At 32.5% G+C, this 60948-nt stretch overlaps 4 protein-coding genes across 8 annotated transcripts in view; 2 read left to right on the forward strand and 2 right to left on the reverse strand.

Annotated features, from left to right (window-relative positions):
• The window catches only part of LOC132720139 (uncharacterized), a 3852-nt gene extending 1645 nt beyond the window's left edge, over positions 1-2207 (reverse strand). Inside the window, exons 1-2 of one of the 2 annotated variants that reach the window (XM_060704171.1) lie at positions 1549-2207; positions 1-1144 (exon numbers count right to left, since the gene is read on the reverse strand). The exon at positions 1-1144 is cut by the window's left edge and continues 1645 nt beyond it. The gene's annotated coding sequence lies outside the window, so the exon portion shown is untranslated. Of the gene's footprint in view, positions 1145-1363 lie in introns of both variants that reach the window. The other variant, XM_060704170.1, reaches the window with a different exon arrangement.
• Positions 2208-2422: 215 nt separating this feature from the next.
• Positions 2423-8853, forward strand: LOC132720140 (uncharacterized). Its single transcript, XM_060704172.1, has 2 exons — positions 2423-2607; positions 5949-8853. Exon 2 carries the CDS (start codon positions 5988-5990, stop codon positions 8721-8723), a length of 2736 nt encoding a protein of 911 aa, XP_060560155.1. The 5' UTR covers positions 2423-2607; positions 5949-5987; the 3' UTR covers positions 8724-8853.
• A 13273-nt stretch (positions 8854-22126) lies between these two features.
• LOC132720142 (kinesin-related protein 3-like) lies at positions 22127-40381 on the forward strand. 2 transcript variants are annotated; one of them, XM_060704174.1, is made up of 13 exons: positions 22127-22228; positions 24133-24475; positions 24960-25245; positions 26254-26459; positions 27266-27363; positions 28296-28511; positions 29402-29489; positions 30127-30248; positions 31201-31306; positions 32107-32288; positions 33727-36165; positions 36750-36849; positions 37699-40381. In XM_060704174.1, the coding sequence occupies exons 2-13, from the start codon at positions 24164-24166 to the stop codon at positions 37810-37812; spliced, it is 4269 nt and encodes a 1422-aa protein (XP_060560157.1). In that variant the 5' UTR covers positions 22127-22228; positions 24133-24163; the 3' UTR covers positions 37813-40381. The 2 variants fall into 2 exon arrangements, with proteins under 2 accessions (XP_060560157.1, XP_060560156.1); XM_060704173.1 differs by lacking the exon at positions 22127-22228 and adding an exon at positions 22547-22851.
• Positions 40382-52886: 12505 nt separating this feature from the next.
• Positions 52887-58946, reverse strand: LOC132720143 (uncharacterized). 3 transcript variants are annotated; one of them, XR_009624306.1, is made up of 3 exons: positions 58821-58946; positions 54958-57437; positions 52887-53123 (listed from the first exon to the last, which is right to left on the reverse strand). XR_009624306.1 is itself a non-coding variant. In XM_060704175.1 (2 exons), the coding sequence occupies exon 2, from the start codon at positions 57401-57403 to the stop codon at positions 56240-56242; it is 1164 nt and encodes a 387-aa protein (XP_060560158.1). In that variant the 5' UTR covers positions 57404-57437; positions 58821-58946; the 3' UTR covers positions 53414-56239. The 3 variants fall into 3 exon arrangements, 1 of the variants encoding a protein (XP_060560158.1); XR_009624307.1 differs by having other exon boundaries at positions 54958-57433; positions 58821-58917; XM_060704175.1 differs by lacking the exon at positions 52887-53123 and having other exon boundaries at positions 53414-57437.
• Positions 58947-60948: the final 2002 nt, after the last annotated feature.

Below are 60948 nucleotides of genomic sequence, written 5' to 3' on the forward strand. Positions count from 1 at the left end.
AACAAGAATCAAATTCTTTTGATCCTACTGGTACACCATACTTTCAATAAATTTCAAAAGAAATTTCCACTATCTGGTAGAACTGTTTTTAAAAGTACCTGTATAACAAACAAGTGCAACAACAAATTCAGCACATTACTATTAGGCGACAAACTTTTGACACCACTAGTATACCTTACCCTTTAGATAAACACTGTAGCACAACTTCTCCTCAAGGTCAAAACTATATCAACATTTACCAAAATAAAACACAAAACCAACTTCAGTTTCTATTTGCTTTAATATAACAACATTTCACATTTCACAATACCTTTCCTTACAGTATTTCGCCAGCAGCTCCAAATAAAAATACTTCCATCAACAAAAACATGAAACAACTTCAACAAAATTTCGCGCAAACTGTCTTGCTAGCAGCACTTATCTGACTCAATATCAAACAAGATCTGCTTTCAAGTATATATCTTCTCAAGCTAAATAATTTATAACATATACTAGTTATAAACTATCACTGGTTTCAGTAACTTGTATCAATCAATTAAACCAATTTACAATTTCATTTATTTGAACAATATTTAGCTCAAACTAAAATATTCTTCACACTGATTTATATTCATAGCTGTTGGTGAAATAACTTGTGACCATCTTCTGCACTACAGCATTAACTAACTCATTCCTGTTCAACACCTAAAGTACTAACCGGTATAGAAAATATCCATTACAAAATAATAAAGTCAACCGTCAAAGTCAATTTGTCAATATTGTCACAGGGCTGTAAAAATACTATTTATGAATACTATAACCTACAGTTAAATTAAATGAATTTTGACAGACCACTTTTTTTTTTTCTTTTTTTTTTTAAACTTACCAGCTGTCGCTATGCGAAACTATTAATGCCAAAATGTAAAAGTATGCAAAAAATACCAAAAGGAAAAACAGCTGGCTGTGTAAGGACAGGATACAGTATGAATATGTAGATCTACTAGTAAATATCAGTCAAAGTTTACAAAGATATAGGGCTCAAGGGAATATATTATTTATGTTAATATTAATCTCACCAATACCAATTGCTGTGAAATGCTACATGCTTTACTGTGAGTCTGTTACTGTGAATGGCAGCTGACAAAATCAATGAATTCACTCAGTTCTGGAAAAAATAATGTAAACAATTACACAATGTACATGTATGATAAAATGTAAACAAACAGTAACTCAAGTATAAATGAAAAGTTTCACTACATCCTAATTCAGTAAAAGACTATATGAAGATGAAATATATAACTACATGATGTACTGTTACAAAATGTGTACTAGAAAAACAAAAGCTTATTGGTAAATCACAATCTGTTAAATGTCAAGAGTCTACTTTCACTTTCAATTCCAACGACGATAATTCCTGATGTAAACAAAGTGCACTATAATTATTTGAAGACGCGTTAAAAATGATGATATCTAGTTGAATTAAACCGGTAAAATTAATGTAATCCAAATAAATGAAGAGTTAGATCGATCTATATAATAAACGAATAAAAACAAATCACTCCATGCTACTTAGGGAATTCCATGTGTATATGCAGTGACGTAGCAGAAAAATGTGTAGCGCTAGCTATGGCGTTGATTGGCTGCTCTGAGGAAGTCCTGTGACGTCACGGGAAACACCTCGTTTCGTCCACAACGGCTTCGCCCCAAAAACACAAAAGTCACACTGGCCACCAATTTGTTACCTTCTATATTCGTCGAAGGGTTTTTAAAGTTCTCTCTTGTGGTTGAGACTGTAAAACACACAGAGGCAGCAAAATAAATAAATAATCAACACAAAGACAGAAGTTAGGTTTTCACTCTACAACTGTAATTCAAATCTTCAGTGCATTTCATAAATATACAAAACCGTCAAAATCATGAAACAAACGATGAATGAGAAAATGAAGAATGAATATATATCAATACACATATATAAGTAAATTACCTGTAAAAACACACAGAGGCAGCAAAATAAATAAATAATCAACACAAAGACAGGAGTTAGGTTTTCACTCTACAACTGTAATTCAAATCTGCCGTGCGCATGCGTGGCGGTAAATCATGAGCGAAAAAATGAGGCCCGTCACCAGTTACTATAGTTAGTGTACGATATATGATGAAAGATATAATGAGGCTATGGGAGTAAATATGAGATGAAGAGTGGATAGACAAGGAAAAATATATTTATAAGAAATGCACTATATATCATATTGGATATAATAATGGTAAAGTATATACATGTATATATAATGACAAATGACCCTGTGACATAAATACACACAGATTTGTTCCTTTATTGTCCCCCACGTCTGTATTGATAAAGAGGGACCGATAACATTTAGAATACAAATGAATACGTTATACATGTATATTTAGACAAATATCACCTTTCAAGTTAACGACTGAAATTCAAACCGAAAGTTGGATTTATTAAAGTGTAGGTTTTGTGTCTTTTAATTTTCATGTACTAATTACTTACGGACCTAAAGTGTATGTTTGGTTGCTTTTGGCGACGAACCGCTGGTCTTGCAATTGTTGAAGAAATGGTGGACACAAATACTTTTTGAACACATTTAATTCGTAAATCTTGTAAGTGAAATTTTGTCTGCTAATTACTAGACCAGTTAGTTAGTCTAGGTTTCGATTTATTAGGCACTCACCACTTTTTAAAATGGCACTGAACCACTTACCTGATATACAATGCTAGAAAAGGTCACATTTTTTTTTTATTTTACAATGTTCAAGTCAGAAATGTGGTTATATTTGTTTTGTTATTTCTTTTACATAAGCTGCATAATTTTTTTAACTATTTGTAGATGTTTGCTACGAAAGGCTTATTGACAAATACCTACGCTCTTGTCATTGTAATTTTACAAAAGAAGACTTATATTTTGACACAAGGGCCATGATATATACAAATTTGTAAAGGTTCACTTGGTGCTATTGTATGCCAAATACCTAAGCCCTGGGCCTTGCGGTTTCCAATAAAGATTCAAATGTATTTTCATATTTAGGCCTTTGTAAACTAAGTTACCATTTGGATCGGGCCTTATTTTACCCGAGGGACAAGATTTATATAACTTATGTAAACACCACAAGTCAGGCCTCGACATTAGCGGTGGTCCGTTGGTCCGAGACCACTTGATTTTGGCAAGGACCACCTAATTTTAAAACCCACTGGTCCGTCGGACCACTTGAATTTTCTGGTTGATGCAAGGCTCATTTGGGAGAATGGCGATTTGGTCAAAAACATGTTATATAATTCTGTTTAAAATCTATATGGTTCATTAATCTCTGATTAGTTCAAGAAGTTCTAAGTCATCAATAACTTTCATTTTAAGTCGCTAAAATTTTGTTTATGCAAGTTAAAAGAGTTAAAGATCCTGTATGTTTTGTGATTGATATTGTTACTGTATGTATCATACACTTGCAAAATGTTATATATGTATATAATTATGCAAATAAAACAATTTTCAAACATCCAAGAATATGTAAAATGTGTACTGCAAATATTTGTGCACATTATATTTAATGAATAAGTTACATGCATTCATTTCTTATTGGAAAATTTGACTTGGAATTTATAGAAAATAAATTTCTAATTACCTCCCTTTATTTACGCAAAATGTTAAATTGGGTAAAATCTTTATAAAAAATGCTTATTTGAACTTACAAGATTGACAAATCTTAATTTGAGCGTCATATTTATGAAATAAAACCATGAAAAAAATGTGTTACAGGATCTTTAAGAATCTGTGATATAAATTTAGGTACAAAATCCATTCAAATGGTGCTAGTAATTATGCATCGCGGAACCATTAACATTTATGTTATGTTACTTATCAACCGTGAGTATCCGATGATGGTAATTATATGATATAGGATAAACTTAAATTTCAGATACTTGAATAACGGCAGCAAACTAAAGGTACTGGAAAAAATACATCTAGTCATTCTATGCTATTTATCTTTATTTTAACTGTTTAAAGATAAGAGATCTGTTTCTTCTCGAGTTAAAATTATTTTAAAAGGTTAAAAATACCCAATGTCAAAAATGAATATCAACCAACAAGGAACAGGGAGGTAAAATTCTGTATTATAAATCTGTGAGAAAAATAAGATAAGTTATAGTAAATAATAACGTACGTTGTCATTATTTTAATAATTTAGATATTTCCTTGTTTTCAAAAACAAGGATAAGATAATTTATTAGTTCCATTAAAATGTTAATCTATAAAAGATGCTATGTTATTATTTTGATTATAAGACGCACCACGTATCAGCAATGAATATTTGAATAACAGTAAGAAATAACAGACACAAATGGCTTCACTATTCCCTAACTTGAGTTGAGGGAGAAATCACTTTAATATAAAAGTTAACATAAATAAGAGCTCCGGTATGTCTTTTTGACTGAAACAAAATATCTCTACGATAGAATACCTACTGACTTGCTCTCCCTTTTCTGATTAGATGAAAAATTTATATCAAAAAATATCTGTTTTCTTTAAAGGTTAATAATACATCTTTGTCATAAAGTTTAAACATTTTTTTCTACATTTGCAGTAAAATGACATAATAAAGATTACTGACCACCTGACTTCTGGAAGGACCACCTAACTTTCAAATCTAGTGGTCCGGCGTACCACCTGCTAAAAAAGTTAGTGTCGAGGCCTGACCACAAGGTGATGTTACATGCCAAATATCTAAGTTCTACACTTGTAATTTAGGCCAGAAGAATTTTACTATTTATGAGCCTTTGGAAAGTAAGTGACCCCAAGGCTAGGACCATTTTTTACCCATGGCATGACTCCTATAGCTTTGGTAGATGTTCACTTGACAATGCTACATCCAAAACACTAAGATGTGAACAAGAGAACAAGGTTTTTAAAGATTTCATTTTAAAGTCTTATTTAGGCTTCTGCGACCTACTTATGTACCAGACTGTAACCATTGATAAATCGTTTGTAGAAGACCACCTTAGGTTCATTCATGTAAAATTTGGTCAATGTAAATCAAGTGGTTTAGGAGATGTTGATTATAAAAAAAATGTGAATAACGACGAACACATTGCCATCACAAAAGCTCTTGAGCATTTTTGTGTTCAGGTGAGCTAAAAAGACATAAAAGATAAACCAAATTTTTTGGTTACGATCGAGTGTATCTAGGTAGTTCATTCTCTTTCAATTTAACGCATTTTTAAGACAAGTGCTCTTATAATGATTTTTTATGATTATTTATACTTTATGCAACTTTTGATGGTTTGATGCTCACTTAAGGTTATGTGATGATGTGTTTGCAATTCTCAAAATCAAACCCTGTGCAGTTTTTACTTTTAACCATTTTTCAAATAATTCGGCAAACAATTAGTATATGATCATTTGTATTAGCAAAAGTATCATGTTTTTGGATCTATGGTTACAAGGATTTGGTCCCAGTGCACTCATATAACAACATGATAGATTTAGACAAAACTTCTTTTTTCAGAAACAATTCTGCAGAGGGTTTGAATATTTAGCATGTAGCTAAAGTGTGTGTTCCTCTACAACAGTCATACAAATTATTTCCCAAGAATTGAAATTAGGCCCCGCCATAGGGTTCTTTTATTTTACAATCGATTTATACTGACAAGCACAATAAAATTGTTTTATGCTAAAGGTATTTGTCATGTGAATGATCTAGGGTTATCATTGATGTTTATAAAGATGATATCATACATGTATAAAAAAATTAAGTCTTTTAGAATATATGTTATGTTCTATTATCATGATCCTGTTGTTATATACGATAATTAAAAATTAAACAACGTTTTGCTTTAACTCCATATCCAGATATGACCGTAAGAATAATTATAAAGCAGCGTGATAATACTTTTTTTAAAAATCTTGTTTTGAGTATGCTCGAATCCAACATGATTTTTGTTATTGTAGGTAATAAAAAGCTTAAATCTTGGACAGTTATATGTGGCCATGGAAAGAAGCATGTGTGATGCGTGCCATTTCAGAGGCAAATTATCTAGATCAATGAGATATTGTAAAACATGCCAAGAAGCACTTTGTCGAGAATGTGCAGATGTACATAAAAGCAGCAAAGGAACAAAGTGCCATTTTATCGTTAATATAAAAGACTTGAATGTATCATCTGAAGCTGAGCTTGCATTTCAACATCTTCAAAAATGCATTTATCACCCTAAAAAAAATCTTGAATTCTTTTGTAAGGAACATTATCATTTAATATGTAGCTATTGTGTATTACAACATAAAATGGTCAACTGCCGTGACATATTTGAAGTAGCTAATGGAGGAAACGCAATTTTAAACACTGATTTTATTTACAAAGTAAGGACTGATATACAAACATTGACACAAACATTCGAACATGACAAGCAAAGAATAAGGGCCCAACAGTCAGCTTCTAGACAGGAACACATGGAAATGATACAAACCTTAAATGAAATAAGAACTGCAGTACTTGAACGTTTCAAAAGACTAGAAAACGAAATTCTGTTTGGCGTCCGTTGTGATGAAGAACGACAAAATCAGAATCTTGAAAATTTTCAAGCAAGAATCAACAAAATGCTTCTTCAGGTCAATGATGCCTCAGCGCTTCTTGAAAGTACTATTGAAAACGGCTCAGCAACGGACGTATTCAAATGCATAATGCTCATTGGAAATTTACTTGACAGCTCCATGAAAGTAAACCAAGGTTTGAAAATGGAACCAATTTGGATTTGCCAGAATTCGATTAAAGTGTCAGATGAAATGAAGTTGCTTTTAGATCAGTACAAACCTATAATAGAACGTTGTTCACGTTATGTTCCGTTTCCCGCATCCGAGTTTTCTCCATTGAAAACATCATTCGCAGAGTTTCTTAAAATAACAGACAACCATAGTTTAAACGCCGGCATGGATTATAAAGATAATGAATGTCATTCTGAAAGTGAGATGGAAAATGTAAGATGTAACCAAGATTATATGAAAGAAATTATGTCTTATGAAGAACAATGTCAGATTATGTCATGCAGACAACAGACAAACATACCGAATACTGACGTAATGAACTACACCAGAAGTCATTTTCAGAAACTTGCATGTCCAATTCTTCCTCCTTACCCACCACCTTTGATAATGCGTAGTATAGCACCATTAAATATAATGGTAATTAATCCATTCCAGCCGCCAGCGACAGCTTTTGCATTGCATTTGCCTCCATCATCTGAAATTCACCAAAGTCAAGACAATTTCAGTGCGGATAAGACTTCAGAATTGAATAATGAAACAAAGTCTAATTTTGAATTAAACGTAATTCCATCACTTAAGCGTATTAATGACGACGACACAGCATTACGCACAGATATAAAGCAAAATGAAATTGAACAATCAAGAAAACCAGAACTGAAGCAGGTCGGGAATATCGATGATATCTTTGATGATAAAGAAGCTAATAATCAGTCCCCACTCGCGGAGCATTTGTCAGAATCATTAAAACTTGAACATACCAACTGTTTGGAATCATCTACAATATGTGAAAAGTCATCGGTATTTACGACAAATGAGTATGATAAAAGGAACAAAAACACTGTTATTTCAAATGAGACAAATAAACATAATGAAAGAGATAAGGAAGTTGTGTGCTTTCTGGAAAATGAAAATAAAAAAGAAGACGATTTAAATCATGACAGAACGTGCAATTCAATTTTAAAAGAAGAAATAAATAAAATGGTTAAAAAGCATATAAATGTTGATGAGCAAAAGAAAAACAAGGACGACAAAGAAATTGTTGAAACAATCAGACCAGAAAGTGCTGAACATGCAATATTAAAGTTTGAGAGGCAAAATCATGATTCTGGTGTATCTGAAGTGTCAGAAAAGGCTGGCACAAGATTATCTGATACGAAATTTAACATAACAGGTGAAGCCAAAATTAAATTACCATTGCGAAAAACAAAAACATTTAATATATCAGTGTTGGCACCATCGAGTGACAGAATCATAGTTTGTGACTATCATAATAATGAACTTACAACATTTGATGCGAAACAACAAGAGCTGAAACACAAATTTGAGTTACCGGCAAAAATGATCAATATAGATCATTTAAAGGGACAAATTATTGCGGCCTGTCATGAAACTACTGCGAAAATATCAATTATTTCGTTTGACCCGTCTTTTAAATTAGTGCGAATCATGGACACTCAATATAAAGCCAAGTGTGTGCAGTCAGTTGACGATACAAATATGTTGGTTTCTATGCGTGATTCTGCCGGTCGTTGGCATTTACACATATTATCTAATACTGGACAAGTGGTAGATAAATTGAATTTGAACAGATCAATTTTAGACTGTAAAAGCCTAGCTGTTCTTTCTTCTGAAAAGTTCAGATTCGGTTATAGAATTTTACAGTGTTGCTTAACTGCGAATTCTTTGTTCTGTTTTGAGAAGGATGGGAAAGATATTTTCAAATTAAAATTGAAGTCTCCTGATTGTGTTGCTGTTCATGACTCTGGTTTCATTTTTGTAACAGAGAGACAAGGCCGCATCCATGTTCTTTCTTCATCTGGACAGAAACTTTACGAAACAGAGTGTTGTAGTGATGTTACGAGTATTGCAATCACTCCATCTATGGACAAGATTTTACTAACTAGATCAAAAGACAAAAGTGTTACAGTGTTGTTTATTGATATGAATAACGAGAACCTGTATTAACTTGCAAATTTAGCAAAAATATGTCTGTTTTGTTTGTACACATTAAACATCTATAATTATATTTAAATGTCAAAATACCGGGATCAAAATTTGTAATAATGTAAAAAAATAAATAAATTTTAATTGATAATCGTTCATTCAGTATAATATACTTATTTCAATATGCCAAAACTACTTAGTTTGCAGCTAGCATGTCTGTTATTTCAAAATACATTTATAATTCTATTCGCTGTCATATCCCCCTCCTCTGAACTATTTATATTTTTTACTTCAACTACTCTAATATCTTCTGCAGATGTTCCTTTTTGTGGATCAAATGTCATATTTCATGACATACTTCAAAGTATCTAAGTTAACGTTATGCTATAACCGTCTTATAAAACGACCTGCGGATGTTTTAATACCAATCATCAACTATTTTAATACTTAAATGTGTTCGAAAATGATAGGGATTCGCTATTGTATCTCACTTTGATGCTGTGTCAATCCGAATTCATTTTCATGTGTATCTCCCTATAATATGCTGCGTTGATTTAAATACAATTTATATGTCATCCCCATTATACATTGTGTATTTAAATTTACTTTAATATCTAATCTCCCTATGATGCTATGATAATCTAATACATATTTCTCCCATACACTCGACACCAAACTCTTCCGTCAACTGAATACATACTCTTCCTTCAACTCAAAACCCAATAAAAACTCAATACCATACCCAATCCCCACAACTCCCCACCAAACATTTCTCAACACCTTATCCCCTTAACACATAACCCGCCCATTAACACCAATACCAATCTCTTCCTTACTCAATTCCAAACACAACTCCAATAACATACTATCCCTTAACTCATCATCCAATTATCCCCTTAACCCTCCACACCAGTCAAACAACTCCAATACCTAAACCTTCTCTCAACTCTTCCCTTACTTAATACAAAATAGGGAAAATAAGAATCCCTAATGAAAGCCCAACACGGCAAAATTGAAAATGTTGCAGGCTCGGTTTGATCGGTACTGTGAATTGCAAACTACAATCCACGTCCCCTAGCACTGGCTTAAGCAGAATTCAACATTTAACATCAAATGGCACAATTTGGAATTTTTAAACATCCGCAGATGTGTTCTGCGGATGTTCTACAAACCGAATTCAACACAAAACTCTCCCCCAGCCGAACACAAATCTGAAATAACCAACTCATCTACCACCCTCACAATCTTCAACTCGATTCTCAACTCACCACCTTTCTCCAATACCAAATTCTTCCCACCTTACACGAAAAATTCAAATTAACTCAACACTAAAAACAAAAACGTAGCTTTTCCCTCAACTGAACACCTAACTTCAATACACATCTCTTCCCTCAACATAACATCCAACTTTCTCTCTACTCAGACCCAACCTTAACATCAAATAGTTTAGTTTATCTGGACATAAAGGAACACGTACATAATGTTCAGCCTTAGCGTCAATTTATTTAATGTATATGTAGAAAGCTGATCTATATTTTCACTATCTAGTCTATAAATAATTTTCATATCATAACACATGTCATGGCTGTCTAGATATCATTTAATCATTAGTTTTGTCAACAATGTTCTGTAATATTACGGTGATAATCAGTTACTGTCTGCATTGTAAACTGTCTGCATTGTCTGGAGAATGTAAATAGGGAATATTGCACAGGTGTGCTATGTTAAATTATTGTTTTAGTTAATTGTTAATTTTCCTATCATAGACATGTGTAATTGACAATAATATACATACAAAAACAAGAACTTGGTGTAGAAATAAACAATGGTTAACACGAGACTGCAACAAGGGTGATACAATGCCCTCAAAAAAGCTTCTTTAATTTTATAACTAACTAACAGAAAATCTGGCAATTTTGAAGGAATTCTTTTATCTGGAAAAGTAGAATTGAATATTTCCCTGTGATACACAATTATGTGACATATTGTACGAGAACTGTAATAGGTGATGAATATATGTATTCATATTCATTCTATTGAAATATCAACAATTTCATTTAAATTTTTACAAAATAGTTATGACATTCCTAATTAATGCTAGCAATTGATAATAACAGACATGTACTGTTTTTGTTCCAATATCATGTTATTGTCTTATTCAATTTATTTTTTTTACAGTCCTATAAAGTTCTCTCCTCTCTTATCTACACACAATTGTTGTGGTCTGTGCCATTTATCAAAGGCTTTATTTAGGTATAATCTGTAACTCTTTAAACCAAATATTCTTAGAAACATGACCATCACATGCCTAGTTTTGGTGATTTGATCATTTTTGACAGATTTATGGCCTCTTTTTTTACCTTAGAAAATTCTTCATTATCCAGGCTCTTGTTTCACTATCAAACACTGAGAATAGTCGAGCAGCCGTCCTACTGACAGTTTTCAGAAACTATGGTGGTCCTTTGGTATTTTATCAGTATAAGTAAAAGGGATGATGTTCTGTAAACAAGACCTTTTAAAATTTCTAAAGGGAATTTTCAACCTAATTATTTATTCTTGGAAACTGGTTTGTGACTGTTCCTGTTTTTTGTTTTAATGAGAATTTTAGTTAATTAAAAAACAAGAGGGCCATGATGGCCCTGGATCGCTCACCTGACACAACCGCATCCAAGCAATGTCTTAAACAAGCATCATGACCAAGTTTGATGACAACTGAGTCAAACATGTGACCTCTAGTGTGTTATACAGATTTTTCCATATTTGGGCAATGTGACCTAATTTTTGACCGGACACGACCCATATTCAAACTTAACATAGAAATCATCAAAACAACCTTCCTGACCAATTTCCAGGAAATTTGGATCAAAACTGCAGCCACTAGAGTGTTAAAAAGATTTTTCTATTTCTAGCTCCTGTGACCTAGTTTTTGACCGGACATGACCAATCTTAGCAATTGACCCAGAAAACATCAAAACAGCATTCTTGACAAATTTCCAGAATATTTGAATCAAAACTGCAGCCACTAGAGTGTAAACAAGCTTTTTCTATTTTTAGCTCCTGAGACCTAGTTTTTGACCTGAGATGACCCATCTTCGAACTTGACCCAGAAATCATCAAAACAACCTTCCTGACAAATTTCCAGAATATTTGAATCAATACTGCAGCCACTAGAGTGTTAACAAGCTTTTTCTATTTTTAGCTCCTGTGACCTAGTTTTTGACCGGAGATAACCCATCTTCGAACTTGACCTAGAAATCATCAAAACAACCTTCCTGACAAATTTCCAGAATATTTGGATGAAAACTGCAGCCCTTAATGTGTTAACAAGCTTTTCTATTTTTAGCTCCTGTGACCTAGTTTTTGACCGGAGATGACCCATCTTCCAACTTGACTTAGAAATCATCAAAACAACCTTCTTGACAAATTTTAAGAATATTTAGATCAAAACTGCAGCCAGTAGAGTGTTAACAAGCTTTTTCTTTTTTTAGCTCCTGTGACCTAGTTTTTGAACGTAGATGACCTATCTTCAAACTTGACCTAGAAATCATCAAAACAACCTTTCTGACAAATTTCCAGAATGTTTGGATGAAAACTGCAACCATTAGAGTGTTAACAAGCTTTTTCTATTTTTAGCTCCTGTGACCTAGTTTTTGACCAGACATTACCCATCTTCGAACTTGACCTAGAAATCATTAAAACAACCTTCCTGACAAATTTCCAGAATATTTTAATCAAAACTGCAGCCACTAGAGTGTTAACAAGCTTTTTCTATTTTTAGCTCCTGTCACCTAGTTTTTGACCGGAGATAACCCATCTTCGAACTTGACCTAGAAATCATCAAAACAACCTTCCTGACAAATTTCCATAATATTTGGATGAAAACTGCAGCCACTAGACTGTTAACAAGCTTTTTCTATTTTTAGCTCATGTGACCTAGTTTTTGACCGGAGATGACCCATCTTCGAACTTGATTTAAATATCATCAAAACAACTTTCCTGACAAATTTCCAGAATATTTGGATGAAAACTGCAGGCACTAGAGTGTTAACAAGCTTTTTCTTTTTTTAGCTCCTGTGACCTAGTTTTTGACCTGAGATGACCCATCTTCGAACTTGACCTAGATATCATTAAAACAACCTTCCTGACAAATTTCAAGAATATTTGGATGAATACTGCAGCCTCTAGAGTGTTAACAAGCTTTTTCTATTTTTAGCTCCTGTGACCTAGTTTTTGACCCGAGATAACCCATCGTCGAACTCGATCTGTATTTCATTGAGACAAACATTCTGACAAAGTTTGATGATGATCCAATCAAAACTGTGACTGCTAGACTGTTAACAACCCAATTGTTAGAGTGTTAACAAGCTTTTTCTATTTTTAGCTCCTGTGACCTAGTTTTTAACGGAGATGACCCATCTTCAAACTTGACCTAGATATCATTAAAACAACTTTTTTGACAAATTTCCAGAATATTTGGATGAAAACTGCAGCCTTTAGAGTGTTAACAAGCTTTTTCTATTTTTAGCTCCTGTGACCTAGTTTTTGACCCGAGATAGCCCATCTTCGAACTCGATCTGTATTTCATTGAGACAAACATTCTGACAAAGTTTGATGATGATCCAATCAAAACTGTGACTGCTAGACTGTTAACAACCCAATTGTTAGAGTGTTAACAAGCTTTTTCTATTTTTAGCTCCTGTGACCTAGTTTTTGACCGGAGATGACCCATCTTCGAACTTGACCTAGATATCATTAAAACAACCTTCCTAACAAATTTCCAGAATATTTGGATGAAAACTGCAGCCTCTAGAGCGTTAACAAGCTTTTTCTATTTTTAGCTCCAGTGACCTAGTTTTTGACCCGAGATAACCCATCTTCGAACTCGATCTGTATTTCATTGAGACAAACATTCTGACAAAGTTTGATGATGATCCAATCAAAACTGTGACTGCTAGACTGTTAACAACCCAATTGTTGACGACGCACGACGCACAACGCACGACGACGGACGCCGGACATAGCCCCATCACTATACCTCACCTTGACCACTTCGTGTCAGGTGAGCTAAAAAATCTAGAGAATTTCAGTACACATTTGAAGAAAATTTGTAATTATTTGTGAAAAGTAAATTATTTCAAGGCAGCTTTACATGTATATCACTTCCAGTAAAATATTACTGGTGAATGAATGTCATTATGGTTAACCTAATTAAGCATTTGTGTATATGTAACTTATGTTTGTACGATCAAAATAAATAAATGTACTGGCTTTTGTTTGTTCCGACTCACTATGACATGAATAAAAACTAAATAAAAATACTTTTGTGTGTTATGTCGTGTTATAAATTTTATTTCATTATTTCGGTAACTTATTTTTTTAAAGTTTAAAGTTACTTGTTTAAAGGGAATCAAGAAATGTCCTCAAAGAACATATATATAATGTAGGTGTGGTAAATAAATCATATCGTTTTGATAGCCCACTCACCACCATGTGTTCTTGACATTTTCTTTAAAAAAAAAACGTCTTACTTTTGGTTTGTTATTGTGGGGTATCAAAACAAGTTATATCTTGTATTTAACCATTCCTTCAAAGATTCAGTAAGCTATTAACAGTATTAAAAGTTTTGTTTTGTGGGAATGCTATATTTTTGTATTAAACGTAAGCTCTTACACTAGCTATAAAAACTGTTGATAGCCAACAAGTTGCTGACGGGATAGGGAGAATAATTATAGCCTGGGTGAGATAAATATGACACATGGCGCTATTTTTATTTTTAAATGCGTTTATTTAAGGTCGCCGCCGGAAAGCCCATATGGGCGACCGTACACTCAAGTCGGGCCATCCTAGAGCGTCTCGCCGGGATTTTTTCGTAGATTTTTTTCCAGCTTTTATTGCTGGAGGAAGACCCCAGATGCCCCTCCGGGCATTATTTCAGGAACGAGCGGGCACCAGGGTAGAACCACCGACCTTCCTCACATGAAAGATTTCGACCCGAGTGAGGATCGAACCTACAGCGGTGAGGGATCTGTGATCTCAAGTCAGCGACCTTAACCACTCGGCCACGGAGGCCCCTACTTAACGCTATCCGAGTCGGGAAGTCTTTAAAATACTGCACGTTTGTAACGTCACTTTTGATTGAATATTATATGTTATTTTGGTTTTGGAGTGATATATGTGGATATATAACCTGTCAAGATTTATAACGGCTCGGGTGATATTTTATCTTGGCGGGTAATATATCCACATATATCACTCCAAAACCAAAATAATAATTTTATTACCCTTCCCCTGCCGAGTTAATAAATCATTGCTACTTCAAATGAAACGTCGAAATAAGATTCCCTTTACGGTACCCCTTCACCACAACATGACGTCATATAAATACATGACGTATTTTCTTTCGAACCTAACGAATGTAAACAAGAGAAAAGGAGAAGTCTGTTGAACGTACTTTTTTGGAAATAATATCAAGCTTTCACAAGGTCATATTTGTTTTCAATACTGATGAGAATATGTATCATTACTCTATTTTGGTAAATATTTATCATTTGACAGTTAAAAAGTGCTTGTAAATCGGAATTTACATCGCGTAAAATCAAACCGTACGCGCATCGCCACAGCGCACGTTGTTTACAACGTGGGGTACCCAACGGGGAAATTTAGTGTGTATATTACCCGTCTGGCTCGGTTATATCAATTTTTTTCGGGTGACCAATATCCAATCAAAAAGGAGGAAAAAATCCGGAAGGGTAATAAATACTTTTATCATGCAACTGCTATGGTAACTGCCCGATAACACTTGCCTGATAATTATTTTTGATATCAGGTCAGTAACCTGATATCAAAAATAAGCCCCGCCCATTTTAACGGACTTTTTTCAATTGCTTATATTCTCATTTTCACCAGCATGTGAATTCTACAATGTAATCTCATACCCTTACAAGTCTTGAATCAAGATGTGATATTTATTTATTTATTATTTCGATTTCAGTTACGAATAAATTAGATAGCGAATAGTTTTAACACCAACTAAATGAAGTGACGTCATAATTTATATTGCAAATGACATCATCGATGTTCACGTCATACTACAGAATCTACATGTAATCATAACAAACAGGCTAGACGATTTTCTTTGAGAACTTGTAAATGTTTACTTTATTTCGCCGGATTATTATTTTATAAATAAACACATTGTTTCGTTTGAAAAATGAGACACATGTTTGTGTAGCTTGTGTTTGATAAATAGAAAAACATGCTACTGTCTTTTGATATCAATTTTATCAAAAGACAGCAGCATGTTTTTCTATTTATCATGTAACACATAATTGTATCATAGTTTGGGGACCTTTCTGTTGAAAAAGTGTCAGAGTTAAATCGTATACATATACATGCACAGTGCGGTAACTGGAGTGCGGGTATCAGTTACCCGCACTCCAGATAATGCCCGTTGATTGGTTCATTTTTGCTGGGGTTTACATATTGTGACGGCAGAGAAAGGGAAAGGGGCAGAAATATCATATTTAAATGCTCGTTCATTGGTTAATTTTTTCTGGGGTTTCATATTATGACAACAGGGAACGTGCTGTACTGTTTGACTATGATACAAAAGAGAAAGAACACCAAAACACTCGGCAATCTGATTTATACTCGGGGGCTACGCCCCCTCGTACAAATCAGATAGCCTCGTGTTTCGGTGCTCTTTCTATTACTAACTGTCAAAATAACAAAATAATCTACTTTTAAATAGCGAATATCGTAAAAAGGGGGATTTTTGTTCAAAGAAATAATTCTTGAAAACAAATTCTTCCGCCCCTGAAACTTAGAATTTGTAAATGGCGGCCATTTTTTCTTTCGACTCGGATAAAAGATACAACAGAATGTAGGCCTAACAGATAAAATTCTTACCTTTAATATAAACATCGATCCAAAAATCCACTAAGAATCACATTAACTTAACTTTACTGCAATTTTTTGTCTTGAATTGTCAAATTCAAAAGTTCACGATAATTTCAATCAAAGAAAAGTCAAATCGGCCCTTTCTAGCCCATATCAGCCTCGCCTGATAAAATTGATATCAAAAGACAGTAGCATGTTATTCTCTATTTATTTATCACATAAACCGCGGCGCAGGAGTGTAATAAAGCCATTTAATAAAATTGATATTACACTAGATGATATTACACTAGTGTAATAACACTTTGACGTCACGTCATTTGCGCTACAGTATAAACATAGCGTTAAAGCGCGCTAATGTTAACGTCACCACTATAGGCGCGTGAAATAAGTGACTCTTGTTCTTATTTTATATATGTGATAAATAGAATATTATATTCGTGTAGATTCAATACTAAATTTATTTCACTCGTTGAATAAAACAATATTATGCTCGCCAGAAGCTCGCATAATATGATTTTATTCAACTCGTTCAATAAATTTAGTATTAAACCTACACTCATTCAATATCCTCTATATACACGACTGCTGTCAATTTATTTTCTAAGAATTTTTTTTCTCGCTGTATTATTAATTCGTTATAAATATTCCTGACAGGTTATATGGCCGTATATAAACGGTTGTTTGCAGTATAACCCTCGCCTAGCGGCTCGGGTTATATTTCCAAACAGCCGTTTTATATAGGGCCATATAACCTGTCAAAATATTTATAACTAATAATATACCCCGTCAGCACTTGCGTAACGAATTTATTATAACGTAAATTAATAACGGCGAGTTTATAAGAAAACCCGGTTGTTACCGAATGTAAGTAAAAAAACACAATGCACGCGGTCCGATTTTCGTAGTTACGTCCTCGTTGATATGTAAACGTACGTAAATAAGACAAGGCGCCCACAGCCACTGCTTCGACACCATTCGTCTGCGGATTCGATTTGGTACAAGATTGAAGGGTCTCCTTTACGGAAATGTAAGTCTCAAAGCCCTGGGCCCAAGTACAACGTCCGTGAGAACTCGGCGTGCGCGGTCCGATTTTCGTTGTTACGTCCTCATTGATATGTAAACGTACGTAAAAGCACAAGGCGGCCACAGCCACTGTTTCGACACCATCGGTCTGATTCGGTTGAGGATTCGATTTTGTACAAGCTTGAAGGGTCCCCTTTTACGGAAATGTAAGTGTCCTTGACCCAGTGTAAAGCCCTTGACCCAGTGAAACGACCGTGAGAACTCCTCGTGGAGGGCCCCTTTAAGGTTGTTACCACGCTATTATGTGAATGTAAGTTAAAAAAAACACACTGCGCATAAGTCCACTGCTTCGACACCGATCGTCCGATTTCGTTGCGGATTCGATTTTGTACAAGCTGGAAGGCTTCCCTTTACAGAAATATAAGTTTCTGAGCCCTAGCCTAAGTATAACGTCCGTGAGCGGTCCGATTTTCATTGTTGCGTCCTCATTGATATGTAAACGTACGTAAAAAACTTTGGAACCATGTTTGAAGTATGATATAAATGAAGAAAGACATAATTACATGTAATAATAATTGCTTATTTAAAAAAAATGAATTCCATTGCAACAAAATATAAAGATGCATTGTTCTTGTCGTATATATAAAGATGAGAATTTGGATGAAAAAAAAAGCTAGTAAATAGTTAAAGTGATTTATCCTAAAGTAGTTTAAAGAATATAACCCATTATTGTAATTTAATTACTTAACATATACTGCAAATAATTCTTTAATTTTGTCTTTGTGGTTATCTGTCAATAAACTGAATACAAACATTTTGTTTATACCAACTCCTTTGAAGAAATCAATTTGTTTAATCCGTGAAGGAAACCTCACATTTTAAAATGTAAATTATTATAGAAAAGAACAAGATGTTTTTCTGAACTTCAATATACATAACCAGCATTTAGGCTAAGGTAATTAGCCTTTTCGATTCAAATGTGATTAAAAGTGACTTTGATAAACCTTTCAGAAATGCATTTGATAGTTTTTACAGGGATGTATTGTAACACCAATATTTCTTTAATTTTATTTGTATGGAGATTGGTGTGACACGAGTTTATAAGTTACGACTGTCAATCGCACGTGCACTATTTAAATCGATTCTTTTTCTTATTTAAGACAGATAATGAAGTCAGATTAATAGTGCATTTTTAAACATTTTGTTATTCTAACTTAATATACAGCAGACAGAACGTTTCATAAAAATGCAAACTAAATGTTGTTTTTTTACAAGCGGTATATATTTCAAATATTGTGCAGCCATTCAAAGCTATGGTTTACCAAAATTCCTTTATGTGTAAGCATATTCTAGTCCAAAGATTTTTCTTTTAATGCAGTCTTAACATATGTGTAATGCCTTTTAGAAAAAAAAGGAGTAACGAGAACAAATATTAGAATCCATCCCTGACATTTCAAGTTTGAATTGATTAATTTTGATTATGATATAAATTGTTGATTCTCGTCAGCTCATAGGGGATATTAACAATTTATAATTATTGTTCATTATGTGATAATATATACCTTTGTATTGTATTGAAACTAATTTACATTGAGTGTCTTCATACCATAACTGTAATAAAAAAATATAGTTTAGTACTTTGTACCCTATGACATTAACTATTAACTATGTACATCTAATTAATCAGCCATTCTCCCATAATTGAAGCACTTTTGGTTAAAAAAAATGAATAATCTGACTTTAATAAACAACGTTTTCTATGATTTGCTTTTAATGTTCAATGTGTAAAGTTGAAGACCAATGGTTACCTTTAGCAAACATATTTTATGCCATATCTTATTCTGAAACTTGTATACTTCGTATTTGAAAAGCTTGTATAAGCAAATATTTTCGTAACTAAAGATTGACATTGTTTCGATACAATGCACTAACAACTACTGTCATAAAAGTTATCAAATTATATCTAAAATAGAAGCAGAAAACAAATAAAGCATAACTTTTAATCGGTGTAACGTTACCAAAAAAAACTTCGCTGCACAAATGTTCATCAAACAGTCCTTATGATCTGTTACGCAACATAGGTGAATAATTAAAAAACATAGGATTTATAACTCAATATTTTCACTCTTTAAAATTACTTAAACAATTTAAATGTGGTATCTTCACAAACAACATCAATCATAAAACGCTGTATCAATTAAAAATCACATCAACAGTTTAATTTAGTGAGTAGTGCAGGAAAAGATATATGTTACGGAACATATGTTATGGAAAATAAAATATTATGTTTTTCACTGAAAATGAACAAGAATTCTTTTTTTATTTCACTTTTTTTGCTTTATTTCCGCCTAATTTACACAAATTCGTTGTAATGTTATAATGTTTCATGTAGTTCTCTCTTCATTTTCTTCACCAGTGCTTTTTCTTTTTTGAGTGGGAACATACTTTTTTCTGCTTTCTTTCTCTTTTAAATGATTTGTTGTTTTCCTCTCTCTGCTTTTGTCTTTCTGTATTTAAAAGCACCATTCTAAAATAGAAAATCATTGCATATTATAAATTTATCAACCTTGATACATGAACATCATTAAAATTATTTTTTTTTATCATGATTATTATTAATATAACAATTACATAATAATCATCATTTTTATCATTATTACATTAATATCATTATTAATATTACTTTTTTCATGATTTTTGTAATTCTAAAACTTTTAGATAATGTAAGTGACATAACTATACAATTTTTGTATTTTATAAATAGTAAAAAACGTAAAAAATCATATCTAAACATAGCATTTATGAATGCTAAGTTCCGTAACAAATTTGATATGTCCCGTAACGGAAAGCTGCAACCTTACAACACAATACAAATCATGTTAGACTTCCAGTTAATATTGGACATCATTTTTATATATCTTTATAATGAAAAAACTCACTGGAACAGTTTTTATAAGCAAACTGAATAAATGCATTATGGTGCTGAAAAAAGATTTCGTAACAAATTGCCTTTGACTATTTGATAAACTGTGCACTTCTTTTTCATCGAAATATGTGTTCCATGTTTGAAACCAATCATTTATTTCAAATTGTAAAATAACTATGGATAAAGTTCATATATGACACCAGATTATGATCACAAAATAATTAACTATGTTCCGTAACAAATGTTTTAAACAGGTAAATAAAAAAATAGCATCAACTTGCTACTTTTGACTCTGTGGTTTGCTGAAAATAAAGCTTGCATCAGTAAAATTTCTCATGTAAGTAACATAATCGTGAAAATATCGTTATCAAATCAAAAACAGTGGTTGCCAAAATAAAGTACAGTGATTGCCAATTACCTCCAGTTGCCCAATTGTATTAAGATGTTGCATGCATACCTATGTATCTGACGTATCATTCGGAGCGGTGATAGGCATAAAAGTCACACCGTCAATTGAACAGAAATGTGCCAAACTACTATGATGCCCCTTCTTAGCCTGTCTGTCGCAGTGCCATATACAAGTTATTGATTGGAGACAATGATTTTACATTTCGCGACATTGTGATCCTGATGTTTGACCCAATGACCTTAATATTATTAGGTGTCATTTGACCTTATTACATCAATATAGGTCATCTACTGGTAAACCAAATAAAATAAACCAGGGCTTATTTTTCTCAAGTTATCGTATGGACAAGATCAACAGGCAGTTAGTACGTACATACTGACCAATCCTATCACAGGATGGTCCCAACAAAAAAGCCATAACTTAGTCAAAATTAATGTCTGATTTATGAGTTATGGATAGTGACCTCCTAATATAATCCTCAAGACATTATCAAGTTTAAATTGAATACCTTAAGTAGTTTAAAATATTAGTGCTGCATGTAAAATTCTAACCAGGAATTGACTAAGTTTTATATAGAGATCTATATGGTGTAATCAGATTGGTTAATAATCTCTTGTACACGACTTAGTAACTCGTGCTACTACATAATATCTCGTACTCACAACTTAATTATCTCGTGCGTACACCTAGTAAAATCTAGGCCAAAGACAAAGGGTTTTCGTGGCCCCGGAAAAAATAAAAAAAATACACATTCACCCTTTTTGGAAAAAAGGGAAAAAAATCCCCAAAACCCTGACTTCCCCCCAGTATCTAAATTTAAACCTTCAGCAAAAATACTGGGGGGCACGAACATTAGAAAAAATACTTTAAACAACATCATGGCACGGCCCTGAAATTTAGAAATAAGATAATGATCGGGAATTTGTAAAAACCAAAAAAGATAACTAGTCAAAATGGGGCCAAATTTTAAGGGGAAATTTATGACCCTTAAATAAAAGGGCTTAAATTTTACTGCAAAAAAAACAAATATTCAATATTTTTCGGAAATTTGGAGAACAAAATTTCCCTTTTTTTTTTTTTTTAATTTTGGTATTTTTCCCGCATGCGGAAATTTGGATTCCCCCGGCATTTTCCTTGCCCAAACCGGGGTTCCCTTTTTAAAAAGGGGTCCCCCATTTATAGTTTTTACGGTTCACAGATTTCATCAATATTTCATATAGATATCATCTTTTCATATGACGACAGATGTTGCAGTCTTTTTGATGCTGGGTTAGTTATGTATATTTTAGAGTAATGCACACAATTCTCTGAAAGGATGAATTATTAAATTGTAGACAAAATGAAAGTAGAAAATGTTGCCTGACACAAGTTAGGCTAACCAATAATGAATTTTTAAAAGGTTTTCTGTTGTAATAAAATGCTCTTAATGGCCGAATTTGTAATAAGTAAGTGCTAAGATCATTAATTTTCTCAGCAAAACAGAGATATGTATATAATTCTAGATGTTTATACTCAATTAAGGGGGCTGTACTCTGGACTGACATAAACGTTTCATGTTAGAACTTGAAAAAGGAAATTATAAGTGTGATGTATTTTCAATACACTAAGGTGATCTGAAATATTCATTCTAGATATATTTGATCATATTACGAAATTACAAAAAAATACAAACTACTTAGATGGGACAAATTACTGAACTTTTTTTTCTTTCTCAGATTTACATCAGTGACAAAATTTATAAAGGATTCTTATTCATCTAAACTAAATCGGGGTCAAGCTGCTGTTGGATTAAGAAATGTTTGGAGCTAGTCCAAAAATTGTGTTAATCTTAAAATGAAATTGACGCAGTTAGTTATTTTTAGGACATATTTTCAAATCTAATAGGTGTTCCAGTAAGTATTTTGATTGTTGACTGTTTGAATTTTTTTCTTTTGTTATTTTCTATAGATAATTTTGTGATATTGATTTGTAGCAAAAATGTAAAGTAGTTTTCTTTCTTAGCTTTCTATGATATTGAATTAATTGCTGATTCACTTTCACTGTTTTTGTCATGTGAAGATTGATAATAAATTTCTTTGATTCTGAGAGGAAAAGTAAAATTTTTAGAAGGTATTGATGTTAATTTTGTTAACTTTACAAGAGCAATTTGTATACTGAAACATAATTTTTGAAACTTTGTTGACTAAGCCCCACAAACTCATTAATTAAAGGATAAATTTGTGGCCTAGTGATAAACAAGTCTTAGCTTCTCATAAAGCTACTACAGTCCAACCCCGTTTATTCGAAGTGCCTGGGACTGAATATTTACTTCGAATAATCGATGGGTTCGAATAATCGAAATCGAAATATTGTGATAGACGAAAACTACTCAACTTTGACCAATCATCGCAAAACTACCGTTTACAACACACTTGCTTCCTGTAATCAATTGAGAAAAATAAATATTTAAGAAAAGATGCTTAAAAATTATTGTATTGACATTGAAGACATAAATAATTGCATTTTATTTTACATTATGTATCGTTTCGTTTCGCGCAGAGCCTTGATAATGGCCGTGTCTTCACTACGGTATTTACAGCTAAACTCTGGAGTTTTCGATTAGGATAAATTAAGGCTCTCATGTAGCGTTGCAATTAATGAAAAAAATGTTTTGCATGTTTTGACAAATTCACATATACGGATTGTATAAAAATTATTGCTGTCATTTTCAACAAAATCGGACACGGTGCATAGCATTTCATTTTCGGTAATTAAAGAACACACAAAGAGTTATTATCATGATTGTCTAATTACACGCATGACTGTGGATATTTTTCACAAGTCGACTGGTCAGCGAGTGGATCTGCGCCAATTAGTCTGGCTTCGAATAATAATTAGGCTGGCTTCGAATAATAGGTGTGAAATTCTTTCATAATTGTATAATCGGGACCGAAATTTACTTCGAAAAATAGGAGGTATTCGGATAATGCATTTCGAATAATACGCTCGTATTTATATTGTTTTATATAGAGATAAAAACGGGACCGCCGATCTACTTCGGATAATGCCGGGTATTCGAATAAAGGGTTGTGGAATAACCGGGGTCGGACTGTAATTAGGTCTTACATTCTTTAAATAAGTCTTCAATTTGGTTACATTGTAGGTCTTATTTAAGTCATTATTTACTATTTCAGAGAAGAAAAAGTTTGACAGTAGACAAAAGAGATGGGTACACTGTATGAATGTTTACGAGAAGCAAAATTAGAGCGATACTTCCCTTCATTCCGAGCACAAGGTATCACCAAATCAGAAGCTTTAACACGACTGACAGCTAGTGACTATCCAGCATTTGGTATTACCTCAGCAGAGGATAAGAGACGTCTTGTTGAGTTGATTAGTATTATTAAAGCAGTGCATAATGTTTCAGATAGGGAGGATATATTATCGGGACACCACCCTGTGAACAGGTCAATACAGAATGTAAGGAACAAGTCACCAAGAAAGAGAAACAGAAGTCCAGCACAAGGACCAGTACAGGTAATGCTCTTGGAATAAATCAGTAATTTTCTTATTTGACTAATAGTGCTGTTTTTGAATCATTCTTCACTGTTGATGATCTGTATCACTCCCAGGATGTTAGATGTCTTGTAAATTTTTACTTTTCCTAAAACTTAAAATTATGCACAAAGTAGTGTTCAGTCTTCATATAATTATTATTGTTAAGCTTAGAAAGTTACAATAGGTTTAAGGATGAAAAGACTACAGTAGTGTCAACTAGTGTAAGTGAACTAAAAAACAAGAAAATTTGGACGATATGTCAGCTTCTTATGGTGGTACTGTAAATACAGTTGTTTCCATTACATACCATACCATATATGTATGAAAGTCAACAAGTTTAGTTCAGTATAATTATATGTTATGAAATACACAGACAGATTTGACCCCAAAAATTGCAACAATGTAGATGATATTGCTACCTTTTTAAAGAATTCATTGTAACTTGGTATGTTTGTAATTTCAGGTTGGGGGCCGTGCATTGTCTGCAACAAATGATGTACGTGTCCGGGACAGGCTACGTGCAAATGCCAGCAGTCACCATCTTTCAGGTGCTGGAGCTGCGATACTTGACCTAATTGATGATGAAGAATCATCGGAAGAATCGGGTGATGATTCTGAAGAGCCCGCTGATTATGAACCAGCTGTAAAACACAGTGTGACAGCATCTGTCAAGGAATTACCTGGAAGAATACGCAAAACACCTGTAGAGAAAGTTAAATATGGTGCTGGATATAATTATGGGGTGCCTGGTACGATCTTACATTAATTGTAATCAGTAGTGTAATGATTCTCTGTACTTTATAAACTTTGAATTACTCAAACAGCGCTGATCATAATTGGTTCAGTTTCTAAAATTTGCCCCCTACCAGCAAGATCATTGTTTCTTAAAGGCACATTAAGCCTGAAAATGCTGTCATTTTATGTTTCAAAACTTTATACATGTAGTTACAGTTTCCAAAATGTTATTTTTTGGCAATACTGAAGCCATCTTTTCTCTTCCAATTTGGCAATTAGTTCAATTGTAGTAAATAATATTTTGTATGGAAGTCAGAATACCACTTTGTTTACATTTTACTACCATAATCACAAGTAATTTCATAGTAAATTCATTTTATTAGGTGATCTAACATGTCCTTAATTCATTAATACTACATTATGGAACATAATTATATTTGCCCTATCTTCAGTAAGAAAATGATATTAATTTCTGACGCATAATGTGCTAGCTATTTGCCAGTACATGTATTGATTAGAATGACTAAAAAGTTTAGTTTAGAGTGTATAAATACATAAAGCTCTTTTTGGCAGTTTATGATCAATAAACTATTCGTTTAATTTGCTTTTTGATTTAAACTATGACATACCAAAGTACTTCAATTGAAAGAATAATGTTCATAATTTACCAATTAAGCTTAATTATCTGCTTAATTGTTGTTAATCCTACAAAAATAGCTTTTGAATAATCAAATTATGTTTGAAATCATTTCACAACATATTTCATCAATAGATAAGAACTATTATTTTCATTTATAATTCATGCAAGTTACATGTAAAAAACAGGACACATTTTTTTCTAAAACTTAATTCCAGGTATGAACATAACTTCTAAAAGTTGCTGTATAGTTTTCTATATTTCTGTAGTGTATATTGTCAGTAATAGCTTTACACCCTTTCATGAATTAGGTGGAACAAATTATTTAAGTAAATGCACCATGAGTCATTGTATATATCATTTATCAATTACCTAAAATTGACAGGTGGAAGTTCAGGAGCTCGACCCAAGTCACGTCCTGGTGGTGGACGTTTACATGAAGACAAAATAAAAGTGTGTGTACGTAAACGACCCCTGAGTAAGCGAGAAAGTCGCAGTGGTGAAGAGGACATGATTCAAGCCGCCAGTACAACAACATTAGTGGTATCTGAACCTAAACAGGCAGTAGATCTGACAGCATACACTCTACAGGTATTTTATATGTAGAATTTATATACATGTATCTTTATGTTACACATGTTATGAGATTTAATTGACCATTTTGTGGATCTTTATTACATATCATTTTGACATCAAGTTTAATTAGTTAGTTTAAACGTATTTTATTTCAGACATTTGCACCAAAACATATATTAAATACAATGATTATTTACATCATACAGTTAGGAAAAAGGATCAGATCCGAAAGCATACAATGCTATAATTTTAAAGGTCTTTTCCTTATATACAATTCATTCCTGTAAATTTAGTGGATTTTTAGGAAGATTTGCTTTGATGCTTTTACTACTGTGGAAATTAGGTAAAATCTGATTGTGTAGGGACTAGGCTGTATAGAAACAGTGATTTCTTTTTCAATTTTAAAACAACCTGAGACATTCTGAAGGGGAAAATAACAATAGAATATCCAAAACTTCAGCATTTGTTGCTGAAATATTGTATATCATGTTAAAAATCAAAAATCAAAACACCCAAGCTTTTATCTGAATTAAATCACGTCATGTACATATCTGTCCGGACACATGGTACTGTAGTGTAGACAATTTAGGTAATTTTGATACCCTCCTTGTCAAGCCTCAGATATAAGTGTCAATACAATCAGAAATAAACAAAGTAGTTTGTTAGTTAGGAGAAGAACCTAGCTGAACTGTGTGTCCATTTTTTTTATCTCTAGGTTAAAAATTATGAAATCTGTACGGAAAAATGTTTAAAAAGTGTCCGACCAGTAGCTAACAATTAGTGAAACTGAAAAAGCCCTAACATTTTCTCTTCTTTTACAGCATGAATTTATATTTGATGAAGTATTTGAAGAGAAATGCACAAATGAAGATGTATATATACGAGCAGCTAGACCTCTCATTAGCTGCATATTTGATGGGTAAATATCTATAGTTTATTTTTTCTAATAAAAAAAGTTTATTTCTTAACCCATTACTTCATGAGCATTTTGTGAAAAATGGCTGTTTTCATTGAAAAGTCTCCTGTTACAAGTTCAAATTGCTACAATACTATAAAAACTGCTTCAACACTTATCAAACTTGGCACAAATGTTGACTGGACCATTGCCCTTGCAACAACATGCTCAGGCTTAAATTTTCTGTTACCATGGCAACAAGGGGACATCTCAAAATTGCCAAAAATCACTATTTTGCGTTGATTTTTTCCATCAAAATTGATTTCAAAGTGCTGCAACTTCTCAATGGATTGAGATAGAGTCAAATGCTTTTCAGCGTTGCTTACACGTTACCTTATGATCAATCTGGGGTCATTTATAGCCTCTCACAAGTCCAAAATTTTCTTTTTTTTAACAACATTTCTCAAACAAAAACAAGTGTTGGGAGCCTAAATAAGGCATTTTTTCACCATTTGAGACAACAAAAAGGGGGGGTGAAAAGGGCGTTAAAAGGCGTTTATATAACGTAATGGGTTAATCTGATAGACTCATGTTATCACGAAAACTAGTACCCATTGAGCTATTGTTTTGACTTATATTGAAACTTGAAATTATTCCTCATGTTGTCTAATTTTGAATTAGAGTAAAACATAGGTCTATCATGGATTTTTACTTAACAATTCCCCAATATTTAGTTACGCATTGTGTACAACCAGATATTTCCAAAGATCTTCTTTTATTCCTTTATCAAGCTCAGAGTATTGTCTTGCACAAAGCTCTTGATTTGCATATTCAGCATAGTCCATGTTTTTTCTAAAAAAAGAAAAGGCAAACATCATTTTGTTTGACTAATTTCAAATGTATTTTTAATTAATCTTCACATGTATTTCTAATGTGATGATTATTTTTATATACAGTGGGAATGCCACCTGTTTTGCATATGGTCAGACAGGAGCGGGGAAGACTCACACTATGATTGGTAACAGAGAGATACCAGGGCTGTATCTGCTAGCGGCACATGATATATTCTCTATCATAGAGTCTGGACAGTATGGTGAAGGTATTAAAGTTTGGGTCAGCTTCTTTGAAATCTACTGTGGTCAGCTGTTTGATCTTCTAAATAAAAGAAACAGGTAATTATGACAATGTTTTCTTTCCTACTATGACAACAGCTTGTTTTAGAAAAAAAACAATCTAACGAGAAAAATGAAGTTAATAGATTGATGAATGTGTGAGTGCAGGTAGCTGAGTGTTAGCAGTTTTTTCTGTGTGCAACTTATGCTTCATTTCTTCAGGGATTTTAACGAAACTGTAACAGAAATCTCATCATTAAGAGCCATTTGGCATGCTGTCAGGGGTTTGTGATCTTTTCATGTTTGGTTTATGATTTGTTTATTTTTAGCAGAATTATGTGGGTCTTTTGTTTTTGTCACATATAGTATACTGCGTAATTCTCTTCTGGCACCGTGTTCACAAAGAAAAGATCAGGATCAGTCGATCCTGATTTTATTTTCATTGTTTTATAAACTAAAACTGATCGTATTATGCTAGAAGTAAATGGTAAATATTCGAAATATAAATAATTGCTTATTTGCAAAGAAACCAACCTGTTTTGGAATAACAAAACAAATACAAAAATAATCAGATCAAAATTTGGATCAACTGTAAAATACCCATATCTTGTAAAAATAACAATAAATTCATTCCAAAATTTCATAAACATGCTATTTCAGGTCCAGTTTTATCAAGATATTTCTGTAAAATTAATCTATGAGGATAAATAAGGGGGAGAATATTTCAGTTTTTAAATTTGATCCTGATCTTGATCTTTAAATCTTTGTGAACACAGGGCCTGGGCATAACTCCTCCCCTTTAGGGTTTTTTTACCAAACTAATTCTGAAAATTTGTCATCAAGTGGATTTCATTGTGATAGTTTTTAGATACATATTTTTATTTTCATATTAATGATTCAAATGTCACACGTTAATAGAAAGGTTTAAACTTTACTTCTATTCATTACAGGTTACATGCTCGAGAGGATGGTTCCAAGCGTGTTTGTATAACTGGTCTTACTGAAACAGAAGCAGCTGATGAACAATCTCTCATGCAGGTAACCAGCCAATCATTATTATTAACAATAAATATAGTCAAAAATCTTATAGGAAATTTATGTGTGTACTAAAAAATCTATGACTTTTTTGTCTATGACAATGAGAAAAATGTGATTTATTTATTTATTTTCTGTATGAAAGTAATTTAAACTATATGTAAATATTTTTGAACACTACTAGATTTTGTTTATCTGTTTTCTTATTATAAATGAATAAAAACAGAACCAGCTCAAAATATTGTAAAAGCATAATGAATATTTCTTTACCAGTAGAGCTAGGAAGTGTCACTATAACACACTAGTCGCATATAACCCAGATTCCAACCCATAAGAAATATCAAGGATTTTAAGATTATTTAAGCCCTGCTTAAAGGCACACACTGATGGGAAAGTCAGATGTGAATTTCATGACATGTCAGCTACACATATTCTCTGGGGTTTTTTTTGGTACCACCACAAAACAGAGACGAAGCTGTGCATGGACAGATGGAAGGTAAAAAAAGTCATGGTTGTTATTCATTAGTACATAGTTGTATAAATAGGAGAATAAAACATGTCCCACCCTTTTAAAAAAAACAACAACAAAAGACAGGGAAAAGGTTAGAAAATTGATGTATTCTACTATTTGATTATTCAGGTTTTAGAGTATGGTAATTCAGTAAGGAGTAAAGGAGCTACAGGAGTCAATCCAGACTCATCAAGGTCACATGCAGTATTACAGATGGAAATAAGGGATAGAGCAGATAAAAGACTTGGCAGGTAAAGTTTATAATTTTTTATAGATGAAGGTTTATACACTTTCCTTGTATTGTTAATTCAGGGCTCCAGATAATATATGATGCATACTTGTATTACAGTAAAAACCTGCAAAAGTTTATTGTAATTTCTTTTGCTTGTTTGACACCCTTGGTTTATACTCTTGCATTAGGCATTTCTGCCTTAGATTTTAGACCAACCCCTGTCATGGCCTTACCAAGCTGTTTTGATATTTGAAAAGCAGGGCTTTTTCCCCCTAAAATATGAAGGTGCCATTTTTTATTTGTGAAAGGCAAAGCACGATTAGTTTTGAAAATGTGAAGTTTTTGTGTATATTCCTTAAAATCATGAAAGAAGAATTGTGATATTGACACTACTTTTGAAAGTCAACTTACAACCCACATTTTTCTTTATTTGAAAAAAACAAGAAACACAACATTTACTTGAAATGTTTACATAGCTCTTATTTTATCAAGCTGTAAATAACTAATATTTTTGGGTATTAAAAGGTGACACTGCTTAATATACTAAGATTTTTTGTTGTTTTGCAGCATCAATGTAAGTAATGTTTGGTTGTGAAAGTGGCATTTCTTTCAGTTGTGAAGCTGGCATTTTAGAAATGTGAAGAGGCCTTATTCAAATTGTGAAGGGGCCTTATTAAGGCCCTTGTTATAAAGTGCGAAAAAAGCCTTGTCAGGAACTTTTCACCAGTTGTTTAAGAAATTGCATCAGTTGTACTACTATATGTATGAAAATAATCTCTGATTTTCAAAACTACAGTACACACTTGCAAATCTGTGATCTTTATCCTCTGATTCTCTTGACAATTAAGCAAAGAATCAATTTCCTTGTGCATTTGTCAGAGAGATGGTATATATATATAAAGCAAGTGAAGTGTTCATTTGTAAATAACAGAACAAATATGTGATATATAATATATGTACCAATATTACAGGATATCATTTATTGATCTGGCTGGTAGTGAGAGGGCCTCTGATTCTGCTGATACAGATAAACAGACAAGGATGGAGGGGGCAGAAATCAATCAGAGTTTACTTGCTGTAAGATATGAAATATGTCTAGTGTCTGTATTAATTTTATTAGTAAATATCATTCATTACTGTACAGTAGTCTTTTCTATAAATTTGAGATTAAACATTAAAAAATTTTTATTTCAAAATTTCTTACAATATTTGCTATACATGTATTCCTAAAGTGATTTTATAAAACAATGTAAATGCATGTATTGAAAACTTAACCATTTTCACACATGACTCATTCCTGCAAAACCCAAAATATTCTTTAGCAAAATTTTTATGTTGAATATATGTACTGAAATTTTGTGATTATTGTGATTTTGTTCAACTTGCCAGCTGTGATTAAAAATGATTTTTTTTTTCAAAATACTTAGTTTAACATATTTGATATTGACTTAAGCATTATGGTGTTGATAAAATGGAAGTTCAGATGTAATAAGTGCTAAAAACTGAAAAGAATACTAAATAAAATTATGGTAACAAGATATGTCATAGATGTTATGTATTCTGCCAAAAGCTTCATAGATACTTAACTCACAAATGTTCACTTGCTTTAAAGATTGAAGCATAAGATGTTAGCCAAAATTATCTTTCCTGTTTTGGCACCATATGACCTAAACTGTGTTAGTGTGCAGTAAAACCGAACATTCAAACACAAATTTTCACATGATTTATAGTGTTTATACAAATCTATCTGTATCTTAAAAATAATTATTTGAATTATTATTTCATTTCACACTTTTTTTTCCTATTAATTTTTGGAGGTGTGTGAACAATTCCCTTAAATCGTTATGTTGCCTTATTGAATTATGATATAATTTCAGCTGAAGGAATGTATACGATCTATAGATCAGGAGAGTCGACACAAGCCGTTCCGTCAGAGTAAGCTGACACATATATTAAAGGACTCGTTTATTGGCAACTCTAAAACATGTATGATAGCTAATATATCACCAGCCAGCTCATCATGTGAACATACCTTAAATACACTCCGATATGCTGACAGGTAAGACACGTGTTACTACATTATGATATGTACCGGTATGTAAATTGGCTAAGTGAAATTTATGAAAGTGTTGTTTAAAGATATTTGGAATTCTTTTTTGATTGCAAGAATATGTAATTTAAGAGTTTACAGTTCTTAGAAAAAAGATTAATAGGTAATTTATAGTCATAACTTATATTACACCAGCATATCTCCAAATGAAAAAAGTAAATCTATATAAAACCAAACTCCAGAGAGATATGTGTCTAGTTTAAAAGACAAGTGAAGTATTTTTTTCTGATTCAGTAAGTAAAGGCCACTGGCCCAAAATACATATCATACAAAAAGATTAACATTAAGGTTGTGTTGTAAGTCATACGACAAATTCTTATTACATGTATTTATCTACTATGTTATAAAGATCGTAAGATGATAAAAATGTCAGCAGAAATTTTCCAAATTACAGAATTAACATTTGATGATAGTAATTCTTTAAAGTTATATAACTCAGTCCCAGAATTATACAAATTTAGTAAAAAGTAGTTTATAATTTCTGAATAAAAGCGTGGTATCTTCAGTCAATGTGAAAAGTGCAAAGTTTTTTTAAAAGCTGCAAAAGCATTCTCAAAAAGCTATATTTAAATGCCTACCATTTTCAGGATTAAGTTTGTGGTTTGAACACTGTAGTTGTTTTAAAAGATGACATACTGCATTTAAATTTTGAAATAATTTTAATGATGGCATCTGCTTGGGTTATTTTTTCATGCCAGTTTTGAAAACAGCAATCAATTAAGCAATGCCTGAAACTGTTTACCAAAATATTAACGTCTGTTTTTTGAGAAATCTAGGTATATATTATTATATATTGAAGACAATTTTAATGTATGACAATAATATTGTAAAGTGAGTTTTAAGGATCTTTAAGTTATATTGTATTAATATGTAAAAATAATTCCATAATTTATACTTTTAATTAGTTAATGCAAAATATTTTTAATGTTCATAATCCTGTTCATTTATATTGTTTTAGACATATATGATTGATGTAAAGCGCCTTTGAACATTTTAATGAAAAGGGCGCTATATAAATGTGGTATTTATTATTATTATTATTATTATATATAGCCTTATCCATGACTGTATTTGAATCTTGCTCGGTCAACAAGTCCTACCAATGTTATCTAGTGATTTTAACATTAAATAAAACTGTTTTGGGTAGTGACAAAGTGACATAATAATGGATGTAATTTATACAATAAATAATACAAAGCAGAAATCTACTACATACTCCTAGCACATTTATTTTCTCATCGTATGTAAAGCCAAAGCCATGAAAAAGCCAGTTGGGTTTGAAAGAATAAGAAATACTTTGAATCATGATAAGTCTTTGAAAGTATGACTGAAATAATGGAATAATGAAAGTTTGTTTGAAAATACAATTCTGATCATTGTTTTACAGAGTGAAGGAATTACGTCGAGGTGCCCAGTCAGCTGCAGCCACTAGCAGAAGTACAAATGTAGCTATGTCTAATATACTGATGAATATCCCTGCATCAGCACCATCTATCTTTCAACCATCTAATATTCTATGCTCATCTACTCCAATGAGACAGAGTACACGTCAGTTTACAAATAGAAACACTAGTGCAGATTTACACTTAGATCCTAGTGAAACCCCAATCAGGGGTCCAGGAGCACGGAGGAAAACATCAAGTGCTGTTTCAAGAAGTGAATCCAAGTCCCAAAATTTTAGTCATAGGACAGGAGCTAGTGTTAATTCAACAAGTGCAACAAGTAAGCCGCAAGTGACTCGGCATTTTGCCTCAAATGTGATAAATTCTAGTAATAAACAAAATTTGTCGTCTAATAGCGAGTCGGATCAGACTGAATCTGATTCATGCAACATGACTGGTCCACAGAAACCTGGCAATCTGCCAAATCAAATGTTAAACATTGAAAACCAGTCTGTGAATAGTAAAAATACTTACACTCGTAAAGATATGTATGTCAGTAAAAGTTCAAATTTAGGTGGTCGTACTCCTGCATCAAATACAAGTCAAAATATACCAGTGGTCAAATCGTCTGATACAGATAACGATTTTCCTACTACAGATTTCAATAATGAGGAAGAAATGAATGACTTGAACCGTACTGGTGAAAAAAACAATGTTGCGGCTAGTGTGCCAGTGTTTCCTTCGACAAAATCTAATAAGTTAGAAACACAGACTAGTTCAAAAGAAGGTAGAGAACAAACTGTAGTGCCTGGTGTTACAAAGTCTCCTGCACAACAAAGACTGTCATCTGTCTCTGCTAGTGTACCAGTCCTTAGAAAAAAGATATACATGGAGAACCAGACTGATTCTCAAAATGATGTTCAAGGTCAGACTGAGCTTCCCCAAAGTGAACAGAGACAAAATGATATAAGCTCCAGATCTAATACAAATTCTGGGAATTCTCAGACATACAGAAATTATACTCCATCTAGTGAAACCAGTCAGATACCTACACCAGCAGCCACTTCAGCGTCAGTGTCTAAAAGAAAAGATGTTGATGATGAGACTAAACCCAGTGAAAATAGACTGAGGTTGAAGATGCCATCCACTCTTACTGAAAGTTTTAATGACGACTTACTATTTGATTCTCCTTCAATAGATCAGAGGGTTTGGACTCCAAGGACTCCTAGTGAAAATTCTGGAACTCAGCCCAGAATTCCTCAAGACCCTTCTTTACAACCAGAAATTCCAGCTGTGCTCCCAGCAAAAAGCACTGAGCTGACAACCTTTTCTCAATCTCCAAGATGGCATTTAAACAAAAATCAGAGCAACTACCAAGGCACTGTGCAGCAGCCTCAAGGATTCAGACCTGAACCTATACGCACAATCCCTAAAGACAAACCTGAAAATAGGCCAACCAATCAAAGAAATCAAACAAATACTCAAAACAACAGTGGTGTAAATTCTGATAACAGACAACAGAGGCAGGCAGAATCTAACACTGCTAAAAAGACTTCATATGATATCCCAAGGTCAGGAAATGACCCATTTAATAATGTGACCTCTCATAAGTCAGCCTGGACTAATGATAGTGTTAAACCAAAACAAAAGGCAGTAGAACAGGAGCCTATTAGTGCTAATTGGTTTGAAACACCTGCAGATCATGAAACCCACATTACAGAATCAGCCTCAGATAAACTACGGCTACAAAATACTGAAAAGAAATTAAAGTTAAGAACTGATATAGGAGAATCAGGATCTGGTTTGAACTTACAAGATTTTGATGATGACTATTTGCCGTTGGCAAGAAACATGGACAGGAATAAATCAGCTCATAGTGATAGTGGGATTTTATCAGCAGTTTCAGACACTGAAAGTAAACAAAGTCAAAATACAGCCAGTAAGGGTAACATTCCAGGTGGCAATGCTGCTGCTTATAAAAACTCAAACTTTGCAAAGCCTGGTTATTTTAGTGATACAGGAACTGGTGCTAATGGCTTTATATCCAAGCATCGATTAGTTCATTCCCCTGTTACAACAAGACAAAGTTCAAACACTTCACCTGTGATTAAGGACTATGTCTCCTTGTCTCCAGTTAATGGGCAAGGAGCATTTATTTCAAAGCACTCGGACAGAGATGGTAATTCTTTATCACCATCAGGTGGTGCGTCTAATAATGGAATTTTAAAAACAGAAAAATTAGGAAAAGGGGGTACTATGTTTTCGCCCATACACCCACAACCAGTGACTAATAGTAAGGTATCTAAAAGTGTGGCTGTAAGTAAAGATATTGTGCATCCTACACCTCTTGGTAAAGTGTCGGCATCAGTCGACACTCCACATGATCGTCAACCATCCTCACACAGCAGTAGTGGCAGTACAAGTAGTGATGTTATTGACCTCAAGTAAGTTTTAAAATATATTTGTATTGTTTTTCTGATTTAAAAAGTAAAAAGCAACTTAATAAATATGATTTATGACAAGACAGCTGTGATGGAGATGGAAAATCATGTCGGCCTGACTTCCTACTTCTTTTTATGGGGCTAGCAAGGTAGATTCAATGAATCACAAAATACACACTGCCCTTGGTTCAACATGTACCATGTAAGAATGCTTTCCTACTAGTTTACAGAAATTAAGATGTTCTACTCAGATGCCTGCTTGTGTCTGAACCAAAACACATCTATAAACCAAAAATGATATACATTACAATCCGTACAGAGCAACCATTTTGAAGAGAGAAAAAATGTAATTGTTGTTTAGAGTTTTTACTTTTAATATTTTTTGTGAAGTCTAACTTTGTAAATTATTGATACTGTTATTGTAAACAGTTTCCTCTGCAGAGGTTGCACTGAAAGATGAAAGGTAAGTATAGGTCTATCAAATATGAGTACATACACCAAAATGAGTATTTGTACTCTTAAATCAACTCTCAACAATTCTTACATAGCATTATATTCATTATGTGTTTTGAATTTTTTCCTTCTAGGTCACAGTTAATTACCTCCCATGAAGACCAGCTTGCAACAGTTACTTCCCTTTGTAAACAAGAAATGAAGTTATTACTTGGAGCTAAAGCTGGTAACAAGGTATGTAAGTCCTTGAGAAAAGATGGCTTTTTTTGTCAGAATAATTCTTACGCTTAAAATACATGTTACTTGATTTCCAGGATTGGTTATTGACAAAAATATTGTTAGCCAAGAGCTTCTTTCTTCGATAACATGTTCAGAACCTTTTTGTGGCTCAACAGTTGCCTTTAAGGACTGAGGCATCAAAATTTCAGCCACCGTTTATCCCTGCATGATAGTAAGAGGCAACTAAATGGGTTCAAAGTACTGGAGTCTATGCATTTTTAGCTCCAGCAGGTGAGGCGGTTTTGACCCATGGTGTTGCTTAAAGTTTGAAAAACACAAGGTTGGCCAAAATCACATTTCCAGTTTTGTAGCCATATGACCTTAATTGTGTTTGTGCACAGCAAAACCAAACAAGACATGTTCAAAATGTGAAATATTTAACAAACTGTCATTGCTTGATCATCATATTGCTATTTTATTAAATTGTTTATTTATAATTGTATTGTTAATAATTATTAAACAGGCCTTCAAAGTAGAAAAAAAAACTATTTGTTGCATAAGTATTGGCATATCTATTTTCACAATTCTGGTTTTTCATAGATTTATTGTGGTCTACAAACAGGCAAAGCACGATTTATATTTATATTAAGCTCTGTAAAACACATTCTTTTTTTATTTTCACTATGACCTTAGAAACTTCATACACCATTTATGTCCATGTTTGGCTGAGAAGCAAGCACATGGAATACAATATATTTGTATCTGAACATTATCTCCAGCTTCAAAATGTCTATAATTCCTTTGACTATAAATATACACTACCCCCAGCATTCTTTAACATAATATTTCTTATCTATGTTTCAGAAATTTGATGATTACATGAAAAAAGTGAGTGAAGTATTATCCCAGAAAATGTCTGCCATACAGCTTTTGCAAGACCAGATTATTGCATACCAACTCAGTACGCAGGATGATTGATAGTGATTTTTGATTACAACATTTTGCCAACAAAAACTGGTTTATCATGGCTATTTTGAGTCAAGTCAATGTAACATCTAAACAAAGTGAAATTATTCTCAGTGTGGATTACATATACATCACATGAGGATGCTTTTTCTGAATTATGGTTTCGTCTAGTTTATCCAAAAATCCATATTCAGTGATATGAGTGGGACAGAAAAGAAGAACATTTCGTAAAGTGGTTGTTACTGGTAAAAAATAAAGCAGATTGAAGCAGTCCCTGCAGTTGAATGTGGAAAGCTAGTCATAGGATAATGTTGAATAATTTTTGTCAACCTTTGCTCATAGTTTGATATTTGATAAATTCTGGACACTCCTCTTTCTTGTTATGTCCTTAACCCATACCATGTTAAAATTGTACAATGGATTTTTATATGAAAATGCTGAAATAAGCAGCCAAAAATTGAGATATTCAGGCTGGCCAGGTTGTATATTTGGTTATCATAGGCATGTCATTATGACCACTAGCATTCCAATTTAAAGCCCAAGCCTAAATTGCTTGCAATTTGATATAGAACTCAAATGTATTTCATAAGTGTAAAAAATATATACAGCATCTGATGTTTTAACATAGATATAACTGTACAGTCTGTTGAGATTGATTAAATCATCTGTCTTGAAATATTGTGATAAAAATGCAACTTCAGAGGAGATAAAAAATGTGATATTTTGTTCTTAAGATTTTTACATCCATATGTATATGTCAAATATGTTTGTTATGCTTGGCTTTTACAATGTATATCTGTGTTAAATTATATGTATGGGAGAGATGTATGTGTAATGTCAGAAAAATATAATACCATTCCGTTATTAAAATTACCTTACAAATGAACCTGACATGAATATTGATTTATTTTTGTCATGTAAAAAATATCTGTTAATATCAGTTAGTTAATACACAGAAGATATCAATGTTTGTAACCATGTAGTCCATAGGAGAAGCAGGTTTCCTTGTCAAAATAACTGCTATTTGGAAAACTGTAAGCAATTGTTAAGTATAGGAAAATGCATTTTATTGTTTTACATGAAAGATTGTAAAAGCCTAAAATGTGTGCCATTTTAAAAATACAAACAAGATCATATTTGTTTGTGTTTTTTTCCACTGTCAATATTGACAATCTGTAGGAACTTTACAAAATGTCCAATTTCATTTTTACATTAATTGCCATAAGCACAATGTTATTCTTACCTTACTTATAAACTAGCATTGTTAACAATACAGTTTAGTGTATGTCTGGACACATATTGGTAGTACATGTATTATATCCATTTTAAAACTGTTTTTGTGATCTTTTTTTGGTAAAATATTAAGAAAACTGAAATGCCCATTATAAAATTATATAATTCACCAATTTGCAAAAGGACATTATCCTTGTGTTTCCCATGTCGAATTTAAATACACCATCAATGTTTCACACAGATAAGAATATTGTATCTACTTTTGTCATTGCTTCTTCTTTTTTGCATAAAGCGTTAATACTCAAATCCATCCATAGTATTTTTGAGTAAGAATTCATGTTGTTTTTACTGTAGACTAATGTTGAAAGGTTTAAAGTATATGTATAATGACATCTACTATTATTTCTAAGTATTTTCAGGTACCACATTAGGCATGCTGGCCTTTATTTTTTTATCTTTTTATTCAGTAGTTATGTGTTTGGCAACATAACAAAGGTTGAGTGTGTGATATTTACGTCATTCCGTCCATTATAGAACCAGTAGAAAATAAAAGCTTTATTTTGTATTTTTAAGCCATGAAAACCTATTTGAATGTTTTATTTTCAAAGCTTCTTTGTCAGAAGTGGCATTGTATCTTGCTGTGATAAAATATGGCTAATTGGTGCCTGAATTTTAATTTTATATGTGTATATGTGACAGCAGTTTGTTCTTTATTTCATTTCCAAGTTATATACTCATCAAAAAATGGCATGTAACTTACAGTAAGCAACCATAATCATAATTAAAAAAAAAACACAAAAATCATTTCTCAAAAAATATTTATGTACCATCTTAAGAATTAAGTCATATCAACTTTTACACAAGAATTTTTATTTCACTATCTGGGTTTTGGCAAGAAATAGAAGATTGGCCTATGTTCAATTGAAATACATGTATGTAAGAATTAAATTCACATTACAGGCGGTCCTTATACCAAAGGTCACAAATCATTATAACTGAATTCTGCAATTTAAATGGATATAACTTTTGTGGATGTAAAAAAAAAATGTTTTGTGTTATATGACATTATTCCATAAAAGGCAAAACAAATGTTTTTTTGAATTATTGGAAAATTGTGTTGTATTGAAATTATACATGTACAACTTTTACCCATATGAGCAATAGATATGATTATGTTCAACAATGTTGTATAGTTTATTGAATTATAATGAAACAGAATTAAACTAAGTGTTATTCACTAGAAAAATTACTTTTACGTAAGACATTTATATTGTGTGGGAAGACATCTTCTCAATTATAACTGTTTTATTTATTATGATAACATTTGAATAGGATTTTCTTCTTATTAGTCCCCTACCGGTTTACCGGAGGGGACTTTAGGTTTACCCTCCGTCCGTCTGTCCGTCCGTCTGTCCGTCCGTCTGTCAGTCCGTCCGTCCACAAAACTGGATCCCGCGATAACTTGAAAAGTCCTGAAAATATTTTTATGAAACTTGATATATGGATAGATGGCAGTATGGAGATTATGCACGTCTTTTTCTTTTCTTCCTATGTTGAAAATTCTGGTTGCTATGGCAACAAATAGGCTGAAAATATGGCAAATTTTACACATAAACTGGATCCAGTGATAACGCAAAAAGTACTGGAAATATTTTTATGAAACTTGATATATGGATAGATGGCAGTATGGAGATTATGCACGTCTTTTTCTTTTCTTCCTATGTTCAAAATTCTGGTTGCTATGGCAACAAATAGGCTGAAAATATGGCAAATTTTACACATAAACTGGATCCAGTGATAATGCTAAAAGTACTGGAAATATTTTTATGAAACTTGATATATGGATAGATGGCAGTATGGAGATTATGCACGTCTTTTTCTTTTCGTCCTTTGTTGAAAATTCTGGTTGCTATGGCAACAAATAGACTGAAAATATGGCAATTTTTACACATAAACTGGATCCAGTGTTTACGCAAAAAGTAATAGAAATATTTTTATGAAATTTGTAATATGTGTAGATGGCAGTCTGGAGATTATACACGTCCTTTTCTTATCTTCCTATGTTGAAAATTCTGGTTGCTATGGCAACACATAGACTGAAAATATGGCAAATTTTACACATAAACTGAATCCAGTGGTAACTCAAAAAGTACTGGAAATATTTTTATGAAACTTGACAAATGGGTAGATGGCAATCTTGAGATTATGCAGGTCTTATCAGTTCCCCCTATTTTGAAAAAATATTGGTTGCCTTGGCAACAAATAGGCTTAAAACATGGCAAATATAACAATATTTGTGACTAGTCAAAAAGAGCTGAAACTTTTTATGAAATTGCATCTTTAATTCCAGAGTTATCTCCTCTTTAAGAATTTTGCTTTTTAAAATGTTATATTTTGGTAACAGGGATGTTTCAAATATTAATACTTTAGAGTGTCCTTCAGTTCGTCTGTCTGTCTGTTCATAAAAACTTTTTCCTGTGATCACTTTTAAAGAACATTTCCAACAAATTTACTTAAAATAGAGAAAAATTTACACATTAGTGAATGGCCAATGGCCCTTCAGAATGCTGATGGGGTTCTATCCGGTAGGGGACTTATGGATTGCTTGCAATACTATGATAATTGCTTGTTTTATTTTGGTATATTTATTTATTTATTTATTCTCATTGTTAGATGTTGCCATTAGTTTGCCATTAGAAAAAGGCATTTTTTTCTCACTTATTTTGTCAATTCAGTATTACTTCCTGAATGACTACATGTATTTAATACTACTGTTAAAGGTGGTGATTATTTTGAAACTTCTTATTTTGATATTTGTCTCTCTGTATACTTGCATAAATGATCTTTTAAATCAATGACTGTCCACTGTCTGTAATTGTTTCAAGTGACACCTCTGAAGATACAAATGGTTAAAATTCCAGGGATCATGCTTAGATGTTCCTTGCATGAAGTTTTTTCTGAATTGTTCAATTTTGAATGACATTGGTCCATTTTATGACTACCAAGGTTACATTATGCTAATATAGATTTTGAAAGTTGAATTTTTTATAAATCTTTCTCAAAAATTAGAGCTTAAATATTAGGTATGCAGCAATATTTAGTGGACCATTACCATGTTTGTTCAAATCATAATCTTATGAATGGTCACAACCCAATGGTCACCAAGTGATTTTATGAAGATAAATATAGGTTAACTAAACCAAATGACTTCCTTATGATTGGAAATTTTGCACACAAGTTATTAGTCTAGACCTAAATCAAGTTGAACATTAATCTCTAAATTTATTTCCAGTCCCTTCACGTCTAAATAGACCTCAGTGGAGTCCTTTGCAGTAATTTTTTAACCATTTGATCAAATTATACCCCTAGGATCACAATTAGTCAAATCCATTTTTAGCTCAACTATACGAAGTATATGGAGAGCTGTCCTACTCGCCCCGGCGTCCGCGTCCAGATTTTAGATTAAAGTTTTGGTGCAGTAAAATATTTTTCACTATAACTTTGTCATTTCTTAAGGTATCAACTTCAAACTTCAAATATATGTTCCTTATCATCAACCACATCTTATGTGACAAGGTTCATAACTCTAGCACCAATATTTTCAGATTTATCTCCCCTTGAACTTAGAATTTTCCTTAAAAAATACTATTTCTTACTGTTTCTTCTTTATTTCTTAAGGGACCAACCTCATACTTCAAATAAATTTACATTATCATCATCCCCATCTTATGTGACAAGGTTCATAACTCTAGCACAAATATTTTCAGATTTATCTCCCTTTGAACTTAGAATTTTCCTTAAAAAATATTATTTTTTACTGTTACTTATTTATTTCTAAAGGGATCAACTTCATACTTCAAATATATTTACGTTATCATCATCCACATCTTATGTGACAAGGTTTATAACTCTAGCACCAATATTGCAAGAATTATCTCCCCATAAACTTAGATTTTTTTACTAGAAAAATGTTATTTTTTATTATAACTTTTTTATTAGCTCACCTGTCACAAAGTGACAGGGTGAGCTTTTGTGATCGCTTTTCGTCCGGCGTCCGTCCGTCGTCCGTCCGTCCGTAAACTTTTACTTTAAATGACATCTCCTCATAAACCACTAAGCCAATTTCATCCAAACTTCACAGGAATGTTCCTTTGGTGGTCACCTTTAAAAATTGTTCAAAGAATTTAATTCCATGCAGAACTCTGGTTGCCATGGCAACCGAAAGAAAAAACTTTAAATATCTTCTTTTAAAAAAACGTAAGAGCTAGAGCTTAGATATTTGGCATGAAACATCTTCTAGTGAGTGTCTACCAAGTTTGTTCAAATAAAAGCCCTGGGGTCAAAATTGGCCCCGCCCCGGGGGGTCATTGATTTTCCCTATATACATATAGTAAAAACTTAAAAAATCTTCTTTTAAAGAACCAAAAGAGCTACAGCTAAGATATTTAGCATGAAACATGTTCTAATGGGTGTCTACCAAGTTTGTTCAAATAAAAGCCCTGGGGTCAAAATTGGCCCCGCCCCGGGAGGTCATTGATTTTCCCTATATGCATATAGTAAAAACTTAAAAAATCTTCTTTTAAAGAACTCAAAGAGCTATGGCTAAGATATTTAGCATCAAACATGTTCTAATAGGTGTCTACCAAGTTTGTTCAAATAAAAGCCCTGGGGTCAAAATTGGCCTGCCCCAGGGGGGTCATTGATTTTCCCTATATGCATATAGTAAAAACTTAAAAAATCTTCTTTTAAAGAACCAAAAAAGTTAAAGCTAAGATATTTAGCATGAAACATGTTCTAATAAGTGTTTACCAAGTTTGTTCAAATAAAAGCCCTTGGGTCAAAATTGGCCCCGCCCCGGGGGGTCATTGATTTTCCCTATATACATATAGTAAAAACTTAAAAAATCTTCTTTTAAAAAACCATAAGAGCTAGAGCTTAGATATTTGGCATGAAACATCTTCTAGTGAGTGGCTACCAAGTTTATTCAAATAAATGCCCTGGGGTCAAAATTGGCCCCGCCCCGGGGGGTCATTGATTTTCCCTAAATACATATAGTAAAAACTTAAAAAATCTTCTTTTAAAGAACCAAAAGAGCTACAGCTAAGATATTTAGCATGAAACATGTTCTAATGGGTGTCTACCAAGTTTGTTCAAATAAAAGCCCTGGGGTCAAAATTGGCCCGGCCCCGGGGGGTCATTGATTTTCCCTATATGCATATAGTAAAAACTTAAAAAATCTTCTTTTAAAGAACTCAAAGAGCTATGGCTAAGATATTTAGCATCAAACATGTTCTAATAGGTGTCTACCAAGTTTGTTCAAATAAAAGCCCTGGGGTCAAAATTGGCCCCGCCCCAGGGGGGTCATTGATCTTCCCTATATGCATATAGTAAAAACTTAAAAAATCTTCTTTTAAAGAACCAAAAGAGCTAGAGCTAAGATTTTTAGCATGAAACATGTTCTAATAAGTGTCTACCAAGTTTGTTTTAATAAAAGCCCTGGGGTCAAAGTTGGGGGGGCCTATATACAGGTGAGCGACCTCAGGGCCATCATGGCCCTCTTGTTTTTAAAGGTATCTACCTCTAACTTCAAATACTTATTCCTTATCATCAATTACATTTTATCTGACAATGTTCATAACTCTTGAAACAATATTTACAGATTTATCTCTCTTTGAACTTAGGATTTTCTTTAAGAAATATAATAACTTCTTTACTTTTTAAGGTATCTTCTTCAAACTTCAAATATATATTTCTTATCATTACACAAATGTTGTGTGGCAAGGTCCATAACTCTAGCATGACTATTTCTAGAATTATTCCCCTTGATCTTGGAATTTATGTTAACAAATGTTATTTTTTTACTATAACTTAATACATAATTATACATAATTGATTTTTCTTTCATAGTTTTGTCCTCCTTACTGTGTCCAGTATTTTATTAGTCGAGCTTTGCTGTCTCCTGTGACAGCTCTTGTTCTCTATAGTGTCTATGACCTAGTGACCTACTTTTTCACACTTTTCGAGCTAAAATCTTCAGATTTAGACCACACATACAGTGATGTGTGTTAGAATTTACTTTGACATTTGATGACCTTGAACTTTAGCCAGTGACCTACTTACAGATTTTCAATCTATGGCTCTGTAAATTTCGAGCATTTCAAACAATGGTTTATAGATTAGGGAATGAGGCCATTATGGCCTTCTTGTTTATGTTTAGTTCTGTAAAGTTTCTTGTATTTTATGGAATGTGGGAACAAAATTGCCTTGTATGCATTTATGTTAAAATGATGAAATAAAATGTTTATTGTTGTGTTTAGAAATTGCTATTTCATAAATATTAGTGAAATATATATTTTTACAATCAATCATTTGTTTTAATTTTTATTCATTCCTTTATATTAAAGATGACCTTTTTAAAGGGGTCAAGGACATTTGATCAAGGTCATGATGATTTTCATAAAGCTGAGGTGTAACATTGGATGTGCATATTGATATTAGCAATCAATCCCTCTAAGAGTATACATAATGTATATACATCTTTACTACTTGTAACAGCCATCCTGTTAGCTTAATAGGTAGAGCATTATGGACTGTGAATCATGCTACTCCAGTTTAATTCTCAGACAGTGCCAATTTGTAACTTTTGAAAACTTGTTTACAAAAAACCAGTAGGTAAATAACTTCAAATCATTATCACTTGATCACTTGGATACAGTTGATCAGATTTTATAACCATTTACATGTGTAAACAAGAAAGAGTAAAGTAAACATAACAAAATATTTATATAAGTTTTATTGAAATAAAGTTCTTTAACAAGTAATGATGACTTTTGTAAGGATATAAATCAAAGAAACAATAATAGTTTCACATAAATTACACCAAAATACAATCTTCAACAGTCAAAAATAAACACCTTTGAATGTGCATGCTTTCTTTTTGTAACTAGTGTGCTCAATATAAATATACATCTACTCACAATTATGTCATTAAACTTGCAATCAAATGCATGTTACTTTTGATGGTTCAAACAAATGTTAACATTCAGAAACAAGTTAAAGTAATATAACCTACAAACAAGCTACGGAGATGAAAACAATAGGATTCTACAAGTTTATTTTTAACCCACATAACTACTGGTATAGCTATGATAATAAAAGAGTAATAATACACAAATGATGCCAAAACATTGTAAGTATATAAATTTGGTGTCTACAGTGTAACAATGATCTCAAAACTTTTATATACAGGGTAGACTTGAATGTAAAAGTACTGATAGTTCAGCATTAAGTAGCGGATATTATATAAACAAGGAACAGTTTTAACATGACTATGTAAAATAGAATACAACAACACAGAGAAGATACTGGTAATTTGTTATTGCTAAAAACATCAATTCATATTCTATGCAACGGTTACTGTAATGCTTCATTCAATATATGTAGCACCAAAATTATTAAACACCTAGATAGTGAAGATAAATATTTGATGGAATACTTTAAGACAAACCATAAAGCTGCATGTATCCAGATCATGAGACGAGCCAAAATATTTCAAGAAAATCAAACTTGAGAAAATGTACTAAGATTTTAAGAAAAGTAAAAGTTTCAAGTAATAATTTAAATGTTTTGTGCAATAAATGACTGATTTTGATATTTCTATGCAGTAAGGGCAATTTTTGCATTTTTGACCTCTGTTTGGTAATTTATGTGGATTTAAGTGCGGCTTGCAATGTGTAAGTTACTTCTAAGTCCACTTCAAAATATTTTACTCTTAAATACATTTTTTCATAAAAATAAACATGAAACTGGCGGCATGCTGCTTTAAAGATTACAAACACTAATGATTCTGTAAATATCAAATAATGGGGTAATAACTTTAAAAAACTGAAGCCAATCTCTCTTTCTTTAGACAGTTCTCACAATACCTAAATAAAGAATATTTGTCATTAAGGGATGACATTATTTGAGAAAATACCCATAATAATGGAGATGTACCCAAATGCTCACTAGGGTATGTCATCCAGAGCTAGTAGCAAGAATAATGGACATGTACCAACAGTTACTGTTCAGTCTGACCAAAAACTCTTTTGCTGGCAACTCAAGTTAAGCATTAGCCTGCTAGGAGCGAGCTGCTGAATCTACCCATGCAATCAGACCTGACAAAGACCTACCAGCATGTCCATGCTGTCTTATCATAGTCTACTAACATGTAGTATTGAGATTCATACTAAAGTCATGAACCTACTGACATGAAATAAGAAAACAAAGCAAGACATCATTTGACATTGTATACAGTGTCAGAACTATATTTAGTGACATACATAATGATTTAAACAGCATTTTGCGAATTCAGAAAACAAGAAAACCAGGAAACTAAAGAGATAAAAAGTCATAAACACCTGAAAACATATTGCTAGGTAGAAATATTTCTGTAATAAAAATAGGTACATCATAATTTTATATGTAATGTTATCATCTATTACTATTAATGCTGCACACTTTCAAGTCGCTATTGAAATTTAAAAAACAAACAAAAAAACTAAATCATTTTATAAATGTATAAAAATTTACAATACAGCTGAGCAATTGCATGTATTATGCCAAATGTTACAGGATTTACTTTTTTATCACCCTCTTTATACTCTGTGAAATGCTCATTACAAAAGCCTTAATCATTTTCATTTCTCAAACACTTTTCATTTTTGGGTATCTTCTTACAATTTCAAAATAAAGTACTCATTGGCAATATAGCTTAACCACCCTTTAATCCTTTTGCTTTTTGGTAATCAGTACAGTTAATGTGAGTACATGTATTGGTATATTGTATGGTAGTCCATTATTCCATTTTGTCTATACCCTGCTAATTTGATGACAAAATTTTAATTCTATCATATTCAGTGCCACTTTAAATTCATTAATTAAATCATCATAACACACATATTCCCCAATTCTTAAGAAGAAAAACAATATTATAATGAGGCATAATGTATCTTAAATAACAAAAGTATGGGTTACTTCCACATATTTTCACACTCCATACATAGTATCTCTGGATATAAAATGCACAAAAAAGCAACAATCTGAAAGTGTGCAGCATTAAATAACTATAAAAAATTATTAAAATCAAAGTTCTGTCTATATAAATAATGTTCTACAGTTTTTCACAATACATATATGTATGAAATTTACTGAAAAAAAAACCAACAATATCACCCATACTTGCAAAAATAAAACTTATGCCCTATACACGAGTCATTTCAATTTATAACTAATGTGCCATAACTGTAAATATTTATATAACTAATAAAAGGGAAGTTTTTTTTCAAGTTTAGAACCACTCTGTTACCTTTATTCTCTGTCATACTCTGGTTGAGTAACTAGTTCTTAACCTATGTTAGTCTTGCTTCTCTTCTAGTACTATTTAACCTTAATTTACTTTCTGAACAAAAATTCCTTAAACCTACATTGGAGGGGAAAATAGCCAAGGGCATCCATTAGTGGAAGTTTCAAAACTTCATTTACATTTGTATTTCTTAATTTTTGCTTTTTCTTCTTTACCTAAATAATGTGACTTCCAACTTCCAAGTTTTGAAACTTAATGGAAGCCCTGAATTAGCCAAGAGCAAAATTATCTCGGCATAATTGGGATTTCAACTCCTATAAACTAAGTCTTTAAAACTTTTGCTTGCCATACTAAGCTCCTTTAAGTAGACCAAGAAAAGACAACATGTGGGTCCTTGTTTGCACCTGCATGGCATGTCATGTTCAAAATTAAAACATAATCATATGATCTGTGTGCATATCATCTCTCACTTGGTCTTGTGTCAAAAAGTTTGATAGTCAAAATATATATTTCTTGAGTAGACAGAAATATGCGTATCACATTTACACATATTTACTATGTGAAATATAAAAAAATCTTCATTATTTAAACTCCTTTGTGGAAAAATGTCTTTCAATTCTAAAACAGTTACTTTTGATATTGAGGTATTTGTTACATGAAAAGACAGACCATCAGCTCTTTACAACAAATTCAGGTTTTCATATTTGAGTTTTTATCAAGAGGTAGTCTTAAAATGAATGTTACACTGTACTGAATAACAAATAATCTAACAACAATTATGACAGAAACATTGATGTATTCATTGCAATAAATTATGCATAACTGAGAGACGACAATCCAGTATGAGGAATACGTGTATTTCTATATTAGCTCTACCTGCCAATGTCACAAGTAAAAGAGTCCAGCCATACTATTGGGTGCTTGACTTTTCCTTTTTTGCTGACAATAAATTCTCTTTTTCTAATTTAAAATCAAAAGCACATGGGTATATATTACACATATAATGCCATCTAAAGACTGATCGATCTAAAAATATTGCTAGTTTAGATTGAAAAAGTCATGCATGTTGAATTTATTTGCTTAATGCTATATAGACAAGTCAAGACATGATTAATTTCAGTTCAATAATACAGTGTTTTTTCAAAAATACTTGAATTTATATAACAAAATTAATGATTTTTTATTTCATCTTTAAATAGGATCAGTAAGTGAACCCTTTCAAAAAGATGTCTTTCTCTCTTTTTTCAAAAAAAGTGTCGAAAGTTGTCAATAACAATTCAAAATTTACCTAATTTGAGGCCCATATTAAGCTAAGACAAGATAAAATCATAATTTAGCACTGGCATCTTCATGTTAAATATATATTGCTAGCACTGGCATGTTCATGTTATATATATATTGCACAATTATATTTTGTTTGTCATGGTAACATTAACCACTACACTAAATATACAAATTAGTCCCTGTGACAACTGCAGATATCTCAACAACTATATGCATGCTACCAGAAAATAGCTTTATAGGAGACTTCATAGTCAATTGGCTACTTAAGTCTTGAGTTTTAATATCAAAATTCTTTAAATTGACGGTATTAAATTTAAAGTAAGTCAAATCCATTTTATATACAAACTGGGTTTTAAACAGACAAACAAAAGAATGCTCTTGAAATTATCATTATAAACCTTGTAATATAATATATTATTTTGATTTATGTGTAAAAGTATTTTCATGCAATATTTTGTCAGCTTTAACTTAAAAGTAACATATTCATACTTGTGTTTTTTACATACAATTGTATTGTTATATAGGTCATTACCTTGTTATACTTGTCAACAAAACTTCTCAGCTAACTTACTGTAATTTATAACACTTAACACCACATTATATTAGAACTGTATGACTATAAATTGTATGTATACAATTCTATGTTGAATAAAATATATGTTATATTATATATATTGAAGAACAACTGATCAATGTTCAAAGAAACATATACACCATACATATACATGAGGAAGCAATTATATTGTTGGTGTAGTTGTAACTAGTGATCTGATTTAGGCTGCAATGATGAATCATTATCACATTTAGAATATTGCGCGATACAAATTACATAACAAGAACAATAAAATTATAACTGTACAAAAAACATGAATATGTTATAACTTATTGAACAATCACACATAAATATTGAACAATAAGCGATTTATTGGTCAATAAGACTAGACTATTGAACAATAAGTGATTTATTGGTCAATAAGACATGAATATTGAACAATAAGCGATTTATTGGTCAATAAGACATGACTATTGAACAATATGCGATTTATTGGTCAATGTGACATGACTATTGAACAATTAGTGATTTATTGGTCAATAAGACTAGACTATTGAACAATAAGTGATTTATTGGTCAATAAGACATGAATATTGAACAATAAGTGATTTATTGGTCAATAAGACATGACTATTGAACAATGAGCGATTTATTGGTCAATAAGACATGACCATTGAACAATAAGTGATTTATTGGTCAATAAGACATGAATATTGAACAATAAGTGATTTATTGGTCAATAAGACATGACTATTGAACAATAAGTGATTTATTGGTCAATAAGACATGAATATTGAACAATGAGCGATTTATTGGTCAATAAGACATGACCATTGAACAATAAGTGATTTATTGGTCAATAAGACATGAATATTGAACAATAAGTGATTTATTGGTCAATAAGACATGAATATTGAACAATTAGCAATTTATTAAACATTAGGACATGAATATTTTACAAAAAATGTCTTGTTAATCAATAAGACATGAATATCAGAAAATCTGTCTTAATGAACAAAATAATATGAATATTCATCTCAGTGATTTTTCTCACTTAATTGGGAAGAGGCCTTTTTTCGGAGTCTGTTATATAAGTAGGAAAATCACTGCATCTATATACATGTACAGTACATGTAATGTAACCTACTGGACATATAACTTACTTAACAATAATTCAAGAAAAATAATACACAAAATTGCTCTCTGAGCAAGGTAACAACTGACGATAACAATATATTCATCTAATTATCTACTAAAGGTATAATTTTAACAAGTGAGTAAAGCTAAGGTGAGCTTATAAGGGCAAATACTGTAATGATAAGGCCATATGACACAGTAATACTGGTAAGTTGTAGCAAAAACATTAAGTTAAATATGTCTGACAAACTTGTTTACTATTTCTCGTGAACTTTGTTCTCTTTTTCCATGTACTTTGTTAATTTGCTTTATGAGCTGTCACTTTTGTGAATCTTCTTTCTTAGTTATTATACATTAATCTTTTCCTCTTACATGAGACTTATATTTTCAACAAGCATTGTTCATGTTAACCCTTAGCTTGCTAACAGCAACTGCTTCTACCCATGCGACCAGTACTGACCCCCTGATGATCTGCAGGGATTCAGCCAGTACTGCCATGTTGTCTGAACACAGTCTGCACTATTCAGTCACTATATTATATTTTGAAATTTTTCCTATATAGATGATGAATGGTTACATCATGATTAAATACCGGACAAGGCTATTTAAGATATTTGGCATAGATTGGTTTTACAAGTTTTGTTCATTTTAACAAATTTCCTTCTGTGTATTTCACTTAACAATGAATGGATTTTGTTCATTTTAACAAGTTTCCTTCTTTGTCATTTTGCTTACGATAAATAAATTACATCAAGAGGTTTTCTGTAAGTAATATTGAAAACGTTAGGGAAACACATGATGATCCTTACAATTGCATAACATGTTTTAAAAAAAAAAAAGAACAAGAAAGACTTAATGTATGTTAAAACTTTCAATTGTAAATACAAGTTTCTAGTTGATTCCTGTATAATATGATATTTGAGGCAAATTACGGTACTAAGGCATACCCTGAGAAAATTATAAATTTCCTGACAAAAATGTTGACCAGCAGTTTTCCTTTCTACAAAAATTTTACAGCATTCACAAGAGTGACATTTAATTAGACACATAGTCAAATAATTTATCCACTTTGAATACATCACTTAAATTCCAACAAATGTCAAGAGTAAATTCATTTTGAGTATTTATCAAATCATAATAATAATCATTTGTTGTTATATTTCATAGGGGACTCCCAAAAATAGCTTTCAAAAATACAGTGAAAAGAAGATTTTGTTAAAAAAAACAAAAAAACTTAAAAAACATGAAATGCTCCATTTTTAACTTTTAATCAAAAACTATATATAAAAGGAGCAGTCAGTAGGACAGTATGCTTAACTATTCTCATTGCTTGATAGTAAAACAAGAGCCTGTATAATGCAGAATTTTTATGTTAAAAAAGAGCCATAATTAAGTAAAATTCCATGTTAGAGTTAAGGGTCTTAGATAGTGACCTCCTATTATGCTCTCAAATAAGAGTGTAACATTTCAATGCATTCCCTTCAGTAGTTTTGAAGATACCAACTTACATGCAAAAACTTAACCAGTGTGTACCGAAGCCCAATGAGAGGGTGAGCACAATAGCTCTCTCTATTTTTTGAATAGTTGAGCTAAAAAGGACATGAGAAGTTATTTATCTCACAGAACAATAATACTCCAAATGTATCTAATGATAAAAATATATCCAAATTATTTTAAGTCTAGATGTTACAATGGTGCAACACACAAGAAATCAATCTATCTTTTCATTACTTGATTTACAAACAAATATGATGTAAAATATTACTATAGATCCTTTCATTTAAGACCGTATTCAAGTTGTCGCCCTTGGATGACGTCATTGGGGGATATGGTGGACAATGCCGATACAATTAAGTACAATAATAGAGGGATATAAAGATCTTAATCCTTTCTCTTGTAAGATTGGCTGATTGAAATTGCCAAAATTTTGTGTAATTGAATAAGATATGATATAAAAAGGTTGGTGAAATGAATAAAAATGTTTACTATAATATGGTTAACGATTTGTTTTAATAGTAGACCATATTGCTGGGTAACTGATCATGATTACCATTTTCTTAATAATGAAAATTTTACCAGGCAGTTAAATCGTGCTTACTTGCTTATACCAGAGATATAGATAATGTATCTTTGTCTCTGCTAATATACAATGCCCAAAATATATTTTGAGTTTCAAAATTGTAAGGATTCTGTAGTTTCGAAAAACGGCTGCGTAATAATTAATTGCAAGATACTGGTTTATTAAAAATCATTTTGATTTAAACGTTACTAAGACAAAGAAAAACAACATTATAAATCTATGTAATTTCAAAAAAAATGTAAAGGCATAAAAAGTAAAAATTCTTTTGAATGTACATGACTACTATTTGTGTCGGCACAAAATGCACTCTCAAAAAATCGTACATCACACCAATATATTTAAGCTGGTAAAGTAATATTTTCAACTTGATACTTTTTAATTCATACTCTGCTTATCAAATATTTAAAAACAAAATCACAAAAAAAAAACAAAAAAAAACAAGTTGTGAAACACGTTCACAGAAATTCGTTATTAACTGGATTATAATTTTACGTATTTTTGACTGTGCCAGTTGGTAGGACTCTGGATCGAGTATCATATCAGTAAGGCATGACCAATAAAGTCCCTAGGATGATCCATAACAAAATTCGGACCATGAATATTTTGACAACTAACAAAAGTGACGTAATCTGATGTAATGTTATAACTCTAAAAAATGCACCCTGGTGATTTATGATATCACAGCCAAGTGCCGCTTGTAAATACAACATAATGCACCCTGTTAATTAATATGATACGGCCCAGTGGCGCTTATATAATTATACACAACTCTTTATCTATGAGAAAAGGTCTTTATTTTTATAACCATAAGAATAGATTTTTAATATCAAAATTATCTTATTATCGTCTGTTGCTACTAAAATTATAGAAGTCAAAGCCACATGGTTTTCGTTCTTTCCGGAATATTTATAAAATTATATCCTTCACTGGTTCTTTGAAATTTTTTTTATACGGCATAATGAAAACGAATTCAGTAAGTATTGACAGAATGCATTCTGTTGTTGTTCTATTAAAGCTTGAAAAACAATCATTAAAAGACATTGGCAATCTAATTTTCAGGTTTGTCACAAATACGCCGGAATTTTCTAAATGACAGAAAATAACACAGAAAACTAGAAAATGGCCATTTGAATTTATAATAGGTAATTTCAGTGTGTATGGGTGTTTATAAAATATTAAAATTTGATTTAGTTACTAGCTTTTTATCCTGGCATTAGAGAAAAATCTAGATCTGATAAATATATTCACTTTGAAGTTTCGCTGCTTCACTCCTTAGCGAGAATCAATCTCAATCTTTGTTTTTGAATTTTTTTCTATTGTCTTGATATTGAATTTATGCATGCATTCGTAAATTTTTACATGTTATAATCATAATCATAATTGAACGATCAGTATTTACGCATTTAACTTTTCAATAACTAACTTTCTATGTGGCACGCATAGTTTTATCCCCCATTTACGTCACATCCGGTAAGGGAAGTAACTCTTCACTGACTGTTATCGCTTAAATGAAAGGGTCTATAAAACTACAATAAATAGAAGCTATTGAAAGGGGAAAACTTAACAATGTTTCTTTTTACCAAAATAATGGTTTATTATACAGAAATACATCAGACAATTTAACCCAGATCCATCCCTGTCCCCTGGGTAGTCAGGAAGAAAATCAGGGAAATGAGCTGATTTTTCTCCACTGCTCTGTCCTTATACTACCTGGTCAATGTGGTGAATGGCACCAAAATAGTGGGGAAGTATTTTTAACTTGCAGAGTTGTGGCCTTCACTAAAGGTTTGATTAATCCAAAAGTATATATCTGTCTTTTCAGTCCAAGATGGGGTGGAGGCAGGAACTTAAATTGACTGGTACATAATGATATTAAAAATTAACCATGATACACAAACATGCACTCAGAATATCTATATTCCTTATCATTAAAATTTACCTTAATTTATCTTTGAGACTTTAACATGCTCATGAAAACAAACTGACAAAAAAACAACATTTATGTCAGAATACTGAACACGAAAACTCAATTGCACCACTAATGTGACTACCTTAGGTGATTAATTAATTTCAACTAGTCTTGTATTTTAACTTTCAAGTGTTTTACTGTCAGGCTGACATGAATTTCAATGACCGGTTCCAAATATGTAAGATGGACTAGTCCATTTAAGAAATTAAGCTTAAAGGTTAAGAAGCCAATTACTTTAGAAAAAGCAGTCATTTAGAGCTGTCATCGATATCGACAATATCGATGTATCGTTGATATTTTTTTGCCGATCAATAATCGATACACATTTTAAAAAATCGATACTTTTGACTAATATATTAAATGTCTAGAAATTCTAAAATTCACCCAAAATATATACAGAAGCAGTAAATTATATCTAATGTTATGCTTTTGTTATATAGTGGAATTATTTCATAGCAATGGTGACAAAAAATATTGTCTGGAAAAAATCATGCAGTGGACAAGCACTGTACAGAACATGTTTTTGACTGAAATCATTGAAACAGGTATGAAAGTGAATGACAGACAAGTGAGTATAGGATATTATCGATATATCGGTGTATCGTTGATTTTAGTCACTTGATATCGATATATCGTTGATATGCTTTGCACTGAATCAATGACAGCTCTACAGTCATTATTAAATGATAACATTCTACCATGTAATTCCACAGATTGCTCACTGTAATTATGTGCGTAGGTTATACTTAGCTTTAACTTAAATCATAACACTGCAAATATAATTCCAGAGTGAATGTTTTGAATTTGAGCATATAAAGCACCCAAGCAATATAAAGCAGGCTATAACTGTACTTCTGCTAATTTCAAATCATCTTCTTGCAAAAGTTCATCCACATCTTTTAACATAATGTAATCTTTCAAAGCTACTGGAATTGGATAAGGCAGTTCTGCAATACTGTCCGGAACAGCATTCTGAACATGTTTCCTGAATGTTTTACGCGCAAGGTGACTTAAAGATATTGGATATTTGCGCTGATTTTTGCACCAAGTCCCGAGTATGAATGGACACACACGATTTATGTAAACCATCTGTGTCTCCGTCCAATCCCAGCCGGCTGCAGAAGCATACAGAATGAGTTTCTGAAATGTTGTTACCTTGTTTGTTCGACAATGCCAGTAAGAATCCAGGTAATATATCATAGAGTTGACGATGTCACAAAGTCTAACACCGTTTGCAATTTTCAGCAGTTTAATCGTATATTCAGATGCACAGATAAAGAACGGGTCTAAACTCTCTATGTAAACAGGTTGGTATCTATGCAGCTTTTGAAGTAGAAGTTCATGAAGGATCGTAGATACTGAAAATTCCTTTGCTAACAAGATTAATCTATAGATGAATTCCTCGTCACAAAATTTTAATGCTGTTCTAATTATATACATCATAGCGTCTTTACTGTTTGGCTCAGCACCAACTTGTAAAAGGCACTCTATAATTTGCCAGCAAATTGTTTGGCGAGGTTCTAATCTGTTATCAAATGCTGTAACAAGGGCCACATCCAAAGGTGAGAAATTGTGAGCATTAAGACTGTTCTTGTCACACTCTGCTGTAACCAGCAGCATCTTAACCATCTCAATTTTGCTAAGTTTTACAGCAAGAATCAATGCAGTTTCACCTTTTTCATTCAGCTGAATATTTATATCTATTTTCTTTTCTTCGCACAACTTTTTCAGTTGTTCATTCTCATCATTAAGTATTGCATTTTCTATCTCAGCAGATCCATTTAACCATTCTTCATAAGCACTTTCTTCTTCTGAATTAAGTGAACCAGCATCATCATCAGTGTTGCCAGTACTGTCAGCATTACTGCCCATACTACCTGTCTCAGAGTCCCCAAGACTAAGTAATCTGTACCGCCCAACTTGCTGTGAGGCAAGGCTGCGTCTGCGGCCCTGTACGCAGTTTGAGGGTAAAAAGTTACCCCCTATACTCTGCTGATTACCCATATTCCTTCACATTAGTTAACATTGCTCAATCTATCTGAAATAAAGAAATAAGGAGAAATGTTTTATTGTTAATGAATAGTAGTACATAAGATATAATACACATATAAAATAAATAGTGAGAAATGTAAAAGGTTTGCTAAAAGTAAAAGTAGTCTGGCAATCTGTTATGGTGAGATTTGCTAAATCTGGATAACAGCCATATTGAACAGGTACTGGTTGGGGACCACCAAAACTGGACAGCCATCAAACGCGGACGGCCCCGAAAATGCTTAATTTTAGTATTTTCTTTGTTCAGTGGTTGTCAGTCACTTTTTTTATCAACAATAAATGCATGTTTCTGCTTAAATTAAGTAAATAAATTTATTTTAACCTCTGTAAATGGCAATATTTTAATGTCTTTTTCAAGAATGTTGACGTTAAAATTTGGGGGTCAAGAAAGCAACGCCTGACCTCATATACCAGCTATAATCATTTGCAGAGTAAACAATAGAATATCCAAAACTTCAGCATTTGTTGCTGAAATATTGAATATCATGTTAAAAATCAAAACACCCAAGCTTTTATCTGAATTAAATCACGTCATGTACATATCTGTCCGGACACATGGTACTGTAGTGTAGACAATTTAGGTAATTTTGATACCCTCTTTGTCGAGCCTCAGATACAAGTGTCAATACAATCAGAAATGGAACAATATTACTATAATGAGAGGGTAGGTTGTTCCCGTGGATTAGACTGTCAAGTGGAAAAAGAACTTTAACATAATTATAGTAGCCTGTCCCAAAGCTGGGATTTACCTATAGCTCAGCAAGTGGGCATGAATTTTATAGACATGTATGCTGTTAAAATCTTTCTTACCCTGAATGTAATTCAGCTATTAATCTAAATTAAATCAGACTTGTCATCATTGACATGCAGAAATTCTTTTGATGAGCTATGTCTTACATTTTGACACTGGCAAAACAATACTTGTGGCTTACAAAACTTTTCATGACCCTGTTTATTATATATATATATTCTTACATTTATTATTATTTATTTGAAGATCCTGAATTTAATCAAACTCTAAAAATTGTGAAGAATATCTACAGTTGTTGCTGGTTTTTGTTTGTTTGTTATTGTTTTTGTTTGTTTTTTGGGGGGTGGGGTCAATATAAAGTGTAAGTACATGCAAACTATAAAATAAAGTTGATCAGTTTATACAGCCACTGGGACATAGGTCCCAGATATCAAGTACTATGCAAACAGGAAAATATTAGCAGATTAAGTACGAAAATAAAATGAACGAATCGTTCATGAAGTGCAAAATAAGCAAATACAACATAATTAGATACTGATTTTTCCATGATTACATTTCTTCTGATTAAATGCAAAACAAAATTATACCGACAGCACTTTGCAATTTTATCAAACTTACATAACATGTGCAAACACACCAAGTTTCTCCCCCGACAGCTGTCAGTGTCTGTCTTGTCAATTTTGCCATTTTTCTAACGGAAAATACCGGAATTTACCGAAGTATACTTTGGCCTATATACTAAAAATAGGTTATGTGCGCAAAAGCTCAAAAAAAATATATTGAAAATATAAGTATCAATGACAAAAAAGAAAATAATCAGTTAAGCTAACAGTGTGTACTTGAGAACTATATGAGTCTCTATCTTCAGCACTGTGTGGTGTTTTGCTAATACCGCAGTACAGCAGAGACATATAAATGTATTTATATGTCTCTGAGTACAGTACATGTATCACACACACTCGAACATGTCAACTTTTTAGGTATATCCCCTTCTTTATCTCGAGTAGGCTTACGCAAGTTCTGAAATAAAATATCTTATGAGGATTTAATTATAAAAATTGAAAGTGTAAGAGGGTACGTTTAAAAGTTATGTAGATCTAGCCTACCGTGGCACAGAGGTGACATGCGTGTGTGTGTTTTTATTAATCTCGTGCGCACGAGATAATTTAGTGGTACGCACGAGATACTGTGTCGTGGCCACGAGTTACCAAGTAGAGCACAAGTTACTTAGTCATGCGCACGAGACAATTAAGTCGTGACCACGAGTTACTAAGTCGTGGGCATGCGCACGAGATACTATGTCGTGGCAATGAGTTACTAAGTAGTGCGCTATTAAGTCGTGTGCACGAGGCCTCAACAGACGGTAGGATTTAGCTGTACAGCACTAATTAGAGATAAGATGTACAATTTTCAAAGCTATACAACACTTGCATTCATCTATGTCGTGGCAATGAGTTACTAAGTAGTGCGCTATTAAGTCGTGTGCACGAGTTACTAACTATTGCGCTAGAGTAATAATATCTGTCATATTTTGCGGTTCGGATCGGAATATCCGTCCCGAGGTGACCCGCCCATTGGGCGGTAACGAGGCTTGCCAAGTTACCGCCCATGGGCGGGTGACCGAGGGACGGATATTCCGATCCGAACCGCAAACATATGTCAGATATTTTTTCTTGCATATTCTACCATATTCCATTATATTTTAAATTCTTTATCTTTATTTTCAATGAAAATTTATATCATTACAACCGTAACTACTTTCATTCAACAGCGTATGAATTACAAAATCATTCATAACGGTAAAATGACGTCATCTTTATCGTGCCATTGTACAGCACGCGACTCATCTGGAACCCCCCATGCCAGATGAAATTTCCGGCATGGGTAAAACTAACGGAAACGCCAGTCTGATATGCAAGAAATTATTATGAGGTGCGCCCGATATAATATGTGGTCACGAGTTACTAAGTCGTGGACACGAAATAATTAAGTCGTGGGCACGAGATAATTAACCAATCAGATTACATAATACATATACAATGATGCCCTGCTTTACCTGCCTGACAGTGCCATTTATACAAGTTATTGATTGGACAAGGATTGTACATTTAGTGCCATTGTGACCCTGATTATTGACCAAATGACCTCAACATTATTAGGTGTCATCAACTGATCAATTGCAATGTCCATACTAGGTTATATAAACCTTGGCTTATTCCTTCTCAAGTTATTCAATAGACAAGGATTTTGCATGAATTATCATGGTCACCTTGATCTTCGATCTTATGGCATCAAACAGCAATATAGGTATCTACTGGCCCTGCCAAATAAATAAACCAGGGCTTATTCCTTCTCAAGTGATCGTATGGGCAATGCCGTTAGTACGTACATACTGATCAACCCTATCATAGGTTGGTATGGTCCCCACAAAGGGCCATAACTTAGTCAAAATTAAAGTCTGATTTATGGGCCTTTGATAGTGTCCTTATATGACCCTTAGGACATTTATCAAGTTTAAAGCGAATGCCATCAGCAGTTTCAAATATTAATGTTCCGTGTAACCTTAACCAGGAATTGTCCGAGTTTAAAAAATTCACACATATATAAATTAAATAACGGGAAATTAAACATAGAAAAATCGCACGAAAAATCGGCACGACGCAGCCGGGACTCGAACCACGGGTCTCAGGATAGCCGGTCAAGCATGCTAACCACTACAACACAACGGCTGAACATTTCCCCGTAT

The sequence above is a fragment of the Ruditapes philippinarum genome, unplaced genomic scaffold, assembly GCF_026571515.1.
Source record: "Ruditapes philippinarum isolate M1 unplaced genomic scaffold, ASM2657151v2 ctg744_1_1_1_1, whole genome shotgun sequence".
Taxonomy (NCBI): domain Eukaryota; kingdom Metazoa; phylum Mollusca; class Bivalvia; order Venerida; family Veneridae; genus Ruditapes; species Ruditapes philippinarum.

Excerpts from the sequence above, each read along its gene's own strand:
- LOC132720143 (XM_060704175.1), bottom strand. The coding sequence starts at position 57,403 with ATGGGTAATCAGCAGAGTATAGGGGGTAACTTTTTACCCTCAAACTGC.
- LOC132720142 (XM_060704174.1), top strand. The coding sequence starts at position 24,164 with ATGGGTACACTGTATGAATGTTTACGAGAAGCAAAATTAGAGCGATAC. Across the intron at positions 24,476-24,959 it reads CAGCACAAGGACCAGTACAG|GTTGGGGGCCGTGCATTGTC; the intron begins GTAATGCTCTTG and ends TTGTAATTTCAG. Across the intron at positions 36,850-37,698 it reads GAGCTAAAGCTGGTAACAAG|AAATTTGATGATTACATGAA; the intron begins GTATGTAAGTCC and ends TCTATGTTTCAG.
- LOC132720140 (XM_060704172.1), top strand. The coding sequence starts at position 5,988 with ATGGAAAGAAGCATGTGTGATGCGTGCCATTTCAGAGGCAAATTATCT.